Source organism: Lathyrus oleraceus, chromosome 2, assembly GCF_024323335.1.
Source record: "Lathyrus oleraceus cultivar Zhongwan6 chromosome 2, CAAS_Psat_ZW6_1.0, whole genome shotgun sequence".
In the NCBI taxonomy this organism is placed as follows: domain Eukaryota; kingdom Viridiplantae; phylum Streptophyta; class Magnoliopsida; order Fabales; family Fabaceae; genus Lathyrus; species Lathyrus oleraceus.
This window is the reverse complement of record NC_066580.1, coordinates 44,193,828-44,257,313: the sequence shown is the minus strand read 5'-3', so window position 1 is coordinate 44,257,313 and position 63,486 is coordinate 44,193,828. Positions and strand designations below refer to the sequence as shown.

Sequence of the window (63,486 nt, the reverse complement as noted above, 5' to 3'; positions counted from 1 at the left end):
ACAAAAAAATAAGTGAGAATTAATCAAAAATGAATGTACAAGGGTAGGATATTAAAAAATCACCATACAGTGAAAATTCATCAGTATTAGTAGATATCCCTCAAGTTTAAGTAGGGTTGTGCAGCCCCATAGAGGCAAAAATCTATAATAGTTTGACCATCTCTCTCTCTCTCTCTCTCTCTCTCTCTCTCTCTCTCTATATATATATATATATATATATATATATATATATCGCTAAGCTTGGCAGTGTCGTAACTCATGATAGCATTGGGCTTTCCCGTCCAGTACAAAGGGAAACTATGATTTCCATCTTCTACGTACATAACCTTAAGACATTGGGCACTACCCCTAACCTGGACAAACTTGTCCTTCTAGTGTTTGTAATTAGAAGTGTAAGGGGATAAAATAGCTCGCCCAAGGATGGAACTCATGGAGACCCATCCACCCCTGTTAACCTTTTTGTCTCATGGAAATAAAAAATATGATCGTCATGGGAGTGATGTTGAGACCCCAACATCGTACCTCGAAATGTGGGATAAAAATCGAGATATTCTAATATAGCTATGAAGGGGCAACGTTGAAAACATTAAAGATCTTGGACTCTAGGATGGTAAAGGGAATAACAACTTCAAAATCCTTGATCACCCCAATATAAAATAGAAGTATTTGCCACTCACTCCACTAGGCCTATGCATGCATATACTTCTCACCCGATAAAACACGATTCCAATATTACATCTGCCATACTCCTAGTGTTGGACAGCTCCGAATCTAACTAGAAGGCTTGGATTCAACCATCTTTAAGACATATTGATTCAATACTTAAGGCCTCTTTATAAAATGAGTGTTGAATGGAGATGAAGAGCATCGTGGTGAATTTAGTCAGACTTGAGGAAAAAGACACTAAGTCAGTGTCATTGTGACTAGGCAATTCGCTCCATGAACTATCATTATACGAACTCTCAAAAATGCTAAAGAGATCGATTTCCACAAACCGCTAATATACTCTCCATGTTTTGCAAGCATTTCGCCCATAACTCGCACCTCTCTGCATCATTTAGGAGCTCTATGACCCTCCCTGATGAGTCACACTCTCGAATAAACACTATGAAATATGAAAGGAAAAGCAAATAAGAAGTAGGGTGTTATTTGGTGTCGTGAGCCTTTGTTGAAGATTCAGGACTGAAGAGGGAGAATGGGTGAGAGGTACTTATTGAATTTTTTTATAGATAAAATGGAGACATGAGAAAAATGAGAAATGATGAAGTGTATTTATAATGTTTAAGTGGCGAACAAAATGACGGTTGCATTTAAGGATGCCTTATTAGAGTTATAGGAAGTAAGGATAGGTCGTGAGTGGCTCATATTTCCAAGATGTGTTGCCATCATCACATCTAGGGGAAGTGGAACCACCAAACGACCAATGGACTTCGGTCGGCCATTATATGAGGTTATCAAGTCTAGAAAATTAGAGTAAGCTCAGCCGAAAAAAGCATACGTGGAGGCATGTTAATAATCGCTGATCGATCTTAGAAAAACATTTCTCTAATACACGACTCATGTTGAGGGGCTTTGAACATGTCTAGTTTTTTGTTATGCTTTAAGAAAGCATTTTGTCCCTACACATGTTATGCTTTAAAGGTTGTGTACATGTTCAACTTCTTAGTATATCTTAGAAAAATATTTCGCTCTTACACGACTCATATGTATGATTTCTTATCTAGAGTGGAGCGAGTTTAGCTCGGACCCAACAGAACTCGCCCTAATTGATGACTTGTCCATAAGAAAAGATCGAGTTAAAATAAGTGATGAGTAACGCTGCAATTATGACTTATTTGTCCCCAAAATTTAGACAATCAAATATTAAATAGTCATTTAAGGGCAATCACATTAAATTAGGGGTGTTCGTGGTTCATGAATTGAATTGAACCGAACCATATTAATGGTTCAATCCAGTTTTTAAAAATCACTTTAGCAAAAAGTGGTTAATCTGTTTAATCAATTCAATTCGGTTTAAAACCAATTCAGAACCGGTTCATAATTTTAAACCAGTTTAATTTATTTAAACCAGTTTAAAACCAATTTTTTAAAAAATTGGATTAATTTTTTCACCAAATTCCAAACTGGTTTTTTTATATATTTAAAAAAATTGTTTCTTTTTTGTTTTTATAATAAAATTGAATTTAAAAATTGAATTCAAATCTGGATTTTTTAAAAATTGTTTCTTTTTTCTTTTTAAAAAAATTGAATTCATATTCATCACAGCGAATGCCACAGGCGACAACTTTTTCTGCTATGCACTTATATCATATCTGAACATTTGACTTCACATTTAAAAACACTACATAAACTTGTGATTACAAAAAGAATCAAAAATAAAAAGGTGTTATTGTATCAGTTTTAGTATATACTCCGTATTAGAAATCTTGATACGTATTTGGATTTATAAGTCTTAATATAAAAACATTGATCTTGATATATTTAGAATTTTTCAATTAGAATTGACATTGATTATTTAATTTTATTCAATATTTAATAATCATTTATTAAACTATATATATAATGTGAAATTGATTTTGATATATATAAACATTTAATAGAAGGTAAAATATATAGAAACAGTTATATATAAACATTTAATAGAAGGTAAAATATATAGAAACAGTTATGAATCATTTTGAAATCGATTCAAAACAAATAGAAGGTGAAATTGAAATTGATGTTGAGTTTGAATTGGAGAGAAGATGATTTAGGGTTCATATTTCATATTTGGGGAAGAACACGTAATGTGAAAATGAAAATGTTATGATAATAGTAACTGACTAAAAAATATTAAAAGATTATAATTAAAATATTTATCATTTTAATATAATGATTTATTAAGTTTATTGAATTTGTGAAATAATAGTATTTATATTTTAGATAAAATTGTGGAAAGAGTTTATAAGAGTTTAAACTGGTTTTTAAATTCAATTAGATTAATTGAATTGGTTAAAATAAACAATTCAATTTACTAATCATTTAAATAGTTTAAGTTTTTTATGGTTCAATTCAGTTCAGATTAAGTATTTGGATCAGTTAACCAAATTTTTGAACACCCCTACATTAAATCACCTAAAGTCTATGAAAATCCGATTGTAATTTTATTCTTTCCTAGCGTTATCATTAGTATACTTTACGAATTCACAAATATTATGCAATTGTTTAATAATGAGTTATTATTAAAGCACATCTACCTAACCATTTTAGTTTTATAAATAAAAAAATCATAGTAATTTAGTGTACCATTCTATACAAATATATAGTTATGAACAAATTTATTTTTTGTTTTTTATGTTTTATTTTATCCTTGAATATCTAATTTAAACTAATGTGAGTTGTGTTTCTTTTTTTTCCATTCCTATTTGCTATCAAACAAAGAAAGATTTATCTGTATCTTATGAATTGCTTCGAATATATCATTAAAGTAAAAACATACGTAGATAATATGTTTGTGACACCATCAAACCAACTAAATAAGTCATAAACTATCCCATAGGAGATGCTAAAACTAAACATGGCATGAATACTTCATTGAATACATGCTGCTTTCACTCTTCAATACGTTACCCAAATTGTCATCAGTGATTACACTGCCGAACCACATTTACAAGCTCTGGCAGCTGGCTTAGGGGCTATCAAAGTATTAAATCGAAACTACCAAGTTATGTATGGTGGCAGTTATTATGATGTTTACAAGTTCTATAATAAGAGTTTTGTAACAAATCAGTTTCCACTTGAAGTTAACTTCACTATCCAATTTCTCCAACTTACACAAATATATGTAAATAGAGAGGATTGTTTCACCACAAATACTATTAGTTTTGCAAAGGTGAAAAGAAAATTATATTTACTCAAACTTAGATTAAAATTAAAGAAACTAGAATGTATTAGCAAAATGAAAACTGATTACTACTTCTAGTCTAAGCAAATGAAAATGAACTACTACTCCAAAATAATAAAAACTTAGATACAATTTAATTAAAGTCTCTAAAAGTAAATTTAGCTAACCAACTCCCACCAACTTAATGACAAGTCAAGTACTACTAAACATTATTTTAACTAATCATCAACCAAATCTCTTCATCTTCACCCTTCAACACAGTGCAAAATCAGCTTTTAATATCCAGTGGGATATTCACAGTCACCATATTCTGCACAAAAAATCACACTCATAAATATATGATATTTGAACTTAAATTAAGGCTTTAAAATAAAAAATAAAGTACATTTAGAATCCAATGTTTCACATTACCCAATCTTTGACTAATTGACCCTTTTACAACAAATTTCGAACTAGTAGTACTTACTACAATTACATTTACCTTTGTCTCTTTGTTATCATAAAAGTACTTTTCACCTATCAATCCAAACACTATAGTACCCTACATTATACAATGTGTTCCCAAAATAATACACTCTACCCAATTAAGTTATGCCACGTGTTATCATAAAAGATTCCCTCTTCACGTGCATACCTTCTAGTTCCACAACCTAGATCACGTTAGCAAAACTAATCTAAACTACGCCGAATATTAGAATCTAAAAAAAACAATGTGAAAACGTAGTTTTAGAATACTCACTAGGCTCTTGCGTGACCACGTACGACGTACCACCGAAATAGCAACTCCCGCCAGCACGTGCTTGTTTTTGATAATAACTGTTAAACGCAAACGAAGCGTGCGAAACCAATGTGTTAGGATTGTAACACGTGGAGTTCGGCTGAATCGAACGGCAATCAGCACCTCCTTCACCACAAGCAAAATCTAAAGCAGCTTGTAGCTTATTTTTATCCGCGTAAGGATTCGCAACGCACCACGTGTTCCCGGTAGTACTCTTCGAAACACCGCCATTACCACCTCCCTCCGACGGAGTAGGCTGGTTTGCACCACCGGCAACCGGTGACGGATTGTCGTGGTAATTTTTAAGCGCCTCCACGGTTAATGGAACGTCGTAAACCTTCTTTTCATTAGGGTAAAACAAACCGAAATTTCTCTCAGAAGTGGGGCCAGGTTTCTGATTTTCATTGAAAAGTGCGAATAAATAAACGGTTAGATCTGCTTTAGGTCTCAAAGGGGTCCCACTTCCAGTCAAGATCTTACGGACGAGATTCCCGTTGTAAGCAGCTGCATTCTCTACACTCGCACCCACCTCATTGCCATCACCTTTCGAAGGCCAGCCTGTCTCTGAAACGACAATGTTCACATCGTCGTATTTCAAACTATTGAGTGCAGCGAAAACGGCGTCGATTTGAGCGTCGAAGAGGTTTGTATATCTTAACCCGTTACCCGGATCCACCTGACCCGGGTTTTGTCTAAATAGAGCATAATCTAAAGAGATGACGTCAGCGTTTGACTCGTAAGCGAAAAAAGGGTAAACGTTTACCATAAGGTAAGAACCGGTTTCGCGGATAAAATCTAGCATGGGTTTAAAAACGGGTTGGATTAACTCGGGTCGGAATGACCCTGATGAGGAAGGGTAAGAGTTACCAAGTGCGGAAAGTGCGATGGGGGAGGAAACTTTAATGTCGGAGTGGAGGTTATGTTTTTGGAGTGCTCTGTAGATGTTTTTCATGGCGGGTACGAGGAACTTTGTGGTGTTGCTGGGATCCACGAAGACTTCGTTACCAACTGCAATGGCTTCGATTTGGGTGTGAGGGTAGTAAGCTACGACGTTTCGTTCGACCCATGACAGAGCAAAGGAAGGTGCTTTTGCGGCTGCGAAGAGTTGTTGGTTTGGGAGATCAACGGTTACTTTGATTTTGGATCCGGATAATGCTCGGAGAACTGAAGGGTCGGTGTCGTAGACTTTGACACGGTCCAGACCTTGTGATTTGAGGAGATGGACTACTTTCATGGCGGAGGGGAGGTTGTTGGCTATGCGACCGTAGTTTATTCCTATGGAACCTCCATCAGAGGGAGTGAGATGGGTGAGGGAAAGTACGAGAAAGATCGTAACGAGGGTGAAGTGCTGCATTCTCTGGTTCTGTTGAGAAACAGAGAGATGAGTTTAGGGTGAAGATTATGTAATGGTTAGAATGTGGGAATGTGTAATGTGGTGTGTTTGTTTGTGGAACAAGTGGGAGTGACGTGAGGAGTGTGTATCTATCTATCTATGATCGATGTATTGAGGGGAACGAGGAAGTGGGGGGTAAAAGGGTAATTTACATCTGTAATTGGGACCCACTATGTGTTTTTGTTGCTGTAACAAAACAAAAGGACGAGTAATAATAGGACCACCTCGTGTTGTGAAAGAAGACTTGGTTTGCTGGCTAGAGCAACATGATTGCCGGGAATTGGTTTTATTTTGTGATGTGTCTCAATGATTTTGTTAAGTGGAGTGAACATGGGTGATATACATAAACTGTGAATTATTCCACTTGAAAACTGTTATAGAAATAGAGCTACTTGCAATGTAGTGGTGATGCATTGATTGAGTCATGGATTATCCAGCTATTTAGGTTGAAATTGATTTAATAACTAATTATATAGACATATTTTCTTAGATATACAATGTTGCAAGAAAAATAATAATTAGATCAAGTCTTGCTTGGCAAGTGTATTCTATGATCAAAATGTTGTTAGATTTATGATAAAAGTGGATGCTTATGATCAAAGTATTGTTAGATTTATGATCAAAGTGGATTCTTAGAGTTTTGACTTGAATCTCCATATATAGAAAAGGATGACTTTTATATTTATTCAATGACTTTGGTAATGATCCTCAAACCCAGACAACGGTTATATCATGTCTTCTTTGTTTTTATTGTGCTTTAGTTATATTTGACTAAGTAAAATAAGATGTGTTTTTGTTGTATGGGTGTGTTTATTCATTTTCACTTAGGATAAATCTAGAGAATTGTGTGGTAGGGATTACGAGATATACATGTCTTTTTGTTTAGGTGTAAGGAATAAAGTAAATTAGGTCTCACATTCCCTTTTCCGAGGTGTTCACCGGTGATTTGGTAAACAATCACTTAATTTTAAATTTATTGTTTGAATGACCAAACTAGTAAATCCTGAAGTATATGTTGCTAAATTTTTTAGAAAAGAAAGTGTGTTAATGTTGTCGAATATTTGTGTTGAATATTTTGAAAATGAATGAATTTGAAAGTAAATGTATCAGCAATTTAGACTAAGTCGAAATTGTAACTTGAATGAATAAAAAATAAGCAAATGTGGATGAAATGAAAAGAAAACTTTATTTGCATAAGTAAAAGTTAGTAGGCAAGTACATTTACTTCAGATACTCATTTCTCGCTTGCGTATGGGTACTTTGAGTTTGTATTGAAGTTAACAATGATTTTGTCACCCTAAATCCTAACGCTAAAATCCTTATTTATAGTACTACAAACTAATTGTCTTCAACCTTCAATTGTCTTATATCTGACATGTCACCTCCGCATGCTTTGCTTGTCTTCGATTGATCTCCACGTGTCTTTGGTATTTGGATAAGATCCAAAACAGTTATTTGGTTTGATTTTGAATTGCTTTGGTCGAATCTCCTTAGATTTGTCAAATTGGTGAATAACCAAATTTTTGGAAATTTCACTAAGTACCAGACAAAATTCTTCATATGTCGAACATTGATGTTTTTCCTCCAATGTCCCTAGTCGAAAAGCATGAAATCTTGTCTTATGTTTGCACAGAAATTTCAGCTAATTCCCTTGTCGGATTAGTATAGTGAAACTTCTTGGCTAAAAAATTGCCCCCAAAAAATGTCACTTTCGATTCATTATGAGAGACACGTGGCATTTTTGAAATTTCACCATTATTCAAAGTTGTGTGTTGACGTCACTGCCATCATGGATATTACCTAAAACGTCTTTTTGAGACGTGCAAGTTCAGAAAAACCATCATGGCTCTGAGTTCCTATGAAAGCGTAGGTCACACACAATCCCAACTTCCCAATTTCTCACCCTTCATGGGACACTTGTCAAAAAGGTTTTTTCTGATTTTATCTACTGTATGAATGGTAGAGGATGCAATTGCCTTCCACAAGGACCTCTCAAACAAAAGTTAAAATGAATGCAAAACGTACCACAAACTCAATGAAAAAGGAACACTCTAACCATTTTTCCCTTGCAAAAGTACTTGAAAGTGAAATTAATAATGTATCCAAGAGTCTCATTGACTTGATGACTATCCTTATATTTGGACTTTCAATCTTGTTCAATCATGACGGTTATCTTTCTCCTCCTCATGTTTTATCATCTTAGGTTGATCAATCCCTAATATGATGAACTTGAGTATGTCTTGTTGAATATATCTTACATCATGAAACACAATACCTTTTCTGACACTTCTCGAATAGAAAACATTAATAATAATTAACACACTTTTACTAATTAAAAGAATCAATAAAATTTAACCTTCTTAGTAACACAATCCATATTTCTTGTCACATAGTCAAAGAAATAATGAGATGTTGCCCGTATTATGCCTTGAGCCTCTATAAATGAGATCACATACTCTCTTCATAGAGTTAAGACATCTATGTTGCAAGATTAATGAATAATGTTAGGTACCTAATCTTGATTGGGTCCTTGATGATTAATGAACCCTTGGTTTCATTTAGGCAACCATTGAAAGGTTCCTTTAGGAACAAAAAGTATCCTAAATTTGCACTTTGCAATAGTGTGACCCTTTTTGCAATAATAATAACAATACAAGTTATGATAAGATTTTGCTATTAGGATCATTTTCAACAAAACTATACCTTCTATAAGGATTATGATAAGGCATGTCATATTTAGAAGTATCAATATTAAAAGTAATCTTAGGTTGTAAAGCCTTATACAACTTGTATTTAAGAGTTCTTGACTCTTTTTTCCAAATATGACAAGTTTCACAACCAAACCATGAAGGTTTGACATCTTCACTCTTATCTTTTAGAATATCTTGAATATATTGCCTTAGAGCCTCCATGTTCTTTTCATTTTCCAAAATTTTAGGTTCTAAGTGGGAAAAGATTCTTTTGTTTGAAGCTAATCTTTTGAAAGCATCTATGACTTGTCTTTGTAGATTTTCAAAAGATTCTTGTAACTGAGAATAAGATAGCTCATGAGTAGATTCAAGTTTAGAGTGACTTACAACCTTTTTCTTCTTTTTGTTTTCCATGAGGAAAATTCGGGCCGATTCTACCCTTGAAGTTAAGATTTCTTCACTTGAAGAGTCGTTCTCGCTTTCCCAAGCAACATACCCTCTTTTTGACTTGCTAGATTTCTTATGATGGCCTTTCTCGTTATCTTTCTTCTTCATAGGACACTCTAGCCTATAATGACCCGTTTTGCCACAATTATAGCATGAACTTATAGGATTAACCTTCTTATTCTCACCTTCCTTTGAGGAGTTAGATAGCCTTCTAGATTTACTTTGGTTCTTTTCCGAGTACTTATCTCCATGGTTCCACATGTATCTATTAAATTTTTTGATGAACAAACTCATATCTTCTTCATCGGAATACTTGTCATATTTTGTTTCATAATTATCTTGCTAATTATGTGAGGACTTTGAGCTTGAAGTTGTTAGATCAATTACCTTCTTCTCTTCCACTTTGTCCTTACCTTTCTCCTTCTTTACCTTCATCTTGTGGTCTTTTTAGTGGCTTTCCAAGCAAAAGAGTTCTTGCTCATGTTCTTCCAATTTTCCAAACAAAGTAGTGAGATCAAGTACTTTAAGATCATTATCCTCTTTGATAGCGGTGACCTTGGATTTTCATTCCCTATTAAGACATCTCAAAACCTTATTAGTAGAAATATCATTGGAAAAAGGCTTACCTAGAGCATTCAACTGATTAATAAGATATGTGAAACTCCTTTGCATTTCGGTAATGGTTTCACCATGCTTCATATGAAAGAGTTCAAACTCTTGATTCAATATGTTGATCCTAGCTTGTTTGACCTCTTTAGTTCCCTCATGGGGAACTTGTAATGCGTCCCACATAGCTTTAGTGGTTTCACAATTCGAAACATGGTAAAATTCATCAACACCGAGTGCAGATATGAGAATGTTTTGTGGCTTCCAATCATAAGACCATAATTTCTTATCATTATCATTCCATTGATTTTCTGGTTTTGGTATGACGACGCCTTCACCATTAGTCATAGTAATTTTATAAGGACCTGTTAGCTGGAAAATTTCGACCCAAGAAGCACGAAGCCAGGTTGACCAATGGACGGTCAGAAGTGGGACCGACGAAGGAGAAATCCAAGAGAGATGGGTCGACGAAAGAGAAAGTTTGTCGAAGTCGAAGTCGAAGGTCAGTTTACCATGGTGGAGTTAATCGTGGGGAGCAGAACGTGGGAAGTTTCCAGCAACATGGGTGATATGCTCCGACACATGGCACATCATGAATGGGTCATAATTTCCTAGCAGTTATTTCTTACTACTATTTAAGAAGATGTAATTTTCATTTCAAAGGGTGATATTTTTAGCATTGCAATAGGAATACACTTGAAGTATCAAGCGTTTGAGAGAAAAAAGTTATCTTCCTACAAAAATGTACTTTTGCTTCCATCTTTATCTTTAAGTCACTTAACTTGTCAAATTATTTTCATTTGCTTCATTCATTTACATTTTTATCTTGTCTTTTATCTTTCCTTACTTTTACTACATTTCTAGTTTGCAAAACATTTCACTTACTGCTCGAGTATTCCAAGCACTTTACCAACTAAACTACCATATACTTAACACATATCAGTCTAGGAATTTGTAGTCGGTCCTGCGAGTAAACCTCTATAGGAAGGCTAGAGATTGTTATAAGAAACAAATTGGCACACCCGGTGGGACACGTTGTGTTTAGTATATGCAACCACGTAGTGGCAAGATAGTGTCACCACAACCACACGAAGAAACGTCTTCGGCGGGAGACACATTGGCATCACAAACAACCGATTTTGGTTCCAGCGTTACACATGCGGTTTCGACTGCATATAGTGGGTCAATTCTAACATCGCGTCAGCCTCAAACATCGACACCGACGATGATGGGAACTTTTGGGCAATATATGTCCAGTTTTACAGTCCCCGTTGTAATACCCCAAAATTTGCCCTACTTTCTTTTAATTTTCCTGACTTATGGTTTTGTTCATTTGCATACTTTTTATATTTTGATCATACACTCATCGACATTTGCATATGGTAACAAATTTAGACCAAAGGTTCGATGATAATGGATTTAATTAGTTTAAGTGGATTTTCAAGGTGGATATTATTTGGTAATTATTCGGGTTTATTTCCCGTATTACTTGTGGTGGGGATCATCTCTTTATTTGAGATTCATGGTTATCAGGAGAGATTGAAATGGTCATCAATTAGTTCAGAGGTTTGCTTGGATTCAAAGGGAAGGACAAAGTTGGAATAAAAGAGAAATTTCATTCAAGTTTAGTGGAAAATATCACTTCTCAAAAGTACTAAATTCATGGGTTAAGCCACTCAAAATTCAAGCAAAAAGTGGTAGAAAAATCAAGGCAAATGCATAAAAATTCAAGTTCAGTTACTAGTGACTCTTTGCCTTACATCCTAACTTGGTACTTTTGCTAAACTCCAACCCCATTGGTCTTTAAATACCCTTAACTACCTATTTCTCCACAAGTCATCCATTTACCTAATTACCCTTAACTACCATAACTTCCAATCTAACCCAAAATTTTCAAACAAACACAAATCTCAACTTCCATTTTTTTCACTCAATCCTAGACACTCTTAACATTTAATCTTATGGTCGAAATTGGTGATCCGCAACTAAGGATTAAATTAACTCTTAACTGTTGATAAACCAATTACTTGAATCATAGTTCAAGGATGATCATTCACCTACCAATTCTATATAAACATATTATTTTTCATATTTTGGGGGTTAACTAACCTAACTTGGAAAATTCATAATTAATCATTATTTTTCTACCACTTTTTCTTCTCAATTTCTCTCGCAATATTTATCTTCTCCATCACCCTCACTAAATTTCATCTTCATCACCCTTTAGAACTTCATATTGAAGTTCTAAAATGGTGGAACTTAGCCACAATCCAATTTCAATAAATCATCAATCAACAATTCAAGCATTATCATCAACAATCATCTTATAAAGTTTATCAAGATTTATCAATAATCATCATCCAAGATTCATCAATTCGAACTTATTCATCAATATTCTGCATTCATGATTCATATTCTACATTCATTCATCATCAAGAATAATTATCAAAGCTTGCAAGTTAATTGGATTAATGAAACTTATTTCTTGAAGTTTTTTGGGTTTCTTTTCGACGCTTCGATTTTCAACACTAACCGGAGCAAATCTCTATTTCGTTGGTAATCTATTATCTCTTCCACACATTTGCTATGAACTATTGGATTTTTGGTTGTTGATTAATTTTAGCTAGTCTTTTGAATGTTGCTTATTAAATAAACACTTATTTTGCATAAAACACATAAACTTAAAAATAGTGGTTTTTAAATTCTTAACCGTTAATTACGTATGAATATATCATTAGAAGCGATTTTTCATCATGATTCTGAATATGTGATTACTTTTTCACGAATCATTATAACAAATGAGAATTGATCGATTCTTTACATACTTTATTTTTCACCTTTTCGCCCGAATCTTCAAAATTCATGGCTCATTTGCAAAATGCCGTCTCATATTTGGATTCCTTGCAAAAAATCAAGTTCGGTGATATATAATTTGCATATTAATTTTTTGATTTATTAATTTTTAGTAGATCAAAATTCAAGATTTTGTGTAATTAATTAATGAACAATTATTGATTAAACTCTGAACTCCCAGAATCGTGACACGTGTCCTATCTCTTTTTCCTTTTTTTCACTTTTCTAGACATCGCCACGTGTTGCAGCATGACTAGTTCAGCATGACATATAAGACAAAACAGCATATAAGACGAAACTGATTATATGGTTCTTTTGGGCCATTAGACTTTATTTTAATTGCTTTTTACACTCCTAATATGAGTTCATTATTCCTTTTGTTCTTGTTTCATTTTTTTAGCTTTATTTTTATTAATTAGGTCATTTAGAGTTTTTTAGGATTAGTTTAATTAAGTTAGATTTTTAAGACTAATTATAATTAGGATTTTAATTAGAATAAAAATTAGGATTAATTAGAATATTAATTGATTTTTTTAGTTTAGTTAGATTTCTACAAATAATTAGGTTTATTTGATTTGATTAAAATAGTTTTCTTAGAAATTGATTAATTTTTAGGTTTTAGTTAGGATATTGATTAGGGTTTAATTTTTTCTTAAATTGAATATTCATGTGAAATGACCATTTTACCTTTAGGGGTTTATTTTGTTGTGTTTAGCCATATAACATGATATGCTTCTTTAGTACTAATTTTGACTTAGAATTTTTAATCAGATTTTTGATTAACCAATGCATGCTCCCTTAGGACTAGAACTTGACATAGTATTTTAATCAAGCCTTGATTAATCATTACATGTACCCTTAGGTTATGTTGATTAAATTCTCATCATTAGATTAAGTTTAATCTTAATTTCCAATTAATTCAAACCTTTCGATTCAAATTGATCAAAAGTAATTTTGATCAATTAAATCCTTTAATATTGTATAATTCCATAGTCTAAATTGAGTGACCAAAAGACCATTAGTCACTTAATAAGACTTTTTTTCTCTAAGTTGTGAAGCTCGAGGTCTCAAGTCAAGATCTTCAATCAAGGCACCCTCAGTCATACTAAGCAGTGGATAATACAAACACATCAAAGGTGGCATCTTCAAGAGCTTGTTAAATCAAAGTTAGAATTGTGTGGCATGAGCCTTAAGTAATAGAGAAGGAATGAGACTAGAGAATTCATACCCCCATTTTGAATATCTTTGGGTATGGGACGAATGACCTAGTGTTTATCGTATTCACCTCTATTCATAGACTTTAGCACAATTCAAATCATACGATTGGAAAGTCTCTCTCTCTCTCTCTCTCTCTCTCTCTCTCTCATCACAAAGCAATGCAACAAGCAAGGACTACGACAATAACTTATCAATCATGACTCAAGTTGTACGATACGAGCCTTAAGCAATGGAGAAGAAATGAGACTGGAGAATTCCTACCCCCATTCTGAATATCTTTGGGTACAGGATGAATGACCCAATTTCTCATTATATTCACCTTCATTCATAAACTTTAGTGCACTTCGAATCGAATAATTGATAAGGTTTTCATCATCATCAGAAACAACAACAAAGACTCTTCTCTAAACTTGAAAGTCAAGATGAGAATTACATGCCACGAGCCTTAAGTAGTAAAGAAGGAATGAGACTGAAGCTTTCTTATACTCATTCTGGATATCTTTCGATGCAGGACATTTGGCCCGTTGCTTATCGTATCCACCTTTACTCATAGAATTTAGTATGGTTCTTATCCAATAACTATCAAGTCTATTCCACTCCTTCAATCAATCAATCATCTCCTCTTGCCTCCTTAATCACCTTGTTTTCAGCCCTAGTGGGTTGAACTACGATTGCTCTAATTTTCTCATTACACAATGAGAATATGTAGGCACGAGGGTTCAAATCCTCCACGAGCATACTTATTTATTATTCCTTCCTTGGGGCATTCTTCCATTCATCTCCATGATGCACTCATTATTCTACATTCTTTCACTTCACGTGATATACCCATTCTTTGAGCCAAATACAATAATCTCTTTGAGTTCCACCTTGTATCTCTTTGTGAATCAAGAGACAATTTGTTTGTCTTGTTAGTCCTCTCGTTGCTTAGACAAACATCTCCTTACTTACTTTGCAGTCGTATACATGCAACCCTTCTTTTTCGGTTATTCCAATACAGTGATACCATATCTTAGACCCCTCATTTGTTGGTTCATACCAGTTTACTCTTGGGTTCACACTTTCACATCTTTTTGGAGTTCAAATCATATTATTCTTTGGTTTAGACCATACTTTGATCACAATTCTTTTCATCTCCCGCCACTAGTTCTTTGAACTACGGATCTCTGAATTCCTCATTGCACTATGAGGATACATAGGCATGAGGGCCCCAATCCTCACCGAGAACTTTATCTATTCTTTTCGTTTTCCCATTATTTTGCAAGTAATCTTTAGATATCACACCCATTCAAGCAAGAACAATCAAAACGGTTACCATGGAGTACCATGGATGTTAGGGGTGCTAATACCTTCCCCTTGCATAACCGACTTCCTTATCTAATATATCTCTCTCCCTCGGGCTTTATTGATGTTTTCCCTTTCCTTCGGAAATAAATAAAGTTTGATGGTGACTCTATTGTATGTTCAAGCATGTGATACGTTCAGGTATATTTCCGCTAGCATCAATTGGCGACTGCTGGGGAATCGCTTCTTGGAGCATTTCCTAGTCACTAAAAGGAGTCGAGCCTAGTTTAGGTTGTTTTCACTTGTTATGGGTGTTTACCGTTATGCTTTACTCGCTTTATTTATCGCATTCTTTATCGCTTTACATATTTCTTATCATGGATATTATCTATTATACTCCCTGTTGGGTTGGGATGGATTACATGAGAGAAAAGCCCTATGCCCGAGCTTGAGTATATACACAGGATATCAATGTGACTAGAGTCGTGTTTGACCTCCGTGGAGTTATTCCGTGATTATGGTTGACACAAGACGTCACACCTAGAGTAGATCCATTTGGGAGCCTCATTGTCCGACGAGTCATTCGTCTAAGGCAATGGTATCTCAAAATGGGTCATTGACTCTAGGAACCTTCTAGGTCGCCTTTGACGACTAAAACCTACCTGTAAGGGGGATATGGGATTTTCTGTAGGAAACCATAGACTCTACATACCTTTATTCTCATGGACGTCTAACCTTTGATCCTACATTTGGGAAGTACACGCAGATTATCCAGATTATTTCATGTTGTTAACATATATTATTGCATATCATTTTTGCATTGTTGTATATATCCCAGTGTTTTGACCCTGAATTATTTGCCACCAGTGCTTTGAATCTATGGGTGTTGCATAATTATTTGCATTCCATCCCCAACATGTGCATTCATGCATTTTCATTTCATACCTACCAACCAGAAAAAGCTCACCTTGTCCTTTCTCCAGCATGAAAGACGACGACTCTTCGACACCAGTAGTTCACAAGAGCTAACAAGTCGAGAATTATGGAAGATATGGAACAAGAGAATTCTACCTACAGGGAAACCTTGAATCAATTCCAAGGTAAAATGGACGCCTTCCAAGGTAAGATGAACATCATATTGGAGTACCTTTAAGCTCAGAAGGATACTACATCCACTTCCGCTACCAATCCTGCTTTTATTGTAGTTACTAATACTATTGTTGTCACCACTTCTATTGATGTTGTTGTGGATACTGTGATTCAAGCTGTGGTAAGCCATCCAATCTGTCAGACAGGTCCTAGTAGGCACGCCATTGCCTACCCCTGGGGGTTGCCTCTGAACTTTACTCCCTAAGCTGCTAATAGGAATGCCTTTGTGCCATATCATTTGTTCGCTGTTCATCCTGTTAATGGGAATGTTGTTGCCCATCCTTGGGGAATGACCACTCACTCTCCTTAAATGGTTAATGTCGGCAACCTTGAGATCAACCTAGAACAAGCTCTTCAAACTTCTGCACCAGTGATTGTTGAGACTCATAATGATAACGAAGATGAATACAGAGGTCCTACCTTCCACTTCCATCTTCCTCCTCGATTTACTTAACCTACTATTCAGAATTTGAATCAAGGTGTTCAGATACCTCCTCCTCATCCTGTGGCATCTTCTGTTTTTGCACCTGCATTTGTGAATTCTGGGGAACCCTATGCTCCATATCAGGGTCGGTATGGTCAACATGTTGGTCAGATGGTAAATCAGGGATTGATGTATCCTCAAGGGTATCCCTAATTTGCTTCTGCTCCAGTCATTACTCAAGCGGCTTCTCAGGGTGTTCAACTTCCCAACCATCAAGTTAATCCTCAGACTGCTAATCATATTGTTGTTGGTTCAGATCATAATAGATAAGCAGACTACCAATTATTAGATGAGAGGATCAGAGCCATTGAAGGCTTTTCTACTTATGGTATGGATGCTAAGGACTTATGCCTAGTTCCTAATGTGGTGCTTCCTCCTAAGTTCAAAGCACCAGACCTACCAAAATACAAGGGTTTAAGTTGTCCAAGAAGTCATGTCATCATGTATTGTAGGAGGATGGCATCCTACATTGATAATGACGAGATTCTTATCCATTGCTTTCAAGATAGCTTATCTGGGACATCCTTAGATTGGTATATGGGCCTAGAATATAGTAAAATCCGATCTTGGAAGGACTTGTCTGAAGCCTTTCTTAAGAAATACAAATATAACCTGGACATGGCTCCCACCAGGTTACAGCTGCAAAATCAAACTTGCAAGAGCAGCGAAACATTCAAAGAATATGCTTAGAGATGGCGTGAGATGGCTTCTAGAGTTAAACATGCACTGATAGATTCCGAATTGGTTGATATCTTTATGAGCACACTCCAAGGCTTGGACTATGAGAAGATGGTTGGTAGCTCATCGTCCAACTTTTCCGACATGGTCACCATTGGAGAATGTATCGAGAATGGGCTGAAAACCGAAAAGATTGCTAGTATTGACAGCCAGTCAGTGGCCAAGAAATCCCAGGGTTTCTCTAAAAAGAAAGAGGCTGAGGAAAGCGCTATAATAGCAAATGCCTACCCTCCAGTTCAGGCACCCATGGCTCTTATGCCATACTACCCTTATCCATACATTGTTGTTGCTCAATATTAGCAACTTGCATACCAACCGCAATATTAACAACCTTCACAGGCTCCAGTTTCTCAGAATTAGCAAGATAACAGAAACCAGAGTCAAGGTCAAGGTAGACGTTATGATAAGAAGCATCCTTAGCGTGACTAAATCCCTGTATCGCATACTCAGTTGCTACCATATCTTGTTCAACAAGGGGTAATTGTGTTGAAAGAGATACCACCAGTTATTTATCCTTATGGTTTGAAGTATAATCATAACGCTTCTTGTGCATTTAATGCCAACTATATAGGGCATTCAACCGAAGATTGTGGGTTGTTCAAGACCATAGTACAAGAGTTTATTGATCAGAAGGTTTTGTCATTCTCTGAGGCGGGACCCAATGTCATAACCAACCCGTTTCCAGACCACTATGGACAAATTGTGAATGTAGTTAGTGGTGAAGATTACTCATACTCAGTTGCTTCTTCAGAGAGTATCAAGGCTAGCAATATCATATTGATTCAATCATGTCTCATTTGTAGTCTTTTCTTGTTTGTTATATGTAGTTCAACTGTAAAACTTGTCTGATTTTCAAATGATAATAATAATGAAATAAACGTGCATGTTTTACTTAAATCTATTCGTGTTCACTCATACTTTATTTTATCAATATCAAACTGTTTGTCAAATAAAATCAAAAGAGAATGATGCAATTAAAAATATGCAAGATCATTACCTGTATGCTTTTGAATAAGACCATGCTGATGATGTAAGGCATTGTTCAATCCCTAAACACCAGAGATATAAGGAAGTTAATCCCTATTCAACCCCTTTGGGCCTTGAAGTATGAGTTTATTTCTTTATACACATACAACTCTCATGTTTAACCAGGGGCAGGGTAGTATTCGGTTAGTTTGAACTTACATTCAAATTTCAGAAAGAGAATATCTCATCAAGTGATCAGTCATATCATATCCCTCTCAAGAGGATGGAATCATAAATTCATAATGGTTCTCCCTGTCGCATCCGCGAAAAACAACCGGCGGGAAAAAGCAAACAAACAGAGCCGCCACCGTGTGTTATTTATCCCAAAGGAGGGAAAGGAAACGCTCGAAGTAAACCTGGAAAGGAAATGGTCTTATGACCGGAGATTACAAGGATCGGGAGTCGATTACGCAAGGGGAAGGTATTAGCACCCCTCACGTCCGTCGTACTCGACGGGATCCACGCTCAGAAGAATAGAATAAGGTTGCTAAATAACTGCTCAAAAAGAATGCACACACACTGGAATAAAACACAGATGGAAGAAGACGGAAGCGGACTCGGCAGGATGTCGCATCCTGGGCCTACGTAGTTTGTCAGAAACAAACATCAGAGTCGACGTAGTTCGGGGAAATGGGGAACGGGCTCGATAGGATATCGCATCCTATGCCTATGTATCTCATCTGGAATGAGAATCAGAGCTACCGTAGTTCGGCTAACGCACGCCGAAACAAAACACAACACAAAGACGCTGAGACGTCAGAGCAAACACGCAAATGGAAACAGACTGCCAATGGCTGGTCTTACGTCCGACTCCGAACAAAAGAGACACAGACAGGAAACCGAATGCCAATCACTGGGCTTATATCAGACTCCACAAACACAACAAATAGGAAACGGAATGCCAATCGCTGGTCTTACATCCAACTCCTAACACACACAAAAGGTTATCAAACAGACAAGCTAATAGGGAGTCTGGAACTCGAGCCTAATAGATGTCAAGCAAACACACACAAAAAAGAAAAGGTTGCTCGGAGAGATCGCGCATGATCTCCTGCCTACGTACCTCATCTGGTATGAGGATCAGGGCGACGTAGTTCCCCTTAACAGGGGAGAAACTCTCTCCTAACCAGAGACCAGGGAATAACAACTAAAAGGGAGACTGCGACTCAAGCCTAGAAGTTGTCATGCAAACGATCCCTATATTGAAGTCTCTAACAAGAGTTTGACTCACACAGGCAGTAAGTCAACTCAAGTCTATCTCTACGTACGTTCAACTTCCTCGAAAGTTGACCATACGACTCCTACAGAAAGGAGATGAGAAGCAAAAACAGATAAACAAGCAGAGGTGAACAGGTATCACACGTTATACGCAAACAAGTGGCTCATACAAGGTTGGGCTTTAGTCGAGGGGTCATATCAACCTCGACAAACAAGCCAACTGGAAAGGTGTCTGAGGCTCTTAACCACTGACATTGACCGTCAGGGTGAGCAGATGAAATGGGAGATGAGGGTTAGACCTCACAGCTCTTAACCCGGGCCTGGGTGAGCTTTAGATCAATGAAGGTGTGGGAGTCCAGAATGAGGAACTCTATTCCACAATGACTGACTTATATACAAGATTTTGGGTGTTTGTTCAAAATGCCTCAGCACGTAGTGCGAGCAAGATGAAAGACTCAACTGAATAGCAGGGGATGGATTGCACATCCCTTCTATCTGCCAATGCCTCTTCACTTAGGAGGTCTTTGAAATACATGGCACAAATATAAACAATCACAAACATTGCCTCTTAAGGAGGGCTTCAGACAGGTGCCTGCCAAAGATAGCAGGTCTTCCAGACTACATGGAGTTCAAGAGATTACCTAAGTGGTATGCCAACCACAAGCAAAGAAAAGCAACTCAAATAATGAGTTAAAGCAGCTAAGGTACCTGTATGAAAAGCTAAACAATCAATATTCACATTCAGACAAACAATCAACAGACAAACCACAGTATTTTCCAATATTCACAACATGCAAGTCATAAAAGGGCACACATTCAAGTGAATCCAACACCAAAAGACCTATAACACAATCAACATTAGTTAATCATAGCAAATAGCCAAGCTCAAATGATGAGGCAACATCAATCATGGAGATGAATGCTTAATCCTGAAAGACAAAGCTCAAATTGTGAGTTCAAACCCCTAGGGCAAAGCCTAGGGTCAAAAGTGAATCAAAAAGTCAAAACAGAACTTGATATGCAACAAGAAGCATCTACAATCAAGCAAGAACATGTCCTAAAAAGGACCAAGTCAAAAGCATTAAGCAAAGTCATTTCATGAGCATGAGAAGGCAAAGGCAATTTTAAAGCATACAATTGATCATCAAGAAACAAAACTCCATATTAAAACAGAAATGACTCAAACAATTCTGGAAATTTTTATGAGCATACAACATGTCAAACATAATTATCATGCCAAAAATTAGAATCAACAGAGGTCATTTGATAAGGCAATGAAAATGAACAAATATGACATCAAATTGTGTGACACACATTGTCACACCCTACAATCATGTGCATAAAACAGAGATGAAAAATGATAAAAATACCAAACCAAGTCTCAAAGGTCAAGCATCATGTTAGGAATCATCACACAAAATTTCATGGCAATTGGATCATTATTGAGCATTTCACACTAGAAAGAATGAGGCAATGTCACATATGCACACATGTTCAATCAACAGTCCACAATTCAAAATCCAGAAATAGTAAAATCATGAAATCACCACCAAAAATTAATAGACAAACACATGAACATTTTGCAAAAAATTGGGAATTAATTGGATGTATTTTCAATTTTTTATGGATTTTAGAAGTTGACATGAAAATATTTGAATTAATGTGGAATATATGTCAAAATGGAGGGAAATGTAAAAATGGTGAGCAATTTGAATATGTGCTGTAACACCCTTCTACCCGAACGACATATTTAATTATATTATCAGAGTACAACATGTAGAAGAGTTTACATTCCTTACAACATAACACTTATTTCATTTCAACATAACCTATATTATTCAATATTTAAAACTTCGCAGCGGACAACAACACAAATATTATAATTCATCATATAACAATTCATAATAATGTTTCAACATTATCTCAACAAAACATCTCAACATTAGTCATCATAAACAACGTAAATAATAATATATTATCTATCGAATCCCATAATCCCGGTGTCACATGACCAGAGCATTTGACTCGACTCTGTAGAATAACTCTACACTTATTCCTGGAACCTCAACAATATCTACTCCGCTTTATCTGCACATTGCTTATCATAGATGAACATAAACACATGCAGAAGGGGTGAGAATTACATTATTAAATAATAATATAACGACAGAAATATAAACATAAATATATTTCACATATACCAACACAGCTCATCATAATCATCATAATCAACATACTCATGAACATCAACAAAACAACATATCAATGCAATGCACACACCCATGCATGACTCAACACGACTCGGTATACCCATTTTGTGACCAACTACAGGATCACCACTCCCAGATTCATCACCATAGAATCCGAGTTCCCCGTAAGGAACCAAGCCTCTCAACAAGCCCGGAGTCAACAACATCATTGGAACTCAGTCCGTTCATCACTAGGCATCGGCCTTTCATGAATGCATGCACACCAAGCATGCATCATAATCAACATAGCAACAACAGCATCATATAGTCATATTATCATCATCATTAACACATTCTATCATAAAAGCATATCACATCATGCCACATAATCAAACACAGTATTATCACACTCTACTAATATCTATACCACTCAAAGCAACGGGAAATGATCCCTCGTATACTATGCATCAGCTAAGTTACCTCGCTCAGCCTAAAAAACCAAAAACTGCACAACAACAGCCAGGAAAGACCACAAGTCTGCCCATACGCGTATTGCCTATGCTCATACGCGTATTGGCCACGCCTGACCAAATCCATACGCGTATTGGCCATTCCCATACGCGTATGCTACGCGTATCACTTCCCCATACGCGTACCACCAGAGACCATTTCACGTTCAAAATTCCATCTTCCTCATCCATACGCGTATTGCCTAGTGCCATACGCGTACCAGGCCATCTCATACGCGTATTGCCTAGTGCCATACGCGTATGACCAGGAACCAGATCTCCAGATCTGCAATGGCTTTCTCTACTACGAGATCTATCCAAATTCATCCTTCCACAGTCCAAATTTCGCACAAAATCACTCATATCATCTAGTACAATTAGTCTCCTATTCGATCTCACAATCCTAACATCATTGCATATAATTTCTACGAATTCCTTCGACTAAAATCCCAATTTCGTTCATACAATATTTCACCATTTTCAGCATAGTATTGTTTAATAAGGTTCAGACCCCTTACCTCTTTGGATTGAAGGAAGCTCTGAGCAGTCTTTGGCCTCCTCCTCTTCCTTCTCTTTCTCTTCAGCGTTTCTCCCCTTTCTCTGACTCTGAGACAAAACACGTGAAAAAAACTGAATTCTCACTTTGGCCTCTTTTATCCAATTTCCACTTTTACCCTTCCACTCTTCATATTCCAATTATTTTATTTATTTAATTATTATTAAAATAAATAATATCTATAATAATAATAATAATAATAATCCAATAATTCAACTTTATTTAATTAAATTAATAAAATAATATTAACTCAATTAAATAATTCTCTTATTTTAATCGGGGTGTTACATGTGCAGCCGGCTGGAATCGAAGCATGGAGGGATCAAAACGCAGAGTTTAAATAATGCGTTGGCGTCCATGTCAAGGTCAAACGCCATGTGGATTGGTCAAAGGAACGAGAGCCTATCGCTCTGCCACTGGACGCATGCGTGGCAATTGACTGGACCAAGCCCTAACCAAAAAAACCGGACGCGCTGGCTACTGTTCACAGCGGCGGTCCTACGGTGGAAACCACCGTCTTCTTCATGAAGACGGTGGATGAACAGTAACGCGTGCATTTTTTTCCAGATTTCAGAAATAATTACACCAATCAACTCGTCTTAGCATGTAGGTCATGAATCCATGATTAATTAAGTCTAAAACATCATGATCAAAGAGAATCGAAGGAAAACTTATTTGCACTCAAAACTTTAATTCACCATAACTTAGTCATTTCTCAACCAAATACCACGAAATTTAGATCAGAATCACCAGCATGCAAAAACCTATCTAATCATGTGCATAAAGTCAAGAATTATGAGATTCGAAATTGGACCAACCTAGAATGGCAGTGATCAAAACAGTGAGTTCAAGGCCTCCAAAGTGTGTGAATCCACTCCTTAACTCTTGTTATGAAGCTTTGTGATTGAATTGAGGCTTGGAGATGCTTGGATCTAGCTCAATTTGCACTTGCCATTGATGTGTTCATATGCTTGACATGCTTCAAACCTTGCTCAAATTCCACAAAAAAATGGATGAATCATGCTCCAAATGTCATGAGGATGATGGATCTATCAAGAAAATGTGTGGTTGTGTGGAGAAAATTTGAATTTGAGATGAGAGAAATTTTGGATGGAAAATGAGATCTAGATCTAGAATGATGAATAATGAACAATTCTGTTATGATTTACCTTATATATGCTCTACTAATCACATCCTAATTACAATTAGCCATGAATTAATTAGGATTAGGCAAAAATAAGGTGTATGACAAATTTTGGAAAATTGGTGGTGCCATGCAAATGCACACGTGAACAGTAACATATCAATGATCAAATCCACTTAAAAACACTTCATGCACATGTTGGCAATGGTATTTTGTTCCCATGATGCACCAAATTCAAATTTGTGAATTTCCCTCCAAAATGGTCATGAATAAGCAAATGATTATGTGATGAAATTTCATGTCATGCCATGAATGATTTGGAAAATATATGTCATGAGGAGCAAAGTGCAAAAAGAGGCACTCAATTTGGAGTTTTGGTTCAAAAGTTATGGCCTTTTGAAGTTTCAAGCACACTTGGCAATGATTTGATCATATCTCCTCAACCATTCATCAGATGCTCATGATCTTGGACTTTTTGGAAATGGGAGAGAGAGATCTTCAACTTTCATATTGGACAAAATTTCATTTGAAGCTTCTTTGATGATGTAAGATCAAGTTGAATTTGGACCAAAATCTTTCCATTTTTGGAAACTTTCAATTACAGGTCACTTTCCATTTTTGGAAACTTTTGATCTGACCTCAAATTCTTCAAGATATAAGTTTGTAATGACAAATGAACCTCTTTTGAGCATGAATGAGATGTTGAAACTCATTTCTCCCCCTCCTTGCCCTCAGTTGACTTTTTGTTGACTTTTATGGGCCCTAGATGACTTGGCAATGCACTGTGGACTTTGAGCCTCAACCACTTGAGGAATTGGCTCTAAAATGAAACCCTGGCTTACACAAGCTCAACATGATACTCATATGATCTCCATCTCAATAGAATGCCTCATTTCCTTGCAAATCCCTAGCTGAAAGAATGCAATTGATTAGGGTTGACTAGAGGTCAAAACCCTAATCCCAAAGAACCTGAGCATGAACAATGAACCCCTTAATAAGGATATAACTATGATGATGATGATGTATCCTTGCAACTAATATAATGCTCAACCTCCTTGAAGAACCAAGAAAACCCTAATTGAATCACAAACCCTCAGATGGTTAGTGATCAATCCATGAGACCCTCAGGCTTGAATCTCTTAACCTCTCTATCTTCTGAAAAAAACTTTGGAGGGTGACCTTCTTATTTTCACATGATATGCAATATGCAAATGCCTAATGTCCTAAAGAATGAAATGCAATATGCTAAGCTAGTCCCAAGAAGAGGATGACAAATTTTGAGGTGTTACAGCTGCCCCTATTCAATCCACTGTGAACCTGTCGACATGAACAGCCTCGGCTTTCAGATGATCAGGGTGAAGAGTGATTGAATACCAAGAACAGACAAACAATTTGCACTCCGCTGGGAAAATAATTAACAATGTCGGTCAGAATCGGCAAAGAAGCAATCTCGAAAGAAAAATCCATCTGGTACGGAGAAAGTCGGCCTGAGTACCGAAAAGAATGTTGACCTGGATACCAAAATAAATGGTAACACAAGAAGCACCATGGCCTGAGCGCCGCTCATCAGTCTGAATACTGAGCATCGGAATCTGGGAGTATTGATATCGGCCTGAACACCGAGAGACGGCCTAAATGCCCGAAAAACTGGCCTGAATGCCATTTCGATCTGAATACCACCTTCGGTCTGAATACCACTTCGGTCTGAATACCGGAAAACTGGCCTGAATGCCATAAGTGCGTCGACCTGAACGTCGAAAACTTCTTCGATCTGAATATCAAAAACTGGCCTGAGTGCCACAAGTGCTTCAACCTGATCGTCGGAAACTTCTTCGATCTGAATATCGGAAACTGGCCTGAGTGCCACAAGTGCTTCGACCTGATCGTCGGAAACCTCTTCGATCTGAATATCGGAAACTGGCCTGAGTGCCACAAGTGCTTCGACCTGATCGTCGGAAACTTCTTCGATCTGAATATCGGAAACTGGCCTGAGTGCCACAAGTGCTTCGACCTGATCGTCGGAAACTTCTTCGATCTGAATATCGAAAACTGGCCTGAGTGCCGCAAGTGCTTCAACCTGATCGTTGGAAACTTCTTCGATCTGAATATTAGAAACTGGCCTGAGTGCCACATCGATCTGAATACCGAAACAACTGGCCTGAGTGCCACATCGGTCTGAATACCGAAACAACTTCATGCCTGGCAGCGTCGGCAGAAATAAGAACATATGATAAATGAGGCGGCACACGGACCAACGACCTATGTTGGGGATAATAAGTCATGAGCATGTCATCCCTACTTAATCCACTGTGAACGAACAAATTGCACTCAGCTGGGGATTATTCTCTTTTTCCCTTTTTATTTGCTTTTCTTGAACCCCAAAACTTTGATTATCATTTCCATCTCCGTCCGACATAAATTCTTCCTCCAATATCGCACTACTGGGGAACACTGTTGATTCAGAATCATGATGCCGATCTCCTCAGAGTAACATCTTCACCATCCGCCGAAACCAACTCTCAAACGGTAACCACGGCTCAAGACTAGTTTATGCTTGCAATGACGATGCATGATTTTTTTAGCGCAATGCTCCATAATCATGGAAATGCTACGCAATTAGCTATGCAATATGCTATGTGTCATACGGTGAACTGACTTTGTGTGTTTTTGCTTTGGAAAGCAAATGTCGCGGTTAACAAGAGTCGCCACCGACTTTTGTTTTATCCAATAAGGAAAGGTGGAAAAGAATAGGAAAGACCTTGATTAGATTTTGGGTTCGGGAGGTACATTATACAAAGGGAAGGTGTTAGCACCCTTTGTATCCATGGTTATCCATGGGCTCTTAATTGCTGGATCACTTATGTTTGTCTGAAAAAGTGTTTGTGAATTGCTTAAAATGTTTTTGAAAGGAGAGTTGAACTTTGTAATGATTCTTGTGCGAATGTATACAAAGTATTTATCTCGTTTAATTTTGAAAGCGGTTTAGAAAAATATAACTTGGTAATGATTCTAGTACGAATGTATACCAAGTGATGATTTTCTAGTAGATGTTTTGCAAAGCGTGATGTATGAAAATGTTTTAGGTTGTGAGTCAGCAATTAAGAGTTATACCTACCCAAGGTCTTTATGGGCATCTCCTATCCTTATGAGGGTAAAACTGTCCTTACTATTGAGAAGTAAGTAGTTTTATCCTTTGGATGTAAAAGGGTCATCGTAGGGTCATCGATTGGTCATTGAAGGCAACATTTGTAAGGATACCTTAGCATTCGAAGGGACAATCATCATTTAACCGTAGGCTACACCGAAGGGTCATCGAGGGACAAAATCATATATTCGAAGGCAACATCCGAGGGACTATGATTTATTTTATAGGGACATGATGATTTAATCGAAGGGTCTTGGCTAAGTGTATCCCCACATTCGCGGGACATGACCGTAATACCGTAATATCGCAAGGCAATAAAGAGAGGGCCAAGATCACATATTCAAAGGCAAGATTTTATAATCAATTAGGTAGTTGTAATCAATTAGGTAATTAGGATGAATCTCCACATTAAAATCACTTAAGTAATTAGGATGAATCTCCACATTAAAATCAATTAAATAATTAGGATGAATCTCCACAAGGGTATCCCACAAATAAAGTGGAATACCTAGCAAGCTACCTTTTCGGGAGTACGTGAGCCCTTACAAAATTCAGCAAACGAGTCAGAATACCAAATCAGGGTGCAATCGAGAATTGCACCACAAAAGAAATCACAACAGTAATAGAGTCAGGTAAACAATGCATGGCTATGATAAAACATGTCAGATAAGCAAAAATCAGAACAGAAAAGTCAGCGACTGTCACGCTCGCTCCTGCCTCACCTAGCGAAGGCTTAGCGAATACTCGCTTCATGCTCGCTTAGCGATGTGCTAGCGAGCGGCTGCGGATTCTGGTTTTGATAACAATACAATTTCAGCAAGCTTCACACCCTATGGCATCCATTATAGAGATTACATGGTTTAAACATTCAAGATATTCATACATACTTAACTTCACATGCAAAACTTAAGATATTTTTATAAATTCAATCATAATGCCATATGCAAATTAAGAACATAGAGCGGTAAGAGTAATGCAAACCTGTTTGCAATTGAATTGCAACCTTGAATTGGCAAGTCCGGTTGAGTTGGGCGGAGGTAACCTTGATGCAGATGAGTTTCCTTCAGGGTTTCCTTTAGGGTTGCTCTGAATTCTCTGGGTTAGCCTCCAGGGTTTGCTGTGTTGCTTCTGTTAGGGTTTCTGTCCGTCTGCCTCTGTCTTCGTCCTCCCTTTTTCTGACTGAAGTTGTGGTATTTATAATGCTCTTTTTGTGACCTAATGGGCTCAGAATGAAGCCCAGAATTTTCTGGTATTCGCAAGCTTCGCTAGGCGAGTGGCGTAGCGAAGGATTCGCTAGGCGAAGGAATTGCTCGCCTAGCGAACAAGCCAGTTTAGGCCATTTCCTGGATTTAGTCATCTGTGAGCTGGGTCTTTGTTCCTTTCAGATCAATGTCTTGCAAAATGAGTTAGAGTGCCTTAAAAATGTCTTGCAAGATTATCGGGCAAATTTTGGGGTATGACAGCTGCCCCTGTTCAATATTCTTGAACCGAGAGAGTTAGAATGGTATATACGTCATTCGTGGTCTGGAGGTGGAAGATTATTGAACACTTAGAATGCCCCAAAAATTTGCACTTGTCAATTAGTCTTGACGGAGATGGGCTTAAAGATGCCATCCATGAGGTTTGATGAGGAGAGTTTCAGAGTGCGTCGTACATCAGACGATTTCCAAAGGCATGGGTGTCATACCGGGTCATACACTAGATCGTATAGCGAGTCATCCATTAGGTTGTCGACTTCGCTGGGGAGTCCGAGTGTGTCATACGCTACTGGGGATAAGGGATCAAAATGGATCATACGCTAGATCGTATCTGAATAGCAGAGTGAACCATCCATTAGGCTGCATCTGAAGAGGTAAAGATCAGAATGGGTCGTACGCTAGATCGTATCTGAGTAGCAGAATGAGTTGTTCATTAGGCGGGTGATTTCACTGGGGATGAAAGATCAGAATGGATTGTATGCTAAATCGTATCTGAGTAGCAGAATGAGCCGTCCATTAGGCTGTATCTGAGAAATAAAGGTCAGAATGGATCGTACGCTAGATCGTATCTGAGTTGCGAAATGAGTCGTCCATTAGGCTGTATTTGACGAAAAGTAGTCGTGCGATAGACTACACCTCGGAATGTACCGTATGCTAGGTAGTATCTGAGGAATGAAGATCCAAATGGGTCGTACGCTAGACCGTATTGGAGTAGTTGAAGGAATCATATGTTAGGCTGAATCAGAATGAACCGTACGTTAGGCTGTATCCGATTGTATTTGCAGTAAATGTCCGGGATGGGCTTAAAGATGCCACCATTAGGAGGATATCAGAGTGCTTATCAGAATGAACATTCATATGGATTACATCTGAAAGATGCATCTGAATCGATAAAGATGCCCGTCTGAATGGATCTTTATTTTGACCGTACCCAGAGGATAGTTAACCTGAAAAATAAAGTTAGCTTCATGCCAGGTCATGATGCATGAGATGTCTTATGCTTCAAAAATAAATGCGAACAATGTATGCATGCGTATGCTGTGAAATGATGTAATGAATGAATTATGCGTCTGAAGAGTTGTTCCTGGCGACTCCACTGGGGAACATAAATCCCCATATTATGATTGGAGATATTTGTATTGATGACCCTTTCTTAGCCGGGGATACTTGATTTCTGTCTGACGGTGGAAACACTCAACAGAGCCCGGCTGAGGATAGAAGAGATGACTAGTCTGTCTGGTGACGCCGACCTCTTCTGGGAAATAGCCGGTTTTTGTTGGGGAAAGGATTTGTAACCGGACTTGTTGGAAAGCATGGTTAGACCTTCTCCTCGACCCTAAAGTCTTTTAGTAATTGCTATTGCTATTTTATGCATGTATTTTCGGCAAACATCAATCATATTCAAATGCATATATTAATTCTGTAAGAACAAAAATTGTTCTACAACAGATTCCTTGATTTTGATGATAACAAAGGATGAAACCAAAAATGGCACCCTAACGAAAAGTTTCTAAGTGTGCAGGGTTCTAAAGAAAGAAGGAAGAAATCTGATGATGTCATCAGATACAAAACCAGATCAGATACAAATTCTCAAAAGATCAGAAGCATCTGATGAGGAAACACGCTCAAGAAGTTCTAACTCTAAGCAAAACAGCAAAGTATCAGAAGCATCTGAACAAGAAGTGAACTCTAGATGTTCTGACTCTGAACAACGCTATCTAAAGAAACTATCTGAACTCACAAGAGATCAACATCAGATACAAAACTCCAAGTTTCTCCAGAAACACAAATACTCTGAGCATGGAATTGCTAATCATGAAAGAGTAACGTTTAAGTCAAGAAAAGATTTGCAAATGGATTTCCTAATTGAGAAAGAGACGTTAATCTCCAATTTCAATAAAGAAAATACTACTTGTGGTAAGTAGTCATTTCAAGAAGAAAAAGTCATCCTGCAGAAGCTATTTATGTGATGGCGTAACTTCATCTCAATATCCATCAGTTTCAACTACTACTTCATTGATCTATATAAAGGATTGCAAATCAACATTTCAAACTACTACACATACAAGGAAAAAATTATACTGAAACATCAACACAAGAAAACATTCTTTCTCTCTAAGATCTTCACGAAGCTTTTGCTTATAACGTGAAAAACTCTTGTTCTTAATTTTGTAATACTTGCTTTCCTAGAAGCACTCTAGTTTACATAAATCTTTCTTCTATTGTTTGTTGATTTCCTCAAGTGACTCTGTGTAGTCTGTATACTTGAGAGGGCTAAGAGATTTTTATCTTAGACGTTGTTTGTAATCTTTCAAGATTAGTGGATTAAGTCCTTGTTGAAGGCGAAATCACCTTGGCCGGGTGGACTGGAGTAGCTTTGTGTTATAAGCGAACCAGTATAAAATCATTGTGTGGTTTTCTTTTTGAAAAGCGCTTATTTTTCAAAACAATTCAAACCCCCCCTTTCTTGTTTTTCTCACCTTCAATTGGTATCAGAGCTCAGGCTCTGTTATTGATTTTCTAATCAAACACTTAACAGTGTAGAGAGATCCATAAAGAGAAAAACTATGGCCCACACAAATGAAAAGGATAGTTACAATGCTAAGCCTCCTGTCTTTGATGGAGAGAAGTTTGATTACTGGAAAGATAGAATTGAAAGTTTCTTTCTAGGCTATGATGCTGAACTCTGGGACATTGTCACAGATGGATACAAACCTCCTGTCCCAGTGGATGGAGCTGAAGTTCCCAGAAGTAAGATGTCAGATGATCAGAAACGAGTTTTCAAGAATCATCACAAGGCCAGAACCATACTCCTAAATGCTATATCTTATAACGAGTATGAAAAGATCACCAACAGAGAAACAGCCAAAGATATACTTGACTCTCTGAGGATGACTCATGAAGGAAACTCTCAAGTCAAAGAGACAAAGGCTCTGGCACTTATCCAGAAATATGAAGCCTTCAAGATGGAAGATGATGAAGCTATAAAGGCTATGTTTTCTAGATTCCAAACTCTTATTGCAGGTCTCAAGGTGCTGGACAAAGGATACACAACTGCAGATCATGTTAAGAAGATAGTCAGAAGTCTGCCAAAGAAATGGAGACCTATGGTTACTGCTCTGAAGCTGTCAAAGGATCTGAACAATATCAGCCTTGAAGAACTTGTTAGTTCTCTCAGAAGCCATGAGATAGAACTAGAGGAGGATGAGCCTCAGAAAAAGAACAAGTCAGTAGCGCTAAAGTCCAGATCTGAAAGACGGAAACCTGACAGAACCAAAGCTCTCCAGGCAGAAGCTGAAGATACTGACGATTCTGAACCAGAAGACTCTGATGATGAAGAAGAGTTGTCCCTACTAACCAGAAGAGTCAAGCAACTCTGGAAAAAGAGGAACAACAACAACTTCAGAAGGCTAAGACCCAGAGGGGATCGATCAGAGTCAACTTCAAAAGGTAAAGCTAACAAAGATATTACCTGCTATGAATGTAAAGAAACAGGTCATTACAGAAATGAATGCCCCAAGCTGAAGAAAGACAACTCTAGAAAAGAAAGCTTCAAGAAAAATACCTTCAGAACAAAGAAAAGATTAATGGCCACCTGGGATGATAGTGAATCTGGATCATCAGAATCTGACTCTGATGAACAGGCCAACGTAGCACTTATGGCTACCACATCCAGCAGCTCAGATGAAGAATCTGAAGAGGTATTTTCTGAACTTTCTCGATCTGACTTAGAATCATGCTTGTCAGAAACTCTTACCTCTTATCAGAAATTAAAACAAAAGTTTAAAAACACTAAAGGCTGTCTTAAAGCAAAATTTGAAGAGTGTAGTGAACTTGAGATAACAATTCTATCACGAGAAGATACAATCAAATCTTTAATGTTAGAAAGAGATGAAGCAAAAACAAAAAGTTTAGAATTAGAAGAAGCGTTGTCTCAAGCACCACAAACTTCAAATAAAATTATTTATAAATATGAAGAAGCCTTTCAAGAATTTCTGAAGAATGGGATAGATAGGAGTATTATGGCATCCATGATTTATGGAGTAAGTCAGAACAATAAAAGGGGAATTGGTTATGATCCTAAGGAAGATAAAACTTCTACCTGTGACCAAATTAAATCTCCTTTTTCATATCACTACACACACACACACAAGAACACAAATTTAAAAATGCTAGAAGACCCAAAGTTATAAGAAACTCTGTGAAAACTAATCTAAAAGGACCCAAGAGATTCTGGGTACCGAAAGATAAGATTATCTATGTTGCAGATATCCTATGCAGCAAAGTTCAGACACCAGTCATGGTACCTGGACTCTGGATGCTCGCGACACATGACGGGAAGAAAGTCTATGTTCCAAAATCTGGAACTTAAAGACGCTGGATTCGTAGGCTTTGGAGGAGATCAGAAAGGAAGGATCAGAGGCTCCGGAACTATTGGTAATGGTACTCTTCCCTCTATATATGATGTTCTTTATGTAGAAGGATTAATGCATAACTTGTTATCCATAAGTCAATTAAGTGATAACGGTTATGATGTAATCTTCAATCAAAAAACATGTAAAGCCATTAATCAGAACAATGGTTCTGTCCTTTTCACAGGCAAGAGGAAAAACAACATTTACAAAATAAATCTTTCTGATTTAAAAGATCAAAATGTTAAATGTCTAATGTCAGTTCACGAAGAGCAATGGGTATGGCATAGACGCTTGGGCCACATTAGCATGAGGAAACTTTCTCAGCTAACTAAACTCGAGTTAGTCAGAGGCCTACCTAAACTGAAGTTTTCTTCAGATGCTCTGTGTGAAGCTTGTCAGAAAGGAAAATTTTCAAAAACATCTTTTAAAAAGAAAAATGCTGTTTCTACCTCTAAGCCTCTGGAACTTCTTCACATTGACTTATTTGGTCCTGTGAAAACAGCATCAGTTAATGGAAAGAAGTATGGACTAGTCATTGTTGATGATTACAGTCGCTGGACATGGGTAAAATTCCTAAAGCACAAGAGTGAGTCTCACTCTGTATTCACCAGTTTCTGTTCCAAAGTGCAAAAAGAATTTGACTCTAAAATTATTAGAGTCAGAAGTGATCATGGTGGAGAATTTGAAAATAAAGATTTTGAAGAATTATTTGATTCAAATGGAATATCCCATGATTTCTCCTGCCCTAGAACTCCACAACAAAATGGAGTTGTAGAGAGGAAGAATAGGACACTCCAAGAGATGGCCAGAACCATGATCAATGAAACTAATGTAGCAAAGCACTTTTGGGCAGAAGCTGTAAATACAGCGTGTTACATTCAGAATAGAATCTCTATAAGACCTATTCTAGAAAAGACTCCCTATGAACTGTGTAAAGGAAGAAAACCAAACATTTCATATTTTCATCCTTTTGGATGTTCTTGCTTTATATTAAATACTAAAGAACATCTGAACAAGTTTGATTCCAAAGCACAGAAAGGTATTATGTTAGGATACTCAGAACGCTCTAAAGGTTACAGAGTATACAACACAGAAACCAAAATTGTGGAAGAATCAATTCATGTCAGATTTGATGATAAGCTTGACCCTGAAAAGTCAAAGCTAGTTGAAAAGTTTGCAGATTTGGAAATCACTCTTGTAGAATCTGATAAAACTCCAGAAGCAACTGTCACTCAGAACTCTGAAGAAATTAAATCTCCAGAAATCCCAAAGAAAGTCAAAAGTCGTATCAATGTATCTGAAGATTTGATTCTGGGAAACAAGGACGAACCTGTCAGAACCAGATCTACCTTCAGGACCTCTGAAGATACTCCTCTGGGACTAGTGTCTCTGATTGAGCCTATGTCTTGTGATGAAGCACTTCAGGATAACGACTGGGTGGCAGCTATGCAAGAAGAATTGGATCAATTCTCAAAGAATGATGTCTGGGATCTCGTTCCTAAACCCAGAGGCACTCATGTCATTGGAACCAGATGGGTTTTCAGAAACAAGCTGAACGAGAAAGGAGAAGTTGTCAGAAACAAAGCACGACTGGTAGCTCAAGGTTATAGTCAACAAGAAGGTATTGATTATAATGAAACTTTTGCTCCAGTCGCGAGGTTAGAATCTATTCGTCTTCTTGTATCTTTTGCTATTAATCATTCTATCAAATTATATCAAATGGATGTCAAGAGTGCATTTCTTAATGGTTATATTTCAGAAGAAGTGTATGTCAATCAACCTCCAGGCTTTGAAAACTCAAATTTTCCAGAACATGTTTTTAAACTTAAGAAATCTTTATATGGACTCAAACAAGCTCCCAGAGCTTGGTATGAACGATTAAGCAATTTTCTTCTGGAACAAAATTTTATCAGAGGGAAAGTTGATTCTACACTCTTCTGTAAAAACCTTAATAATGATCTCATGATATGTCAGATTTATGTTGATGATATTATTTTTGGTTCTGCTAATATCTCTGTTTGCCAAGAATTTTCTAAGTTAATGCAGGCAGAATTTGAAATGAGTTTAATGCAAGAATTAAAGTTCTTTCTGGGAATTCAAATTAATCAAACTCCAGAAGTCACGTACGTTCATCAAAGCAAGTACATTAAAGACGTTCTGAAGAAGTTTGACATGACTGAATGCAACTCTGCAAAAACTCCCATGCACCCAACTTGCATTCTGGAAAAGGAAGAGGTAAGCAACAAGGTTTGTCAGAAGCTCTATCGAGGTATGATAGGCTCTCTTCTCTATCTGACTGCTACTCGTCCTGATATTCTCTTTAGTGTCTGTCTTTGTGCCAGATTCCAATCAGATCCTAGAGAATCTCATTTAACAGCAGTTAAGAGAATTCTTAAGTATCTGAAAGGAACTCCTAACCTGGGCCTGATGTATGAGAAAACATCAGAGTATAGACTCTCGGGTTATTGTGATGCAGATTATGCAGGAGATAGAATAGAACGAAAAAGCACTTCTAGAAATTGCCAGCTTCTGGGAAACAATCTGATATCCTGGGCTAGCAAAAGACAATCAACAATTGCTCTATCAACTGCAGAAGCAGAATATATCTCAGCGTCACTGTGCACAACTCAGATGCTCTAGATGAAGCATCAGTTAGAAGATCTGCAAATCTTTGAGAGTAACATTCCTATCTTTTGTGATAATACTGCTGCTATTTGTTTAAGTAAGAATCCCATTCTACATTCCAGAGCCAAACACATTGAAATAAAACATCATTTTATCAGAGACTATGTTCAGAAAGGGATAGTAACATTGAAGTTCATTGATACTGAACATCAATGGGCAGATATCTTTACTAAGCCTCTAGCTGAAGATAGATTTCTTTTTATCTTAGAACATCTGAATATTAAAATTTGTCCTGAATAAAGTATGGCTCTGAAAAAGTAAAGTGAGACTCTGATGTAAACAAATGTATTTCTGCCTTTGACTCTGATACTTCTACCAAGTTAAGAAGATATCTGAGTTAGAAATCTTCAGAAACCTATCCTTTGGTATTCCTGAAGATCAGATACATCAACACGTGGAGCTCTAAGCGTCTAACCCTAGAACTTCTAGACAGCTGTCAAAAGAAATCAAAGGTCAGAACGTTTGAAATCTCCTAGAGCAGTGTGCGTACTGTTGGGATTAGACATTCATTTATTAGCTGTAATCATTTTTCCCCCCAAATGTGCTATTTTGATTTTTGTGCTAACGCTGGAATGTGTGTCGTTTTGCATGTGTTTTACTTAGAGTATATAAACACTTTTCTCACATTTCACACTTATCACTCTCACTCACTCTAAAACCCTAAACCCTTCTCTCAAGCATTCTCTGCAAGTTCTTCAATCTTCATCTTCTTCTTCACCATGGACGCCCAACAACAAGAAGTCTTTAACTTCTCTCAACAAATGGAATCTAGTTCTACTGCTCAAACCTCAAACACTCAAACTCCAACGGTTACAGGCGTCACCATAACCCCTGTTTACAAAGAACCTCACGTTCTTGACCGTGAACGCCATGTCAACCTTTCAACCCCTTTTGAAGGTTTGGATGTGTTGTGCGAATCGCTTGTTGATTTCGACAACCTAAGAATAAATGGCGTTGATCTAACTGGAGAACTTCGTCAACAAGGGTGGGAAAACTATTTCCAAAGACTTTATGGTCCTATTTACCCACTTCTCGTCAAGGAGTTCTGGAGATTTGCAGATGCAGATGACAACTTCATCGTCTCATATGTTCTGGGGGTGAAGATTGTTATTACTGAAGGGTCTATTGCCTCCTTGTTGAACATGGAGCGAAGTGGAGGAAAAAGGATTTACAACATCCCTCCTAGGTCAAAGCGCATCACTGAAGTCATCAACCCAACAATCTTCAAGCCCAATGTTGAAGGAAATCCTTCAAAGAACAAAGAGTTGCATCAGAACCTCAGAGTGTGGCTGAAGATTATTCTGGGAACCATTCACCACCGTCCAGCCTCTAACTCTTCTGACTACATCAATGCAGACCAGAAATGCATTCTGTACTGCATTCAGAAGGGTGTGAAGATCTCCCTCCCTGTTCTCCTTTTCAGATATCTGAGAGATTCGGTCAGAGAAACCAGAAACAACATGAAGCCCAGATCCTACATTCCTCTGGGAAGATTGCTATCTGATGTCTTCATTGAGCATGGACTGGTAGACCATCTGGAAAAGACCAAGCTGATGGATGATCTGGCAATAGATGTGGGGAAGCCTCTGAATGCCAAAAACCTCAAGAGTATGGGGATAATCAAGAAAATTCAAGTCAGGCCAACTCTGGATACATCCTGGGATAGTTTGAAAGATCAGAGGAAGATGCCTCATGGCCTTGCCAGATTCTTCAAAAATGAACCCAGAGACGCTGTAGCTATCTATCTTCATCGTCTGCTGGAAGAAGGTGTTGACGTCTCTGATTTCAGCCTCGACGATTGTCTGGACTCTGAAGAAGACTTCGTCAGATACAAGAGAGGTCTTTCTGAGAAGAAGATAGCACCTCCGGCAAAGAAGGCAAGACTTGGAGAAGCCTCTGGAAGCAAAACTTCAGATCCTCTGAAGACTTCATCAGAAACTGGTATGTCTGTTCCTCCTGTTACCTCTAATCCTCTGATGGCTTCTTCTAACCCTCTCTCTTTACAACCTATTTTTACCACCTCTGATATTTCACCCTCAATCACCAGAACCTCCCAACCTACACCAGTCCTAAATATAGCCCGTACTTTCATACCTCCCTCTAAACCTGCACAAACCCACCAAAGCACTTCATCTTCATCCTCCTCAGAACCAGAATCACCCCCATATGCTTCCCTCTCTTCTGACCCTGCATATTCTGACCCTGATTCCCCAACCATAGCCACACTTTATGCTCATAAACTTGCTTCACAACAACAAATACAAACACAATCTGAAGCAACCTCACCTCCACCACAACAAACAACTACCATACCTTCTGAAAACCAACCCTCTGACCATCCCACTTCTCATATCAACCCACCAAACATCTCCGCTGAACCAGAACCAGAATCCGAACCTTTAGATTTAAACCCTCTTTACGCTTCACCCCAAACATCTGAACCTCAACCAGAAGCAGAATCTGAACCCCAACCTGAATTAGAATCTGAACCTCTCACTTTAAATCTCAGCCCTCCAAACTCTCCACCTCACACCTCTGAACCAGAACCTGAACCTGAACTTTCTAAGCCTACCCTTAAGGAAGCCATCTTGATGATTGCAGAGGCTTCAGTTCAAAAGGTCGATTCTCTGGTCACTAACTCTGAAATCAGTGATGATCCTAAATCTGTAAGGACTCACTGGAACAGAGTCATTGGCTGGATGACATCTGAGGCCTTTAGACTGAAGGGCATCTCTGAACAAGTCAGAAATGGCTACATCAAAGATGCTGAGGCAAGACTCCAGGAGAGACTTGCCAGAGAGGCTGAAGCCAGAAGGCTGGAGGAAGAGAGAATTGCAAGAGAAGCAGAAGAAGCAAGAAGGCTAGAAGAAGAAAGACTTGCTAAGGAAGCTGAAATCCTAAGGGAAAAGGAAGCTGAAGCTAAGGCTCTGGCGGATGCAGAAGCACAAGCTGCTGCAGAAGCTGAAGCTCAGCAGGCTCTGACTCTGGGGGAGTCCTCTTCTGTGATCCCTATGGTTCTTCAGACTCTGAAAGAACTCAAGCAAGATCAGAATGAATTCCGGGCCAGAATGGACAAGCAAGATACTGTCAACGACAACATCCAGAACATGCTTGCAATGCTGCTTCAGAGAATGCCTCCGCCTCCGAACCCTTAGGCACTTAGGATTTATTTTTTTGCTTGCCTGTTGTCTTTGTTTTTGCTCTCTCTCTGAATCTGATGTTTTCTTGTTGCCTTTGTGCTTTTATATGAATTTCAGTTCTTCTCTTTACTTATTTTTTTTACTATGTCTTTTTGATTCTGACAAAAAGGGGGAGAAATTATTAATAGCTCTGATGAAAACATTGTCTAATACCTTAAGCATTCTGCAACATATTTTTCTTAAAAATAAAATTATCTAACTTGGACTTAAGAAATTGCAGAAAGTTTCAGAAACCTCTGTACTTAAGAAACTCTGGTAAGAACTTCTGAACTCCCTAAGCACTAACTCAGGGGGAGCTTCTGTCTATCTGATCTAATATTATTCATGTTTCATCTGCTAATTAAGGTTGTTTTGTCATCATCAAAAAGGGGGAGATTGTAAGAACAAAAATTGTTCTACAACAGATTCCTTGATTTTGATGATAACAAAGGATGAAACCAAAAATGGCACCCTAACGAAAAGTTTCTAAGTGTGCAGGGTTCTAAAGAAAGAAGGAAGAAATCTGATGATGTCATCAGATACAAAACCAGATCAGATACAAATTCTCAAAAGATCAGAAGCATCTGATGAGGAAACACGCTCAAGAAGTTCTAACTCTAAGCAAAACAGCAAAGTATCAGAAGCATCTGAACAAGAAGTGAACTTTAGATGTTCTGACTCTGAACAACGCTATCTAAAGAAACTATCTGAACTCACAAGAGATCAACATCAGATACAAAACTCCAAGTTTCTCCAGAAACACAAATACTCTGAGCATGGAATTGCTAATCATGAAAGAGTAACGTTTAAGTCAAGAAAAGATTTGCAAATGGATTTCCTAATTGAGAAAGAGACGTTAATCTCCAATTTCAATAAAGAAAATACTACTTGTGGTAAGTAGTCATTTCAAGAAGAAAAAGTCATCCTGCAGAAGCTATTTATGTGATGGCGTAACTTCATCTCAATATCCATCAGTTTCAACTACTACTTCATTGATCTATATAAAGGATTGCAAATCAACATTTCAAACTACTACACATACAAGGAAAAAATTATACTGAAACATCAACACAAGAAAACATTCTTTCTCTCTAAGATCTTCACGAAGCTTTTGCTTATAACGTGAAAAACTCTTGTTCTTAATTTTGTAATACTTGCTTTCCTAGAAGCACTCTAGTTTACATAAATCTTTCTTCTATTGTTTGTTGATTTCCTCAAGTGACTCTGTGTAGTCTGTATACTTGAGAGGGCTAAGAGATTTTTATCTTAGACGTTGTTTGTAATCTTTCAAGATTAGTGGATTAAGTCCTTGTTGAAGGCGAAATCACCTTGGCCGGGTGGACTGGAGTAGCTTTGTGTTATAAGCGAACCAGTATAAAATCATTGTGTGGTTTTCTTTTTGAAAAGCGCTTATTTTTCAAAACAATTCAAACCCCCCCTTTCTTGTTTTTCTCACCTTCAAATTCGAATTAAATCAATGGACGTTTACGCAAACAAAACAGAGGAGGTAAAACAACAGCGTCTTTTTGGAAATAAAATTGTATTGATTTTGAAAGAGGGCCTATAAACAGGCAATTCGTGTACAAGGAGACAGAAATCCTAGTAAGAGGAAATCGTCAAGAGAACAAAGAGAAAGCTATGCCGAAAAGTCCTATTGATTTTAATTCCACTACTGTCATTATGTCTTCAAGCCTCTCATCTCCTGCTGTCGGATAAAAGTGATTGGCTTGTTCAGTCCCTTTGACTTGGGTGAAGCTGACCGAGAACGGGACATAGTCATACGCTTTAATCCCTAATTTTGCCTGGACCCCCTTTTCAGGTTTTCAGTCCACCAGGATACCCTTTTTTTGCCCAAGCCGCCTTTTCAGGTTTTCGACTTGCCGGGTGTACGTTTTTATATTTTTATCCCTAATTTTTGCCCGAACCCTTTTGGTTCGCCGGGATGCCCTTACTTTTGCCTAGGTACGTCGACCTAGCGGGTCTCTTTTATGCGTAGTATCTTTTAACTATGTCTGCGTTTACGGGATGTGGGAAGTCTTCACCGTCCATTGTAGCAAGTATCATGGCTCCACCCGAGAATACCTTCTTAACTACAAATGGCCCTTCGTATGTGGGAGTCCATTTGCCTCTGGGATCACCTTGTGGTAGAATGATACGCTTGATTACCAAGTCGCCAATTTGATACACCTGTCTCTTGACTTTTCTATTAAATGCATGGGTCATGCGCTTCTGATATATCTGCCCATGACAAACAGCCGCAAGTCTCTTCTCATCAATCAAATTTATCTGATCGAGTCGAGTCTGAATCCACTCATCTTCCTCTAAGCCCGCCTCTTTCATGATTCTTAGAGAGGGAATCTGAACTTCCACTGGTAAGACAACTTCCATTCCGTAGACTAAAGAGAAAGGAGTTGCCCTTGTCGAAGTTCGCACTGAGGTGCGATAACCATGGAGAGCAAACAGTAACATCTCATGCCAGTCTTTGTATGTTACTGTCATCTTTTGTATGATCTTCTTAATATTCTTATTAGCAGCCTCCACGATGCCATTCATTTTTGGCCGGTACGGAGAAGAGTTATGGTGTTTTATTTTGAACTGCGTGCAGAGTTCAGTAATCATCTTGTTGTTCAAATTAGTACCATTGTCAGTGATAATTCTTTCAGGGATGCCATACCGACAAATGAGAGTATTCTTGATGAACCGTGCCACCACATTCTTGGTGACAGAAGCAAATGAGGCTGCCTCTACCCACTTTGTAAAGTAATCAATAGCAACAAGAATGAAACGATGTCCGTTAGAAGCAGTAGGTTTAATCTCTCCAATCATATCAATGCCCCACATTGCAAAGGGCCAAGGGGCTGTCAACACGTTTAATGGAGCAGGAGGCACATGTACTTTATCCGCATAGATCTGGCACTTGTGACAGGTTCTGGAGTGACGGTGGCAATCAGCTTCCATGGTAGACCAATAATACCCTGATCTCAGAATCTTCTTGGCCATCGTATGTCCACTAGAATGAGTCCCAAAAATACCGTCATGTATGTCTTCCATAATCTTTCCTGCTTCCTTTTTATCCACACAGCGAAGCAAAGTCGAATCATGATTACGTTTGTATAATACTCCATTACTCAAAAAGAACTTAGCGGAGAACTTCCTCAAAAATTTTCTGTCATTGATGGATGCCCCTTCAAGGTATTCCTGAGCTTCTAAATATCTTTTTATTTCGTGGAACCAAGGTTTCTCTCCTTCATCAGCGTTAAGTTCATAACAATATGCTGGTTCATCTAATCGTTCAATGGTGATCCTAGGAGCTTCACTGTCCCCTCTGACTCTGAACATAGATGACATGGTAGCCAATGCGTCTGCCAATTGGTTCTCTTCTCGTGGAATATGTTCGAATGTAATCTATTCAAAGTATGGGATTAATGTCAACACCCGCTCTCGATAAGGGATGAGATTCGGATGTTTAGTGTCCCATTCTCCTTTGATTTGACTGATTACTAATGCTGAGTCTCCGTACACACTCAAAAACTTGATTCTTAAGTCTATAGCAGCCTTGAGTCCCAAAATACACGCTTCATACTCAGCCATATTATTGGTACACTCAAAACATAGTCTAGCAGTGAAAGGCGTATGGCAACCCTTGGGGGAGATGATTACAACACCAACACCATTGCCCAATGCATTAGAAGATCCATAAAAAACCATAGTCCATCGGGATCCCAGTTCGGGTCCTTCATCCGGTCCAGGTTCTTCATAATCAGTGACAAGCATGACATCCTCATCTGGGAACTCAAAATTCATAGATTGGTAATCATCCACCGCTTGATGAGCCACATGATCAGCTAGCACGCTTCCTTTGATTGCTTTCTGAGTAGTGTATTGGATATCATACTCTGTTAAAATCATCTGCCATCTTGCTATTCTTCCGGAGAGAGCAGGTTTCTCAAATATATATTTGATAGGATCCATCTTAGAAATCAATAAAGTGGTATGATTCAACATATACTGTCTTAGTCGGCGAGCAGCCCAAGCCAAAGTACAACAAGTTTTCTCAAGCAGTGAGTATCTTGTTTCACAATCGGTAAACTTTTTGCTAAGGTAGTATATGGCGTGCTCTTTTCGACCAGACTCGTCATGTTGCCCCAACACACACCCCATTGAATTTTCTAACACGGTCAAATACATGATTAGAGGTCTTCCTTCAACTGGCGGCATCAAAATTGGAGGTTCTTGGAGATACTTCTTGATTTTGTCAAAAGCTTCTTGACATTCATCATTCCATATCATCTCTTGATTCTTTCTCAGTAATTTGAAGATGGGTTTGCAAGTAGCGGTCAAATGAGAGATAAACCGGGCAATGTAATTCAAACGTCCCAAGAAACCTCTGACTTCTTTATCTGTACAGGGAACTAGCATTTCTTGAATAGCTCTCACCTTAGCCGGGTCAACCTCAATTCCTTTACCACTGACAATAAAGCCCAAGAGTTTCCCGGATCTTACTCCGAAGGTGCACTTGTTCGGGTTCAATCTCAACTTGTACCTCTTCAACCTCTCAAACAGTTTGTGTAAATGATTGAGATGTTCTTCTTCAGTATGAGATCTGGCTATCATGTCATCCACATATACCTCTATTTCGTGATGGATCATATCATGGAACAAAACCACCATAGCACGCTGGTACGTTGCCCCTGCATTCTTTAAACCGAATGGCATTACTTTGTAACAGAAAGTGCCTCATTGCGTCACAAACGTAGTTTTCTCCATGTCTTCAGGTGCCATCTTAATCTGGTTATAACCTGAGAATCCATCCATGAATGAGAATACCTTGTGTTGAGCGGTGTTATCTACCAGAACATCAATGTGCGGAAGTGGAAAGTCGTCTTTGGGACTCGCTTTATTCAAATCTCTGTAATCTACACACATTCGCACCTTACCATCCTTTTTTGGCACTGGTACCACATTAGCAACCCATTGAGGATAAGAAGTAACAGCCAGAAAACCTGCATCAAATTGTTTCATAACCTCGACTTTGATTTTCTCAGACATTTCAGGACGCATGCGACGAACCTTCTGCTTAACAGGATGACAATCTTCCTTCGTTGGCAGCCGATGCACTACTATATCAGTATCCAGTCCCGGCATGTCTTCATAAGACCAAGCAAAAATCTCTACATAGTCATGTAACATCTGAATCAATCTTCCCTTGACACTGTTTTCCAAGCCTGCTCCTATTTTGACTTCTTTCTTGTCCACTTCGGTACCCAGATTTACAGTTTCAATTGATTCCTCATGCGGCTGTATAGTCTTTTCTTCTTGCAGTAACAGTCTGGCAAGTTCTCCAGGTACTTCACAACCTTCCTCACTTCCATCCTCGGCTTGGTAGATCGGATTTTCAAAGTCATAATGAACAGTAGCAGAATTATTATCAACAGGATCCAGAGTGGATATGGATCTGCAATTTGTTACGTGAGTGTGTGTAAGAAAACATAGCTTGTTTGGAAGGTGACGGGAAAGATAAAGAGCGCAATATTTGAATGCAAAAAGTCCATTGATTTATTGAACGTAAATATGCTTATGAAATGACAAACCCTTAACAAATTAGCTATTGTGCCCCGGGCATAGACACAATGCTTTAAGAAGTTCAATTGTAAAAATTAAAAATTGCAACATTAAAATAGACAATAACAATTACTCCTGACTAAAAGAAATCGGGATAGTGTCTTCAGCCTTCCAATTATTGAGTCCGTCACCAATTGTTGGGAAAATCCAGCTATCCAGGTCGCAATCGCTGTCGGCATCTTCTATAGCATTAATCTGATCCTTGACTACCTTTTCAGAGCTAAATCCCAGGCCAAATCTATCAGACTTGTACGGTACATCGATTAGTTGACCCCAGCCAGTACGACCAACCTCTTCAACCACGACTTGAGCGTCCTTCAGAGAAATCATAGCAGGAGGAGCACGAATAACCTCGGGCACACAGGAAGTTGGCTTAAGGACAGGACTAGGCGAAGGAACTACTTCAAATGACTGAGAAGGAGTCTCGAAGAATTCACCATCCACCTCGACGTATCTAAAGGTATGCACACTACTGACAATATACTCTTCTTCCCCACACACAGTGACGATCTTACCTTCTATTGGATACCTCAACTTTTGATGGAGAGACGAAGCTACAGCACTTGCCCCATGAATCCAAGGGCATCCCAGCAAGCAGGAATAGGCAGGACGAATGTTCATTACATGAAAGATAGTGTTGAAAACTTGAGGTCCTATCTTGATAGGGAGAACCACCTCGCCATGGACAACGCTCTTCGCACCATCGTAAGCACGTACCACAACGTCACTAGGTTTCAGTTCACCGCTCTTACAATCAAGTTTATCGAGCACAACTTTAGATAGCACATTCAAAGAAGAGCCATTATCGATCAACACATGAGCCAAGGTGATCCCCTTACACTCAATAGAGATATGCAGAGCTTTATTGTGATTCTTTCCTGCTGGTGTCAGGTCAGCATCGGAAAAGCCTAGGCCATTGTCAACAGTCAAGTGAGCAACATAATTTTCGAACTGATCGACAGATGTCTCCTAAGGTACATGAGCGGTCTTCAAGAATTTTATCAATGCATTGGCATGAGATTCAGAAGATAACAACAAGGATAACATCGAGATCTTAGACGGGGTATGCCCCAACTGTTCTACCACATCAAAATCACTCTTGCGGATGATTTTCAGTACTTCTTCCATTTCTTGTTTGGCAATATCTTCAGTAGTAACTTCGACCGGTGTCTCTGACTGAGAAGGGTTGACTGGTTCCTTTCCTCGAGGTTCAGGGACGGGAGGTGAGATTTCTGGAGAAAAGATCCTTCCACTTCGAGTAATTCTACTAGTCCCAACAATGTCAACGTCATTAGGATTAGCAGGATTATCATCTTGCTTCACGCCATGGATGTAAATATCACCTCCACAATTCCACGGAATGGCTTTGCTTGAGGAATACGGTACTGGGCCAGGTGCGGTAATGATTAGGGGAGTTACCTTGGGCTCGGCAGTGATCTTCACAGGCACTCTAGTAGCGGTAATCTTCACTGGAACTTTTGACCTAGCGATCACAGATATTTCTTCAATAGGACTTTCCACCTTAGGAATCTTTTCAAAGATAATTGTACGATCGTCCATCAGCCGTTGAATACCATTTCTCAACTTCAAACAATCATTGGGTCGGAGTATACAGAGATCGCAATTTTCAGCACAACCTGGAAATAAACCAGTTTGCAATAAATTCTTCTTGATGGTCAGGAGAGGAGATGCTAAGTCAGCTACATTAGAAAGGTGAGAATTGTCATCCACAGCATTAACAGTCTTGTCATGGTTAGGCATAGGTGCAGTGATGACATTAGGAGTCTCTGGAGGATCAAATTCAATTTCTCCAGCCTCGATCATATCCTGAATCTTATTCTTCAATAACCAACAATCGTTTGTATCATGCCCGGGGCTATCGGAGTGATATGCACACCTGGCATTGGGATTATAACGAGGAGAAATAGTGTTGGGATTCGTAGGAGGATCTCTGAGGGTAATCAACTTCGCTTTCAGCATACCCTGCAGTGCCTGTGCTAACGTCATATTGATCTTGGTAAACTGCCTTCTTGGCCTGTCTTGTCTGTGCTGGAAGTTTTGAGATGGCGGTGCTGCAATCGTAACTGCTCCAATGGTATGGTCACAATTCACTACGCCAAAAATGACTTTTAACAGCGCATCTTAGACAGCGCTTTTAAAAGAAAGCGCTGTCTAAGGTTAAAATTAAAATAAAACACGGAAAATGTTCCAAAAAAATAATGAAAGCGTTGTCTAAGGGGGGGTCTTAGACAGCGCTTTCTAAAAGCGCTGTCTAAGACCCCCCTTAGACAGCGCTTTTAGAAAGCGCTTTTAAATATAGACCTTAGTCAGCGCTTTTGATAAAGCGCTGTCTAAAGTCTTTAAATTAAAAAAAAAATTAAAACCAAAAGCGCTGTCTAAGGGGGGGTTTAGAAATCGCTTTTGGAAAGCGCTGTCTAAGGCATACCTTAGAAAGCGCTTTCCACAAAAGCGCTGTCTAAGGTCTAATTAAAATAAAATTTCAGACTCCATTTCAGTTTTCGTTCTCTGTTCTTTTGTTTTCCCTCCTGCGAACGTTGAAACCCTATCAGCGAAAACCATAACAGCGAACACGAATACACTTCCATTTTTCGGTTTCAATCATTGAACGTGTTTGAAGAATCGTACGTGTCTCGACATTTGGGTGTTGACTTCGTTTTTCGTTTCTACTGTTCTTCATTTCTTGCGGTATGTTCTTCAATATTTCTTCATTTCTTCGTTTCTACTGTATAATCTTGTTGAGAATGTTGAGAATGGATTAATCTAATTCATCATGTTATCGATATTCTAATATGATTTTTGAAATCGCAAAGTTTTAATTGAATTCGTCCCTTGGTTGGTATTTGCAGTGACTGGAATTAAATTAAGTTGATAATATCTGGGATGAATTTGAAAGTGATTGAATGATTTTAAGGATTTATTTCATAGCAGATCCCCCACAGAGAGAGGGAGGGACTTGATTAACATTTTGCAGTTTTAGGGATCATTTTGAAATATTGATAATATGGGTGAATGGGGATGAGATTGATAGAAAGCTACAATTTCAAGAACCAAATTGGATATTTACATGGTGTTTTTTTATTAATTTATTAATTGATTTCAATTTACTTTTCTTGCTACAAAAATTATAGGTTCTCAGAGATGGTCGCTGGTCTGAAGAAGATGCTGCAATTTTAGTCCCAGGTGACATAATCAGCATTAAATTATGAGATATCATTCCTGCGGATGCTCGTCTTCTTGAGGGTGATGCTTTGAGTGTTGATCAGTCTGCTTTAACTGGAGAATCTCTTCCGGCAACAAAGAATCCCTCAGATGAAGTCTTTTCTGGATCAACTGTTAAGAAAGGTGAGATTGAAGCAGTTGTTATTGCTACCGGAGTGCACACATTTTTCGGTAAAGCTGCTCACCTTGTTGACAACACCAATCAAGTTGGTCACTTTCAGTCCTCACAGCAATTGGTAATTTCTGCATTTGCTCAATTGCTGTTGGAATACTGATTGAGCTCGTTGTCATGTATCCGATTCAACACCGCAAGTATAGAGATGGAGTTGACAATCTTTTGGTTCTTTTGATCGGTGGAATTCCAATTGCTATGCCAACTGTTTTGTCTGTTACTATGGCTATTGGTTCTCACAGGCTTTCTCAGCAAGGTGCAATTACAAAGAGAATGACAGCTATTGAGGAAATGGCAGGAATGGATGTTCTCTGCAGTGACAAAACCGGGACTCTGACCTTAAATAAGTTGTCTGTTGATAAAAATTTGATTGAGGTTTTTGCTAAGAATGTAGAGAAGGATTATGTTATCCTTCTTGCAGCAAGGGCTTCTAGGACTGAGAATCAGGATGCAATAGATGCTGCAATTGTTGGTATGCTTGCTGATCCAAAGGAGGTAAATAAATATGCTTAAATGCTCTATCATTTTTATAGTTTTTTTATCAGTAGGAATCGAACTGCACATCAACTACCTGCGCTAGACCCCAGTAGTCTATATTTCTGATAGTGACTTGTAGGATGAAGATAAAAGAAAATCTAACTTCTAGTTTTAAATTGCACAGGCACGAGCTGGTGTTAGGGAGATTCATTTTTTCCCATTCAACCCTGTAGACAAGAGAACTGCTTTAACCTACATTGACTCTGATGGAAATTGGCATCGATCAAGCAAAGGTGCTCCTGAGCAGGTAAAATATTTGTTTTGATGGAAGTGGTGCCACCATATGATTATGATCATGAAGATACTGATCGATATTTTTTCCTGGATTAGATATTGAACCTCTGCAACTGCAAAGAGGATGTCAGGAAGAAAGCTCATTCCGTAATTGACAAGTTCGCCGAGCGTGGACTCCGTTCTTTGGGTGTTGCTAGACAGGTCTAGAAATTTGATATTACTGTTAGCATTTATCGTTTATTCGACTTATTTGAATATCCTAATTTTATTTCTACCATTGAATTATCTGTTTATAACAGGAAGTACCTGAGAAAAATAAAGATAGCCCTGGTGCACCATGGCAATTTGTTGGTCTGTTACCACTATTTGATCCTCCTAGGCATGATAGTGCTGAAACCATCATAAGAGCTCTGAACCTTGGTGTGAATGTTAAGATGATTACCGGTAAGATTTGACGTTCTTACTTTCTTGTAGTTCACATTTCATATCATAAATGAAATCATGTAGCTTAACCATTGTTTGGATTTCACATTCTCTAGGTGATCAGCTTGCCATTGCCAAGGAAACTGGCCGAAGGCTTGGGATGGGAACAAACATGTATCCATCTTCGTCATTACTCGGTCAAAGCAAGGATGCTGCTGTTGCAGCTCTTCCAGTTGACGAGTTGATTGAGAAGGCTGATGGATTTGCTGGAGTATTTCCTGGTAGGTCCTTCATTATGATGATGATAATGATAACATCATCAATTACATTGTTTTCAATTATTTCAAACATCATGGAACTTCTGCATCTGTTAACTATACAATTACATTTTGAAAACATGTTAATTGTTTTTATCTCCTCTTGTGACATGGTAGAACACAAATATGAAATCGTAAAGAGGCTGCAAGAGAGGAAACATATATGTGGAATGACAGGTGATGGTGTCAACGATGCTCCTGCGCTAAAGAGAGCAGATATTGGAATTGCTGTTGCTGACGCTACAGATGCTGCTAGAGGTGCTTCTGATATTGTCCTTACTGAACCCGGTCTAAGTGTTATTATTAGTGCAGTGCTCACCAGCAGGGCAATTTTCCAAAGGATGAAGAATTATACTGTTAGTTTTCTTCCTTGCTTGATTTAATTGCTTAATTTCATTTAAAAATCTTTAGCATTCTAAACACAGAATATTGATTGTTGCAGATCTATGCTGTGTCAATCACCATTCGTATTGTGGTAAGTGCAAAAATAGTTTAATTCCTAAGAAAATGTCAACTTCTTTTCTATACTTATATTCATGGTTCATACAATTCATGTGATCTATTCTTCATTTTACCAGTTTGGTTTCATGTTCATTGCGTTGATCTGGAAGTTTGATTTTGCACCCTTCATGGTGTTGATTATCGCCATACTGAATGATGGTGAGATAGTTTCTTATTGATCTTCATAGTTTACTTCAATCATCTGTGAAAAATATTAATTTAAGTTCCTTCACCCTTATGCCACTAGGTACCATTATGACAATATCCAAGGATAGAGTGAAACCATCTCCACTACCAGACAGTTGGAAATTGAAAGAGATATTTGCTACCGGTGTTGTGCTAGGTAGCTACATGGCATTAATGACAGTAGTATTTTTCTGGCTCATGAAGGATACCGACTTCTTCTCGGTAAAAAATTATATTTCGTGGTTCCTTCAATACTATCACCCAGTGGCAACAATTTTAAGGACCATAAACCCATTTTCCATTATTGCAGGACAAGTTTGGTGTGAGGTCTCTCAGAAAAAGCCCTGATGAAATGATGGCAGCCCTCTACCTACAAGTCAGTATTATAAGCCAGGCCTTAATTTTTGTCACCAGGTCCCATAGCTGGTCCTTTTTGGAAAGACCTGGTCTTCTCCTATTGGGTGCTTTTATGATTGCTCAGCTGGTAATCTTCAACCTCTTATTTTCCCATTATCAACTTTGTATATAAATTTGCTTCTATCTCTTATGATTTTATTATAAAGGCAGTGTCATTGATCTGTTAAGATCACACATTTTCCTCATTTCCTCTCCACAACCACCACTTAGGAAAATGTACACTGCATCTCTTAATAGTAGTTAAAATAAGATTTTGAATCACTAGTGTGGAAATGGAATGAAGTCAATCATCAATAAATAATCTAGGGGAGGGCTTAGACAGCGCTTTTTGAAAAGCGCTGTCTAAGGTATACCTAAAAAAATTAAAATAGGAGGGTCTTAGAAAGCGCTTTTGGCCAAAGCGCTGTCTAAGGGGGTGGGGCTTAGACAGCGCTTTTCAAAAGCGCTGTCTAAGGTATACCTAAAAAATTTAAAATAAGAGGGTCTTATAAAGCGCTTTTGGCCAAAGCGCTGTCTAAGGGGGGGGGGGGGGGGCTTAGACAGCGCTTTTATGATTTAAAAAAGCGCTGTCTAAACCTTTAGCAGCGGAGGTTTAGACAGCGCTTTAAAGCGCTGTCTAAGGCTAAAAAAAGCGCCGTCTAAGGTCTTGTTTGTTGTAGTGATTCTTCTTGCTACGACCCCTTTGACCGTACACAGCATTTGATTCGTTCCTCCCCTGATAGGACCTTTTGGTGCTTGCAGAGGTAGCCGCCTGTATCTTTCCACTTCGAATACCACTTTCAACACGTTCACCTGTCAATATAAGTTCAGTGAAACCCGATGAAGAACTTCCCAGTAGATGGCTGTAGAATGGGCCCGTCAGTGTACTCATGAACATGTCCACTAATTCTCGATCAGTCATAGGGGGTTTGACCCTGCCAGCCAAATCTCTCCATTTTTGAGCATATTCTTTGAAGCTTTCTTTAGATCCCATCGTCATATTCTGCAACTATAGCCGAGTAGGCGCCAATTCATAATTATACTGGTAGTGCTTGTAGAAAGCTGTCGCCAAGTCAGTCCAGGTGCGGATGTTAGAGCTCTCGAGCTGGTAATACCACTCCAACTGTGTGCCAGACAGACTCTCTTGGAAGAAATGGATCCATAGCTTCCTATCAGTGGTATGCGGTTGAATCTTTCTCACATAAGCTCTCAGATGCATATGAGGACAAGACGCACCATCGTACTTAGTGAAAGTGGGGATCTTGAATTTGTGGGGAATGACCACGTCGAAAACCAGACCCAAGCTTTCAAAATCCAGACCGGGCGCCTTCTGGCCCTCCATAGCTAGCATACGTTCTTCCAGCAACTTGTATTTGCCATCTTTTGGAGAGTACTGTTCATTCTCGTAATCCTCATCATCGTCTTCAGGGTTGAAGGGATCAACATCCCCCTCTTCTGAATCTGTCCCCTCTTCTTGATCTTTCGGAATCCTAATCTTGACTCCTGCTGCCTGTCCTTTAAGCCTTCTTCCCGGGTTAATGTAACTCACAGGATTCTTGTCTTTCTTCTGCTCGAGCAAGAGAGCCTTCAGTTCCTCCTGCCCCTTGGATAAGCTCAAGATCATCTCCTGGAATTGAGCATTTTGAGCCTGGAGATCTTTGACAGTTTGTTCGAGGGCCATTTTTCTGTTTAGAAGGAAGACCGTGAGAACATTGATCTTTTAGAATACCTGTTATGCAATGTTATGTTATGCTATGCAATGTATGAAATGTTTTCAAGGACTTTTGGAATTTAACTTTGCGTTAACCACCAAAAAGAGAGGGACTTTTATTAATTTAATCAATGTTCATTACAACAAAATAATAAAATACAATGAGAGTTCAAATCTCCCAGGGACGGCTTCTTTTTGGGCGAAGATATGCATTGAGTCTTCGTTCCTCATTAAGCTGGCTGGTAAGTTCTAACACTTTCTTCCTTTCAGCACAGAACTGGGCTTCGAAAGTATCCCTTTCCTCTCTCAACTGGATCCAGGACCTCTTCAACTCTTCAACATCAGTAGGCATATCTGGATAAGAAATGATCTGAGGAGTCCCTCCTTCAACTTCTGGTTCAACAATCAATGGCCCGACTGCAAGATATGGCATGACAAGTTCACGAGCTCTTGCGCGTACCCATCTGAGATAAGGTTCCATAGGAATAGAGTTTTTCTGTCCTAAAGTACTTCTTTTCACCATGCCCCAAGCTCGTACAAACCTTTGACGGAGGCTTTGAGAATCGTTGTCATAGTCAAACACAGTGCCTTGGATAACTATTTCATGTGGGCCATCTCTTCGAGCACAACCAAACTGACGTAGGGCTAAGGCCGGGTTATAAGTAATACCTCCTCTTGTTCCTAAGAGTGGTACGTTAGGGAACTCCCCACAACGGTCAATGATGATAACTTTTTCTTTGAGATGAGGACACCAACAGATGTCTGAATGGGAGAGCGACATTATCCTTTGAGACCATTTTAGATTCTGCTCGTTCTTCAAGACTGATTGAGGAAGGTGCGAAATAAACCACCTAGACAATACAGGTACGCAGCACATGAGAGTCCCTTACCTCTTCATAGTACGGGTGTGAAGGGAATGCAAAATGTCTCCAAGCAAGGTAGGCACAGGGTTATGAGTGAGAAATATCTTAATAGCATTCATGTCTATGAATTGGTCTGGGTTAGGGAATAACACCAAACCATAGATTAGTAATGCTAGGACATCTTCGAAAGCATGGACATCCATAGCTTTTAAGAATTCTCGGGCCTTATTTATCAGAAATTTGGCAAGTAAACCCTTAACTCCACTTCTTGTTACCCAATTGGTTTCAATATCGGACTTTGTCATGTGTAAAGCTGCGGCAACCTCTTCAGACTTCGGAATCTTCTCTAAACCACTGAAAGGTGTTTGGTCAAGGATAGGTGTCTCAAGCAGCCTGGAGAATTCTTCTAATGTGGGCACCAACTGATAATCTGGGAAGGTGAAGCAATGATGTTTAGGATCGAAGAACTGAAATAGGACTCTCATCATATCTTCTTTGAAACCAGTGGTAACCAAATTGAGGAGAGAACCATGTTTCTTGATAAACTGAGCCTGATCAGGAAGTTCTGATACTAAATCCTTTAGTTGAGGAGAGATTGCTACAAAATTGATCCGAATGGTCTTCCTGGAAGCCATAGCCCTGTTACAGAGCAAAGTTAAATCCCTAAGTCCTTGAAACGGTTAGTACAATGCTATGATGTTATGATGTTATGATGTTATGATGTTATGTTGTTATGTAAACAACAAGCACGAGCAAGTCACACAATCATCATTCCTAAGTTTTAAGGCTTGCATGAGTTCCAAAGGTAAGTACCCTCCCCACTGAAGTTTGGTTGGTTCAACCTGTCCTAGAATAGTAACCGGGTTCTAGAAGGATCTAAAATCATTGACCTTCCTTTAAGTCCACTTCAGTGCAACACCAAGCGGTTGACCAAAGCTTCCCTAAAGTCCAATCTCAAAGAGTGTAGTATCGAGTCTCAACCAACCCCAGTCGAAACCGAAGCCAGTTATCTCACTACTTTCTAATGGCCAGGATGAGTCAATTAGGGTTCTAAAGGTCTGGTTAATGCTTTGATGACACCACGCAGACGCCAAATTTTTCCTCAAGTAAACATGAGGAACATCAGGACATCCAAAGTGTCGCATTAACCGTAGCCATCATTTTGACCATTCCAGTATACGCCGGATAGCCGCGATGATCTATTGCTACTTACCTAGGGTACACTAGATTCGAGTGTAGGATCTTTCACTCAAAAGTACCCAAGCAATCCCTTAAAAGTAAATCAGACAATTTAAATAAGTGATCTTTTTTTTTTATTTTTTATTTTTATTTTTTTTAAGGTGACCTCTCTTTGTTGGTCCCCAGCAGAGTCGCCAGTTCTGTCATACGGTGAACTGACTTTGTGTGTTTTTGCTTTGGAAAGCAAATGTCGCGGTTAACAAGAGTCGCCACTGACTTTTCTTTTATCCAATAAGGAAAGGTGGAAAAGAACAGGAAAGACCTTGATTAGATTTTAGGTTCGGGAGGTACATTATACAAAGGGAAGGTGTTAGCACCCTTTGTATCCATGGTTATCCATGGGCTCTTAATTGCTGGATCACTTATGTTTGTCTGAAAAAGTGTTTGTGAATTGCTTAAAATGTTTTTGAAAGGAGAGTTGAACTTTGTAATGATTCTTGTGCGAATGTATACAAAGTATTTATCTCGTTTAATTTTGAAAGCGGTTTAGAAAAATATAACTTGGTAATGATTCTAGTACGAATGTATACCAAGTGGTGATTTTCTAGTAGATGTTTTGCAAAGCGTGATGTATGAAAATGTTTTAGGTTGTGAGTCAGCAATTAAGAGTTATACCTACCCAAGGTCTTTATGGGCATTTCCTATCCTTATGAGGGTAAAACTATCCTTACTATTGAGAAGTAAGTAGTTTTATCCTTTGGATGTAAAAGGGTCATCGTAGGGTCATCGATTGGTCATTGAAGGCAACATTTGTAAGGATACCTTAGCATTCGAAGGGACAATCATCATTTAACCGTAGGCTACACCGAAGGGTCATCGAGGGACAAAATCATATATTCGAAGGCAACATCCGAGGGACTATGATTTATTTTATAGGGACATGATGATTTAATCGAAGGGTCTTGGCTAAGTGTATCCCCACATTCGCGGGGCATGACCGTAATACCGTAATATCGCAAGGCAACAAAGAGAGGGCCAAGATCACATATTCAAAGGCAAGATTTTATAATCAATTAGGTAGTTGTAATCAATTAGGTAATTAGGATGAATCTCCACATTAAAATCACTTAAGTAATTAGGATAAATCTCCACATTAAAATCAATTAAATAATTAGGATGAATCTCCACAAGGGTATCCCACAAATAAAGTGGAATACCTAGCAAGCTACCTTTTCGGGAGTACGTGAGCCCTTACAAAATTCAGCAAACGAGTCAGAATACCAAATCAGGGTGCAATCGAGAATTGCACCACAAAAGAAATCACAACAGTAATAGAGTCAGGTAAAGAATGCATGGCTATGATAAAACATGTCAGATAAGCAAAAATCAGAACAGAAAAGTCAGCGACTGTCACGCTCGCTCCTGCCTCGCCTAGCGAAGGCTTAGCGAATACTCGCTTCATGCTCGCTTAGCGATGTGCTAGCGAGCGGCTGCGGATTCTGGTTTTGATAACAGTACAATTTCAGCAAGCTTCACACCCTATGGCATCCATTACAGAGATTACATGGTTTAAACATTCAAGATATTCATACATACTTAACTTCACATGCAAAACTTAAGATATTTTTATAAATTCAATCATAATGCCATATGCAAATTAAGAACATAGAGCGGTAAGAGTAATGCAAACCTGTTTGCAATTGAATTGCAACCTTGAATTGGCAAGTCCGGTTGAAGGAGGGAAAGGAAACGCTCGAAGTAAACCTGAAAAAGGAAAGGACAAGACAGGGTCTCGCAACCAAATCTTGGGTTCGGGAGTCGGTTATGCGAAGGGAAGGTATTAGCACCCCTACGCATCCGTAGTACTCTACGGGATCCACTTTTGTGGTTTTCGTCTAAAGGGTGTGGGTTTACCTAATGTGTTTATTTACTAAAAAGGTTAAGAGAAATGACTCGCGCGGATGTCGCATCCACTGCATACGTATCTCATTTGAATATGAGAATCAGAGTCTTCGTAGCTCGGCTGACTTATGGGTTAGGAGGATGTGTGCTCGCTAAGACATCGCGTCTTATGCCTACGTATCTCATCTGGAATGAGAATCAGAGCAAGTCGTATTTCGGCTAACTACGGGGTTATGGATTGGGTTTTGGACGAACGACGTCACTACGCAATCTACCGGATGCTCGACCTTTGGAGACTTACTCGCCTGTAGTAGAAGGAGTAAACGTGTTGCTTTGGGTTTTAGGGTTTGGGATGCGCGAGGGCAAACAGGCAGTCCTTGACGAAGGAACCGCGCTACATGTGGGGATATGAATACAAAACACAAAACATGTATCTCAAAGTAAAATGCCACCAAGGGGCTCAAACATTGCCTCCTATCGAGGTCTTCCAGCTAAGAAAGCGATAAAGTACGAGAAAAGGAAAAAATTACCACACGGATAAAAATCCGAAGTTACAGCAATTAAAGGATTAGCAACCCTGAGATCTCTCCAGCTAGACCATCAAAGAAAATCAGTCAATATGATTAATCAGGATAAACCTCCGGATGGTATCCCTGCAAGAGTATGTGAGCCCTCACGAAAACTCAACAGAAAGGTTAGACGAACAAGGTGAAATCCAGGGAAAACAATGCCATGGCAACATAAAGACAGGTTAGAGAAACAAAATAGGGTAACCCAGAGTTGCCCCTAAATCAAAATGTAACCACATGAATAATTCCATCAAAATTCACAAAAAGCTCACAAAAGAGCAATCAAGGGTAGGAGGCATAAACCTCTTGTCAAACACATGCATCAAAAGGGTATCAAATTCACCCATAATACCTTATACATTTAGAGCATTCAAATTAAAGGCATAAAGATGATGGATATATGGCAAACCTGATTGGAGAGATTGATTAAGATTGAATGGTACGGCCGGATCTGCAAAGTGATACTAGGGTTTGTGTGAGGCGGAGTGAACTTCTCAGGGCTGCCTGAAGGTCGCTGCAGAGTAGTTCCTAGGTTTCCTTCTCTCAAAATCTTTCTCCAGTGAATCTCCCAGTGTAACTCCAAGTGTGTTTTCCTTTACTGAAACTTCAGTATTTATAGACTGATTTTCGTGGGTAGTGGGCTCAAATGAGGGAGACCCAAGTCCAAAAAAAATTTGTTATATTTTATTTATTTAATTAATTTTATTTATTTATTTATTTTTAACTTTTTTTTTTCGTTTTTTTTTTCATTTTTTTTTTCATTTTTTTTTTCAGGAAAAATGAAGGGTAAATTTTGGGGTATTACACATGCCCCAACGGGAACCAGGTTCTGGCCCTTCTTCAAGCAATGGTTCATCACAATCTTTCATTTTCAAGTACAAAATCTCTTCATCAGGAAAATCATACTGCACTGACTGGTAATCTTCAATTGGTTGGTGAGCCAAATGGTCAACCAAGATACTACCTTTGATCGCTTTCTGAGATCGGTATTCAATATCATATTCTGATAACAACATTTACCAACGGGTAATCCTCCCAGTTAAAGCAGGCTTCTCAAATATATATTTGATTGGATCCATTTTGGATATCAACCAAGTGGTATGATTCAACATATACTGACGCAAACGCTTAGCAGCCCAAGCCAATGCGCAACAAGTTTTCTCGAGCATAGAATACTGAGTCTCACAGTCGGTGAACTTCTTACTGAGGTAGTAAATCGCAAATTCTTTCTTTCCAGTCTTATCTTGCTGACCAAGAACACAACCCATACTATCTTCGAGCATAGTCAGATACATGATCAACGGTCTTCCTTCAATAGGTGGAGACAAAATCAGAGGTTCAAGCAAATATTCCTTGATACTGTCAAAAGCTTTCTGGAAGTCTTCGGTCTAATCAAAAGACTGATCTTTCCGAAGAAGCTTGAATATAAGCGCACATGTGGCAGTCATGTAGGAGATGAATCTGGAGATATAATTCAAACGACCGAGAAAACCTCTAACTTGCTTCTCAGTTTTGGGCGCATGCATCTCTTGTATTGCTTTGATCTTGGCAGGATCAACTTTAATACTCTTCTCGCTGACAATAAAGCCCAACAACTTACCAGAACAAACACCAAAAGTGCACTTATTAGGATTCAAGCAAAGTTTATATTTCCACAAATGCTGGAATAGCTTCAACAAATTCTCAACATGTTCCTCTTCATCAACCGATTTGGCAATCATGTCATCGACATATACTTCAATCTCTTTATGCTCATATCATGAAAAAGAGTAGTCATTGCTCTCTGGTAAGTTGCACCTGCATTCTTTAAATTGAAAGGCATCACTCTATAATAGAATGTTCCCCAAGGTGTAATGAATGTGGTCTTCTCCATATCTTGGGTGCCATTTTGATCTGATTATATTCGGAAGATCCATCCATAAACGAAAAGACTTTGAATTTAGCAGTATTGTCTACCAACATATCAATGTGTGGCAGAGGGAAATCATCTTTTGGGATGGCTTTATTCAAATCTCTATAGTCAACACACATGCGTACTTTTCCATCTTTCTTTGACGCAGGCACAATATTGGCCACCCATTACGGATACTCAGCGGTTACAAGGAAACCGATATCAATCTGCTTCTGCACTTCCTCTTTGATCTTCACAGCCATATCAGGATGCGTTCTTCTCAACTTTTGCTTGACTGACGGGCATTCTGGCTTCAATGGCAATCTATGCTCCACAATCTCAGAATCCAAACCAGGCATGTCTTGATAGGACCAAGCAAACACATCTGAATACTCTCGAAGAAGATCAATCAACCCCTTCTTGACATCTGGACATAGTCGAGACCTAATCTTGACTTCCTTCACATTATCCTCAGAACCCAAATTGACAAACTCAACTTGCTCTTTGAACGGCTAAATGGTATTTTCATCTTGCTCAAAAAGATGAGATAATTCATCACTCACTTCTACATCATTTTCCTCCTCGGCCTCAAACACAGGGAATTCAAAATTTGGAGAAAGAGAAGGATTATTGTATTTAATGGGGTTAGGAACCAACTTGCATAATGATTTGATATTTTGATTTTAGAGAAGTGAATTTGTGACCAAATATTATGCAGATGGACAATTATATTATTTATTTATGTTTTTTGTGATTACCATTTTCAAAATAAATAAAAAAGTAAAAATAAACATCATAGATGTGGATGAATAGAATTAATTTTATTAATGATCAATTTGGAAATGCCCAAACAATGCTCACTTCACCCTTAGGCATAGGAGAAGGATTTTTTTATTTTTATTTTTTCAGGAAAAATGAAGGGTAAATTTTGGGGTATTACAGTTGCCCCTATTCAATCAACTGGAGACCCGGAAAGAAGATGGCAGCTGCTTTTGTACTTTCGAGGTATCAAGGGATTGAATACAATAAAAGCCCAAAAATTTGCACTAAAGTGAAGTAAAGTGACAATGCCTATCAGAATCGGCAAAGAGGTGGCCTTGAAAGAAGAATCCGTCTGGTACGGTGAGAGTCAGTCTGAATATCGAAAAAGAATGTTAAACTGGATACCAAAATAAATGGTAACACAGAAATAACCATGGCCTGAATGCCGCTCATCAGTCTGAATACTGGAAAGGACTTCGATCTGAACATCGGAAAATTGGCCTGAATGCCACAAGTCGCATCGACCTGAACGTCGGAAACTTCTTCGATCTGAACATCGGAAAGACTTGGCCTGAATGCCACTTCGATCTGAATATCGGGAAAACTGGCCTGAATGCCACTTCGATCTGAATATCGGAACACTGGCCTGAATGCCACTTCGATCTGAATATCGGAACACTGACCTGAATGCCACAAGTCGCATCGACCTGAACGTCGGAAACTTCTTCGATCTGAACATCGGAAACACTTGGCCTGAATGCCACTTCGATCTGAATATTGGGAAAACTGGCCTGAATGCCACAAGTCGCATCGACCTGAACGTCGGAAACTTCTTCGATTTGAACATCGGAAAACTGGCCTGAACGCCACTTCGGTCTGGATACCGGAACACTGGCCTGAATGCCACTTCGATCTGAATATCGGAACACTGGCCTGAATGCCACTTCGGTCTGGATACCAGAAAACTGGCCTGAATGCCACTTCGGTCTGGATACCGGAACACTGGCCTGAATGCCACTTCGATCTGAATATCAAAAAACTGGCCTGAACGCCACTTCGGTTTGGATACCGGAAAACTGGCCTGAATGCCACTTCGGTCTGGATACCGGAAAACTGGCCTGAATGCCACTTCGGTCTGGATACCGGAAAACTTCATACCTGTCAACATTGGCAGAAATAGGGAATGATAATAAAGGCGACGCATGGGCCAATGACACTTGTTGGGGATAATAAAGGTAAGTCATGAACAATCTTCAGTCTAAGCACTGGAAACAACTTCTGGCTAATCACTTGGGATACCGAGAATGTTTTATGCTTACATGCGTATGTTTGAATCTTTCAATGGCGTAATGCTCCATGAAAATGGAAATGCTACGCGATTTGGAAGGATGCAATGCAATATGATTCTACATGCAGGGATGCGAAATGTGAAGGTGAGAAAAACAAGAAAGGGGGGTTTGAATTGTTTTGGAAAATAAGCGCTTTTCAAAATAAAGACCACACAAGGAATTTATACTGGTTCGCTTATAACACAAAGCTACTCCAGTCCACCCGACCAAGGTGATTTCGCCTTCAACAAGGACTTAATCCACTAATCTTGAAAGATTGTTTACAACCAACGTCTAAGAGAAAGATCTCTTAGTCCTCTCAAGTATACAGACTGCACAGAGTCACTTGAGGAAATAAAGCAATAGATAAAATACAATGTAATCTAGAGTGCTTCTAAGATAAGCAAATATTACAATAGTAAGAACAAAAGTGTTTCACGTTCTAAGCAAAAGCTTTGTGAAAATATTGAGAGAGAGAGAGAGAATGTTTCAGTGTATGCTTGCGCGCCTCTCAATGTTGATTGCTGTCCTTTATATAGGAGTGAAAGGACCGTTGAAATTGATGGCAGATAATCTGTCTTGAATAGGAATTAATGCCATAACTTCTGTTGTTTCTTGCCAAAACAACTTTGTCTCCCTGAATAACTTCTTTCCAAATATAGTTCCTTTCCATTTAAATTTGAAGTTAACGTTACTCTTTCTGTATTAGGAAATTCATTATCAAAGTCTGCGTGACTCTGGGAATGTTGGAATCTTCCTGTGTTGATTCGGAGCTTCTGATGATGTCTTCAGATGACGCTGAGAGTTTCTGGAATGATATACCGTTGTTCAGAGTCAGAACTTCTAGAGTGCACTTCTTCTTCAGATGCTTCTGATGTTCTGCTGTTTTGCTCAGAGTTAGAACTTCTTGAGTGTGTTTCTACTTCAGATGCTTTGATCTTCTGATGATTTGTATCTGATGTGATTCTGTATCTGATGACGTCATCAGATATCTTCCTTCTTTCCTTAGAACCCTGCTCACTTAGAGACTTTTCGTTAGGGTGCCATTTTTGGTTTCATCCTTTGTTATCATCAAAATCATGGAATCTGTTGTAGAACAATTTTTGTTCTTACAATCTCCCCCTTTTTGATGATGACAAAACAAACTTAAATAGCAGATGAAACATAACAAATATCAGATCAGATGCTCCCCCTGAGATGAGCTAGGGAGTTCAGAAGTTCTTACCAGAGCTTCCAAGCAATGAAGTTTCTTGATACCTTCTGCAATTTCTTAAGTCAAGTGTTAGATGAATTTATTTTTAAGAAAATAGTATGTTGCAGAGTGCTTAGGGTATTAGGCAATTTATTTCATCAGAGCTATATTCGATTTCTCCCCCTTTTTGTCAGAATCAAAAAGACTTAAACAAAGGAATAATCAAAAAGATATTATATTAAAAGAGCAACAACGGCAAGAAAATAAATAAGCAAACATCAGAACAAGGAAAAACAAAGCAACAAACAAAGAGAATCCTAAGTGCCTAAGGGTTGGGAGGCGGAGGCATTCTCTGAAGCAGTTGAGCCAACATGTTCTGAATATTGTCGTTGACGGTATCCTGTTTATCCATTCTGGCACGGAGTTCCTTCTGGTCTTTCTTAAGTTCTTCAAGTGTCTGGAGAACCATAGGGACAACAGAGGAGGACTCCCCCTGAGTTAGAGCACTCTGTGCTTCAGCAGCGGCCTTCGCTTCAGCTTCAGCAGCAGCTTGTGCTTCAGCCTCAGCGGCAGCAGCAGCATCGGCCAGAGCCTTTGCTTCAGCTTCCTTTGCCCTTTGGATTTCTGCTTGTCGAACTCTTTCTTCTTCTTGTCTTCTTGCTTCTTCTTCAGCTTCTCTGGCAAGTTTTTCCTGTAGTCTTGCCTCAGCATCTCTGATGAAGTCGTTTCTGACTTGCTCAGAGATGTGCTTCAGCTTGAAGGCTTCAGAGGTCATCCAGCCAATGACTCTGTTCCAGTGTGTCCTTATAGAGTCAGGATCATCACTGATGCCAGAGTTAATGGTCAGAGACTTGACCTTCTGTACTGAAGCCCCTGCGGACAACATTATGGCTTCCTCAAGGGTAGGCATGGAATGTTCGGGTTCAGGTTCAGATGATTGGGGTGGAGAATTTGGAGGGTTTAAGTTTAAAGTTAGAGGTTCAGATTCAGCGGAAGTGTTTTGGGGGGTGATGTCAGAGGGTTGAGCTTCAGAAGGGTTGTTGGTTGTTTGTTTTGGGGGTGGTGAAGTGACTTCAGGTTCAGGTGGAGGTTGTTGTGGTTGTTGTGAGTTTCGGTTTAGAGAATAAAGGTGAGCGAAAGTGGGAGAGGCGGGGTCAGAAGGTTCTGGGCCAGAGGAGAGGATAAGATAAGGAGGTGATTCTGGGGCTGAAGATGAAGAGGTGGTGTGATTGAGTTCTTCAGCTTCAGTACGTGGTAAAGAGGTATGGGCAAGATTGAATTTTGGTAAAGGTTGTGAGGTTCTGGTTGTAGAAGGTGGGGTTTCAGAGGTGGTGTATATTGGTGATGGGAGAGGATTAGAGGAAGCCAAAGGAGGTTCAGAGGGAATAGAGGGA

At 38.6% G+C, this 63,486-nt stretch overlaps 1 protein-coding gene and 1 pseudogene across 1 annotated transcript; one reads left to right on the top strand and one right to left on the bottom strand.

Moving 5' to 3' along the window:
* Positions 1 to 3,910: 3,910 nt before the first annotated feature.
* On the bottom strand, positions 3,911 to 6,154 carry LOC127118002 (glucan endo-1,3-beta-glucosidase). Its single transcript, XM_051048133.1, has 2 exons — positions 4,623 to 6,154; positions 3,911 to 4,193 (listed from the first exon to the last, which is right to left on the bottom strand). Exons 1-2 carry the CDS (start codon positions 6,013 to 6,015, stop codon positions 4,159 to 4,161), a joined length of 1,428 nt encoding a protein of 475 aa, XP_050904090.1. The 5' UTR covers positions 6,016 to 6,154; the 3' UTR covers positions 3,911 to 4,158.
* Positions 6,155 to 17,487: 11,333 nt separating this feature from the next.
* Positions 17,488 to 50,828, top strand: LOC127121847 (plasma membrane ATPase 2-like; annotated as a pseudogene).
* The last annotated feature ends 12,658 nt before the right edge of the window (positions 50,829 to 63,486 follow it).

Excerpts from the sequence above, each read along its gene's own strand:
- LOC127118002 (XM_051048133.1), bottom strand. The coding sequence starts at position 6,015 with ATGCAGCACTTCACCCTCGTTACGATCTTTCTCGTACTTTCCCTCACC. Across the intron at positions 4,194-4,622 it reads CGTGGTCACGCAAGAGCCTA|AATATGGTGACTGTGAATAT; the intron begins GTGAGTATTCTA and ends TTTTTTGTGCAG.